Genomic DNA, 72,089 nt, shown 5'->3' with positions numbered 1-72,089 from the left:
ACGCTGAATGCATGGTCATTAAAGTAGCAAAATTGAAAACAAAGTGGTCTTTTGACTTCTTTACAAAGTACTACATCACTATGATAACTAATTGCAAAAAGCAACAAAAAATGAGAAGATATAACATGACAACAAAATTAAGAAACGTTGGAAAATGAAAATAAAATCATAACTGAAATTTTCCTGTAACAACTCAACCTGAATTGAATATGGATCATGCAAATGATTGCGACACATTCCGAAAAGTGTTTACATAAAAAGACTCAAATAAAGTTATTATAAAAGACAAGTCATAAAGTCAAAAATAAAGTCAATGTTAGCGTTAAAGTGTAAGAATAAAAATACGAGGATAACAAGTATGAAAATATATAACACATGTATTTATTATTCAAGTTAAATGTATCAAAGCACTAAGATCACTATTTACAGGAAAACATACAAAATAAAATCAGTTTAAAATGTAACTGCGTTCACATTAACAAGTCATTGATGTATTTGGTGTGTAAACTAGCGCAGATTGACATAAAACTAGTTTACATTGCAATCCAGTCCGGTTTATATTATATATTTCGTTATTATGAGTGTTACAAAACTAGTCATATTTTATCTGGTATTTTTTCTTCTTCAAATATTGTAGATTGAACTAGTTTTCAATAGCACGATTCGTATCGTTTACATAACTGAACATGCGAGTTTTTCCTTGACAGATTTACTCAGTTCCGCATAATTAGCTCTTAGCTCTTCTAGTTCTTTCTCCAGATATTGATTTCTTTTTTTTTGCTCTCCGTCAAGTATACGTTTTAATTGATCTTCCATCCGCTTGTTTATTTCATTGTGACTTTCATCTGAAGATTAGTAAACAAAACAGCGTTGTAAAAATGATAAAAAGCACACATGATGTGGGGATGATACTTTGTATTTTCTTTAATTATGTTATCATCCTAAATTCTTTGGAGATTATTGTCTCTGTTAAGATGTTGAAAGGCATTAACTCTGACGGTTAGTTTGACAGAATTATGCTCCTTTTTAACCAAGAAAAAAAATAGCCAAAAAATGTACCAAATTAAGTGGCTATAACTTCGTTATTCATAAATTAATTGTCTTCATACTTGTACACAACAACCATCTGGAATGTTCCTTCAAGTTGGTCAAATTGACCTTGACAATGAGTCATAAATAACATTGACCTTCAAAATCAATTATTGAATTTTACTGTTTTTGGAGTAATTGTCTATAACATTGTCATTTATAAATAGACTGTCTTCATATCTAAATACAACATCCCAAATGACAAGACCTTAAATAAACTCAATTTAAATTTGACCTTGACATAAATGACATTGACCTTGAAGTTTCAATTATTGAATTTTGACTGTTTAAGGTAGAAGAGCAAAGCCTAAAGCTCAGATATTTTGTGTGTAGCATCATCTAATAAAACTCTACAAAAACTCTTCAAATTTTAACACTAGGTCAATATTGGCCTCACCATAGGGGGTCATTGCTCTTTCTTATATGTATATAGTAAAAACTATAAATAAATCATCTTCTGAGATTTGACATAGGCTAGAGGTTAGATATTTGGCATGAAACATTCTGTAGAAGTCCTTTACCAAGATTATTCAAATCATAGTCCTTGCCGCCCGGAGGTCATTGTATTTTATTATGTTACTAATAATTAACACTTAAAACTCTCTTTTGTGAAGATACAAGGCTTAGAGCTTTGATATTTTGTAAATAATATCATTTATAGGTCCTCAAAGTTTGCTAATTTTTGTCAAAATTGGCTCCTACCCGGGTGACATAGGTTTCCAAATATGGAAAAAAAACTTGTTAACACTCTAGAGACTACTGTTTCAGTCCAGATATCATGGAATTTGGTCAGACAGATTGTTATCAGGTTCGAATAAGGGTCACAGCCCAAATTTGGAAAAACCTTGTTAACACACTTGAGGCTACTTTTTAATCCAAATAATTTGGAAATCGGTCAGAAAGCTTGTTTTGTTGATTTCTAGATCAGGTTCGAATAGGTGTCATCTGTGGTCAAAAACAACGTCACGAAACCCAAATATGGAAAAGCCTTGTTAACACAATTGGGGCTACTGTTTCTGTCCATTTTTGTTGGAAATTGGTCAGAAAGGTTGTAATGATGATTCAGATATGGAAAAACTAGTCACACAGACCCAATAAGAAAATATTTTGTAAACACTTTAGGGGATATTGTTCTTGTCCAAATATCCTTGAAATTGATATTTAACCTTCATAATCAGGTGAGCGAAAAATGCCCACTTGTTTTGTAATGTCTTCATATTTCGATATGTCATCATTAATGGCAGGACCTTGATGAAAATCAAACTAATCTTGTCCTGTACGTAATGATCTAGACCTTGAAAGTATAATTTTTGAATATTTGCTCCCTTTTCCTACTTTGTTTTAAGCGTATATGATATGTTTTCATATTTGGACTTAAATACCCTTTTCTTAAAGTTGAGCTGACCTTGAATTTTACTAAGATCAGATTATTGAACTTGAATTGAATACTTTTTTTATTTGTACAATGTTGACTTTTTTATACAAGACAATTTCTTTTAATATGTTTCTTTTTTTCAATAAAAGTCATTCCAAAAGTTATTTCTGTCAAGGACATTGGTGGGGTATGAATCGCGTTCAGCAATAATTCTAGTTTCTGAAGGGACCAACTGCTAACAGGACTAGAGTGAAACGATGAAAAGAATAAAACATTTTAATAATTACTTTCTTTGGTTTTTATATTTTTAGGATATAATATATGAAAAAATAAACGCTACTCGGCATTTAATGCTAGTTATCAAAGAGCATAGTGTAAAGCTAAGCTGTTTGGTGTAAAACAAAATAAGATCACTGTGGTGGGGTCCTAAGTGTAATAGGATCAAAACAAATGGTTCGTACACCCATTATCATATTGAAACCTGAGTCCCATTAAAATAATGCTTGCCTTATCATGATTTACGCTTTGAATTATTAGTTTATTTATTGATGAGGAATTCTAACTACGAAATATAGTACCATATTCGTCTTTGTACTTTTGTCCAGTTGCATCGCGGTACCGTGCCGTCTTTTCATCATTTTTGCTCTTCATAAACTCGTCAAAGCACTGAAAAAGCTGTTACAAACAAAAATTCGTTTGCATGAAAATTTTTAAATGTATCAAAGGTATGAAAAATCAAATATCCATAAAGCAAATTATCAGAGAATAAAACGACTGTTTCTAGAAGAAGTAGGTTATACATGCACTCATTTCTGTGATACTTTATTGGAGTCGTTGCTAGACAGTAAGATTAAAGGAGGTTGGTAGACTAAAGGTTAAAAAACTGCACAATAAAACTTTTGGGAACAGACGTATTGTGAAGAGTTCCTTAATATCTCAAGGTAGAATATAATTTTGATAAAAACAAAAATAACATTTTTACTCCCCCCTTCTACATACTCCTCAATTTTAAGATGAAAAGAAGAAAGTTACCGAACAAAAACAAGATCTGATATATTTTCGCATGTATGTCTGCATGGCGAAGGTTCACCCAAAGTATGTAAAAGAAATAAAAAATATAATTTATAAGAAGCAACTTAGTCTTACAACATCTTTGTCATATAGCTTCTTCGCTTCGAAAAAATCTTGTTTTAGTTTTTCCATGTCAGCTTCATAGTTACTGTGGCTTGTCTTATCTGTCTGGTATCTACTTTTGTTTGATTTTTGCATATCTTCATACATCTTCGACAGTTCCTTCGTACCTTTTTCCATGCATGATTTGTTTATTTTATGTTTCATCATATTTAAATAGGCTTTCATTTCCGCCTGTAAAAATATATAGAAAATAACAGAAGATTTCTGTTATATAAAGATATATAAACTGTACATTTTATTGTCGAATTCAAAATAATTTCCCGTAAAAAATCATCATCTTTGAAGTGTTTATTGTAAAAGCAAATTTCAAATGATGGACAACATAAAAAGAATCCATTAAAATATGTCCATATTATTCTATTATAAATGTCTTTAATATATCAACATGTCATGCAATGAAGACTGCCAAGAGAGCATCAATTTTCTAATCTTTGCATGAAATAAAAGTCGTTACAGCAGAAAAATACGATTTTTTAAAATTATTTCATTTATAGTAAGCCATCGCGCCCTTAGGAGGAGATGTGATTTGTTCAAAACTTTATAACTTCATTTCAAAATTATAATGTGTTTTTTTTTATCAGACTAGCTTCTCAATTGTTTCCTAATGATGCTTATGCTGAGGGACAATACTTGCCAACATCTTTGAGCATACATTGTATATAGAATTTAGGCAATGTTTGGCATATTGGCAAGTATTGAAGTTGCTCACTGTGATCATTTTGTCCTTAATTTTCATTGAATGAAAGATACTGGAAAAATGTAGTGAGTGTTTCTTCTAAAAATATGTATTCAATTTGATAGCTTTAATATGGTAGGGGATTAGGAATCTTTATCTTATAACAGATAATTTAAGAAAAACTAACGGTGTGTTTAGGCTTCAGTGTGCCAATTATTAGTTATATAACCATTAAAGATGTGTTGCATCCAAAGTTTACTTAACAGGCTTTTTGCTTTCTATCTTTAAATATATATATATATATAATATGGCATAAATACTCATCTCTACCTTGGAATTATCTGAGACCTACTTACATTTCTCTCAAGTGTCATTAAATTTCTTTTTAAATTCCATTTAACTAACAATTTATTATTTCAAGTCCATTAATTTATAAAAATTAACTTCACAATGCCATATGGGCTCACAAAATTTAATTGTACGACCAAAGCAATATCAGTGAAACTTTACAGGATTGATCTATAGCTCAAGTCCTTGCGCATATTACATGATTTTTTTTTTTTGGTTGAATGATTTTTTGCGGAATTATTGCCCTTTAAAAAAGGTAAAGGTCTTGTTTATTATAGTGTCACCCCTACTGAACCTTCGACCTCCCGATCCGAAGGCGGAAGCCTTAACCACTAGTTCAGCGGTTTTAATTTTTTTATTATTAAAGTTTGTCTGGACTTCTCTACCTTAAAAAATTATAGTACTAAATTAAATGCAATCTCATTGAAATTTACGGGATTGATTTGTAGCTCAAGCACTTGCGCATACATGTATTACACAGGATTTCTGCGTGAATGGTTTTTGGCAGAGTTATGGCCCTTGATTAAAAAGGTGTTAATAACGTTTGTCGGCAATACTCCTCTTATACCACCAATGTAATTTCCTTGAAACTGTACAGGATGGATATATAGCTAAAGTACTTGCACATTTACCACATGTTTCCACTTGAATGATTTTTGGAAGGCAGAGTTATGGCCTTTTAATAAAAAAACATGTTTTTGTGTTGCCAGCTACTTGTTTGGACTACTCTTCCGGAACTACTGGTGCGTTTTCATACAAAATTTACAAGAATGATCAATACTATGTTAAGTTTTGTTTCTGATCAACATTTTTCGATTTAATGATTATTTTGTCAGAGCAATGTCCCTTTAATGATTTGATTTTTTGTCCGGACTACTTCTCTTTTCTATTTGAAAGACCCTGCCTAAAATGAGATTCATATGTTAATTTACCGTAGGCCACCAGACAATAACACCTAGAAAATTTATTTGTTTTCAACTAGAGTGATTTTTCGGTCTTAAATATCTTTTGATTGATTTGTTAAAATCAAACATCCGTATTGGCAAGTATTAGCATTTTCAAAAATACTTGGAATCGCCGTTCAGCCATGAATATTTTATTTAGTGCCAAATACTTTTATTTTGTGTGGTCAACACATAAAGCTAACAAAAATACTTGATTTACTCTACCATTCTGTTCTGGACGTGCTCAATTAGATTTTGTATATTTTTTTTTGTTTTGGGTCAGAATGAAGGAGATATTGCCCATAACAAAACTATCACAATAACTAAAGGCGTAGTACAATTAGTGAGACTACATGCTCTACTTTTAAATCGTCAAAAATAATAAGCTTCTTGCGTAATTAACAAGTTACTTGCTACACATTAAAAATGATGTCTATGAACATTATAATAATGGAATTTATGTTCTTATCTCCGTCGGCTGCTTTGCTATTTTTTTCTGAAACAGATTATAACTGACCTGCTAAATTATAGATATGATGCAATAAAAACACCTATAGTATTAAACTCGCCCAGAAGAAAACATTTATAAAGTTTTTTTCTTTAAGTGCCAGTTTTGGAAAGAAAACAAACTAAACTCCTGCAAGAGACTAAAGACTGGTACTGAGTCCGTACATTGATAATGGCATTTGTCAGTTGTACGAATAAGTAACCCGACAAACATGGCGGTTGGGAGAATCCATTTATTCATCCGTCATTGAAGATTTTTGACGTCCATTTTGTTATAATGTAATAATGATTTATTTGCTTTGATTGGCTAAAGGCAGGCGCCGTACAGGTAGAATCTGTCTGTATATATCGCCGTCCAGGAACGGCGATAATAAGTGAAACATGACAGGTGTGGTAGACAGATGTAGGATATGGTGAATGCACATTGGAAAAACCCATGTCGAGAATATTCTGGATAGGATCAGATTTCTCAGATATCATCATAACCGCAAAAGAAGGTTTTGTTTTAATTTTGAAATGAAACAAGACTAATTGTATGTTTATGACTGTTACCCTCAAGTACACTTATAACTTGCAAGGTAAGATCGATAGTTGAGTTATTGTTCCGCGCCCACAGTACAAAACAGAAAATAAGCTTAAATCCGGTAATTGTTTTCTTACATTCGTATGTTCTACAGGAAATTACTAACTATTTGTAGTACACAGTGGATTATTTATGTATGTATTTTATTGCTAAACATGAATTCGAAAGCTAATAATAGATGACCTTAACATTGTGTAAGTCCGAAATCTATTTATAGAAGTAGTTTTAGTTTTTAGTCTGAAACTAAACGAAACGGTCATTCATGTCGCGCTATAGTAATAAATAACGAACTGGAGAATTTTGCAGGAAACGAAAAGCATTCTTTTTCACTGTTTATAAATTTGTCAGGCCATATTTTAACAAATTGTTATATCATAGTATTATCATTTTGAAATTGTCTTTTCAGGTAAATTTATAGCTACTTTCTTTTTACGGCGCTGGTTGTACTTCTGACATTTTTTTTACCGTGAGTATTTCAATCGACACTGATTTCCCGAATTTTTGCTGTAAGAATTTGATTATTCCCTGCGGTCTGGAGACCGCAGGATATTGGTACGCGTTTAACTTTTGAGGCATGGAGGAGCACGTGACCTGTTTTCGGTACATGGAGGAGCATGTGATCTGTAAACCGTACATGATTGGTTAATTGACCTTTTCGAAAACCTAGCTAAATACCGTTTGCCGGTACGTTACGGATTTACCTCCGAATTACACCTCATTAAGAACAGAAAAACTAATTAAGTGATGTTTCTAATTTTCTATAATTATTTACCGTTTAAGGTAGAGAAACTTTAATGATGTGTTTGAAAATTATCAATGTTTCTTCAATTTTTACAAACAATAAATTGTTTATACTGAAAATCTACAAGATTAAAATATACATAGTGGCATCTAATAAATAGAGATATTTTCTGCTTACTTTTCTTTTGCTAAAATGGTAGGCCTATTTAATAATTTTCTTAAAATAAATAATTGTTTTATGTTCGACCTTCTCTGGTCTTCAACGGTCACCAGTCACCAAAGACCTTCTTCTATATTGATCGATTATTGTCAACTATATTCATGATGCAAACGTTTTTTCCCCCCCCCCCCCCCCAAACAATGTTGAAAATAGTTACATGAAATATCTTTGTATCATTAAAAATGTTCCCCGCAGGAAACCATTTTACTTGTATTTTGTTTGAAGGCAATTGGTTTTATGGTGGTTTGTGCATGGAATGTTGATTTGCTGAATACTGTGACATTTTAACAACAGAAACTTTAGTCTGCAGTTTTAACGGGTTTATTGATAGGAATGTAAATACACTGGTGGCCAGTGGTGGGTCAGACGAGGAATTTGAACCAATTTAACAGAATAGTAGATTGATCTCCCAATAAATCAATGAACAATGGCTCTTTATTTATAACCAATGTCAAGTAGCCTTTATATCTTTGACTCGCATGATGTTAGTGAATTTCCTCGTACCTGTCTAAAATTCATGTAATAGTCTTTCATTATATTGATAAATAATGTTCCACCATATCAACATGCCATGAAAATTTATTCACGATTTTTAATGTACCATTATTTTTGTTTACGCGTATAACAAAAAAATAAAATGCCGAAATTGTTCTTTCTGAAATTCATCCCAAAATTTTCATTCTAGTGTGTGTTCTACTTTCAGTATTTGTCTTGCACTCAAAATATAATTACTGTATCATAAGTCCCTGATAAAAATAGAAACCATTTGTTTTTAATTTGGCATGCACAAAATGCATGTAATATCAATATATTAGTCCCTTTTGTTAATATTTTCACATACAGTTTTAAAATTTGATACACTTATAATAATAAAAAGCGACTTTGTTTATTTTGACTACTTTTTTAAAGAAAATACATTAAATATTCTAATCTCTAGCACGCCTACCAAAGTTCATGATGAACAATGTACGTCTTTCGTCCGCCCATTCATCTATGATATACAATTCTGGTAAAATCCAATTAACCATTGAAAAGAAAATCTGGTCATCAGATATCTACTAGGTCACCGTCACTTGCTGCATTTCTTGCTTAGACGCCCTAAAATCTGATGCTTTACATCAGTGCTTTTCTTGTTATAGCATGATAATTTATACCATTTGCCGCGAAACATGTAACGGACAATTTCGAAAAATAAAGTCGACGAATGTTTTTGTTTTGGCTTATTTACATATGGATTTTTATATTTCTTACCACGATACGTTGTTGATATTTGTAGAAAATGAATAGCATTGAGAAAGAAAATGTACATGCTTTGATATTTTTATCATATAAAATTACTGACTACAGTAGTGGCACAAACAGAACAATGTTGCAGTACTGACATGTCACATTACAAGCTTTGTAAGTCTTGTATGTATTGTAATTACTTTCCTTACTAGGTAAACATCAGTGAAAGCATATTTTTTAAAATTTATTATCTGGCCCCTCTCTCAAGGACAGTGCATACAATAAGTATAATTATGCAAATTTAAATGATTTACGAAACATCTGGATTAATGTACAATAGTATTTAATCTAAATAGAAAATGACCTGTGTGTGGGAATGATTTGGTAAGGTATCTGCAATGAACGCATTTTTGTGCGCGGAGCTTCTCCATTGCTGCATTGCAGCAACATTTGTACTTGTTGTTAGTATTGGTGTATTTAGTTACAGTTAGAGTTAGTTGAAATTTTCAAATGATGACAGTATTTGTTCGGAGTTATTAAATAAATAACACATAGGATTATGGTTTACAGTTAATAAATTATCCCTCTTAAAGATACTGATACCTTCGGCTAATGCTTAGGGTGATAGTATTTCCTCGGGTTAATATCTATACTGTTACATACAAGCATATGTGTTATTTATAAAATTACACTGATAAACTGGCTCTTTTAATAAACTTAACATCGAAAAGTAAACGTTATAAAAAGGAAGGTACAATGGAAAGCAACACTTTACCAGAAGTTTTTCTTCATACTTGTTTTGAAGGTATACAAATGAGTCTTCCCGGTATTTAGAATATGCCTTATCAAACAGTGGGAGGAATTCTGTCTGAAGCTTCTCTTTGTTTTCTATATGTTGAAGTTTGTCCATGTCCTTTTTAAACACTGTGAGTACCTTTCTAAAAACTCGCTCATTACGCTTGAAAGCCGTTTGTCCATATGCGTCAAGGCACTCCAATGCACGGCCTTCCTTTAGTGCGTTTACGTAACTCGTGAGGAGATTTGTGAAATCTAAATATACGAACAACAATGTTTTGATATTTTTCTTGCCGATGAAACAGTATTTAGAATAACTTATGTCGTATAAAATATCGATTATATCATAGTTCTTTGATAATTTTATAATTAAATTTTTAAAACGATATTCTTAAACTCTGAAAAACAATTACTATATCATAAACAAACAAATTGATTCCATGAACACACAATATCAACACTTCAACTATCACTTTACGTTTAACATCAAGAATTCACATATACAACTTCATATATTCTTGATCGTGAATTCGTGAAGTTCAAATTATGAATTCATGACGTTCATAATTCGAGAATTCATTAAGTTGAAATAGTAAATTGATGGCGTAAAAATCGAGATCGTGTTTGAGTGTATTTAACAAGTTGTTTGCCTTTAAAGAAGTCTAAATATATAGCTATTTAAGTTAACAACTGCTTGTTCAGCTTTTAACATCACCGAATAAGCTAAAACGTCATACAACCATATCAAAATTTAAAGTTGTACAACGGCAACCAAAACGTTCATAAATTAAACAGTTAAACCCCGTTCTTCTTTGCCTGTCACAGTGGCAAAACATACTTAAGCTATACATATTTCACACAGGTAGTGTAATATTAATTAGTTATTGATTTACTTGTTATGTACAATGTCCAAACTAACTTAAAAAATTGAGGTTCACTAGTTTTAAGTTATTGATAAGACACATATTTTACTGTTAGTTACGCAGTGACCTTGACCTTATGATAATGAAATCAGTGAGTTGTCATTTATATAGTTCCAACAAGGTTTGGCGATCTCAGGTTTATTCTTTCTCCAGTTATTGATCGGTCAAGGCTTTTGAAGGCTTAGTGACACTATGACCTGAAAATCAATAAGGGTCGTTAACTGACCATATGCAATATCTTTAACATATTACATAAAAACAACTATAAAAGTTAAATTCAATTTATTTGTATTCAGCAACAATTTTGTCTGTGGCCGTCTACAATAATTTCAATTTGTGGCAAGAAACTATACACAATATAACAGTTCAGTTCAATTTATTTGCTCTAAGCAACAATTTTGTCTGTGGCCGTTTACAATATTTTCAACTTATACGCAATGTCAATATGTATATAAAGCTCATTGAAAAAAAAACAACTAATAAAATACAAAGCATAACAAAATTAGCTTTTTTTGATTGGGTTTTACGTCGCATGACATCGCTTATATGGCGACTCTCCAGCTTTACTGATGTATGAAGACCTCAGGTGTCCCTCTGTACATTATCAAAGTCACACACGGGCACCTGAGTAGAACCACAATCGTTCCATAAGACCATTTGTACGCAAATACAAAGTTTACCAGTTAATGCCCAACATTGCAGGGCAAATTTACTTTAACATATTTGTGTGAATATGGAAAATCCAATTTAGTTGTCCTGTAAGTATGCTTATTTTGATAATAATTGGCGTCCACGCCGAAGCGTGGCGCCTCTTATGGAATGAGAAAGGGCGACAGCAACTTCTCGAGCCTTTTAGTCTGTCATAATAAAAGCCGATCATTCTGATCGGTATGAGGGTGCTTGATTATTAATTAAAAATGAAATGTCGCGATATGTACAATGAATAGCGAACTGGAGAATTTCGCAATGCAATTTTTTTCAAATGAAATAACCTTTTCCGTCAATAAATCGCGCTCTTCGGTTTTTTTTATTTATCATTTTGTAGTACACAGTGGGTTATTATGGTATGTTATTGTTGTACATGTATCCACAGATTTCACATGTAATATAAATCCGTGATGCATCCGAAAGATGTAAATAGAATGATGAGTTGATGACCTAAATATTCCGAAAATCTATTTATAGAGGGATGTACTCCTATCGGTAATTCCCGGTCTCACCCGGTGTATTTTGACCGGGATTTACTAGTGACCGGCGAATAGTACCACACGTTTATTGTCCGATCTTTCCCGGTTTTGGAGTAGATGTTTGGTATCGTTACTATTTTAACAGATAGATAAGTTTTTTTTCCCAAAATGAATGTTTGTCACTTAGTTTGGTAACAATTATTAATAAACACAGATCAACTCTCAAATTTATTGATTATTATCATACATAAACATACAATTTGAAAAAAAACACCAACAACAACAATAGCATGTTTCATTTTATCTATATGAGATAAAAACAATAAATATGTACAATAATTGAGAAAAAAAAGGTACATTTTTATGGTATTAATATGACACTATCAACTTTGAAACATTTTATTTAATTTGTTATTCGTGTTTAGTAAAGATGCCGAGGAATCATTCAAAGATACAAATTAGAGTTTATGAATTATTTAATTGATTGATAATTTAAAAAATGATAAAGAAAAATACCAATGTACATGTACATGGTTTAAGATTAAACAATATTATATATTGAAAGATTAACCATAATTTACTGACTTTTCCCAGATAAGTTTTGACTTATAATCGTCGGTCAATATGACAATTGAATTCTTAAAAATTTATTTTACAATTTTAATTAAAAAAAAAGAGTAGTAAACATAAAAACTCAGTATTAAAATAGCACATAAAACACAAAAAAGAAAAGAAAACAATATTCATAAAATCTGTATTTTTTTATTAAAATTAATAGATATTACAATTATTGAATAATAAACAATTATGACAACATGATCAACATGGAAATATAACCAGTGTCATATTTTTACTAAGTGTGAACAGTTACCTTAAGAGGGTGTCTTCGCTAATAGCGATAACATAATAAGGGACAATTACACAAGTGTGGTGTTGATCATGCGTTACACATATGGATTATAATTGATTGTATACATGTATATCCGTTGCTATTAATAATCACGATCATAAAGAAATAACAAGTAATATTCTAATCTCTAGCATGCCAATCAAAGTTCATAATGAACAATGTCTTTCGTCCGCTCATTCATAAGTGATATACAATTCTGGTAAAAACCACTGAAAAGTTTATAAGAATATCTTGTCATCATATGTCTACTAGTTCATCTTCACTTGATGCATTTCCTGCTTGGACGCCCTTTGATACTTTGCATCAATGCTTTCCTTGTTGTTATAAGAGGTCAAGTTCACATTATTTAATTTTAAATCACTGATAAGAATTATAAGATGTTATTCATTAATATTTTCTATGTCAATAGTGTGAAAAAGTTTTAGAGAATAATGACTTTTCTATATTTTGTCAATACGGAAACACTCAAACTTTCTGAATGTAAATTTTCGGTTTTGTAATTTAATATGGACTTGTGACTCTGAAAATCAGTCGCCAACAGTACTAGTAAACATTCTTAAATCGTTATTCGTTTTACTCAACCCGTAAATACTATGTCGAAGAGTACATATACACAACTTGACAGTGTGGTGAGACCATCATTCATTAGAGATTTCCATTGTCATTATCGTCATTTTTGTGGTTGTTAATCAACTATATATTTTACAGTAAACAGTGTAAGTATTCAATGATTCGAGTTAACCTTTTACCACATGAGCATATTGTGAAAAATGGCCGTTTTCATTGAAAAGCATCACGTTACAAGTTCAAACTGCTAAAAAACTATGAAAAATGCTTCAATACCGATGAAACTTACCACAAATGTTGACAATAATCTCCGTAGCAGCATGCTCTATCTTAAATTTCCTGTTACCTTGGCAACTGGGGGACGTCTCAAAATTGAGAAAAATCACTATTTTGCATTGTTTTTTTCCAATCATAACTGATTTTAAAGTGCTGCAACTTCTCAATGCATTGAGATATAGTAAAAGGCTTTTCTGTATTGGTTACACGTTACCTTAAGATCGACCTAAGACCATTTTTAACCTGTCACATGTCCAAAATTTTCTTGGCGATGAGGGGGACTGCCGCACTCCTTCAAACCTCCCCAAACAGAAGGGGGCACATGCCCCTTCTGGCACCCCCTGATGTATCATTTTGACGGCGGGCAGCGCCGAAAAAGTGATCACATTTTTAACAACATTTCTCAAACGAAAAACAGTGTTTGGAGCCTAAACAGGGCATTTTTTTACTGTTTGAGGCCTCAAAAAAAATGGGGGGGGGGAGCCGTCAAAACACCCTTATATGAGAGAAAAGGTTAAAGGACCATTGAAATATCATTCAGAACTATGGGACCATTATCCGGGTCGCAAAATTACCTGTTACACTATGATTGGATAACTAAATCCGCTGCTGATTTTCATTTTTTCATTGGCTAAAAGTACTTTTGAATGTTTAGCGGCGTGTAAATTTTATTTTAGAACACACCAAAGTCTATAAATACAGACGAACATTTTAGTTGAGCAGTCTCTCTTACCGTTATATACGGACTAACAAATTAAGGTTATAATTTAAACATAGCTCAACCGAACTTAAAATCCGCCAAACAACGGAAAACCGCAAAAACCTGAACATTCTGCTACATAAATATTCCGCTAGAAGATTTAAGTAGAATTTACGTGAGACACTTACATATAACATCTTCTTTAGCAAGTTAGCATTAATGAACTCATTACAGTAACAATATCAAGGGCAATCATTTATAATTTTTATGTTTTACAGTATTTATCTTGTTTTTTTACATGTATGCATCAAAAACGCCAGTATTGGTTTAAATTAGTGATTTTGTTTATTTAAAAAATTACAAGCACGGGTTTGTAAAATGCATTCACACATATAAACTCTTTAAAATATCCTTTATTACATCAAAGTTATTGTAGATGTTAATATCGCGGCACAACGACAATTCGACAACAACCTGTTTCCGGCGGCACTGGAAAGTTTTTGTTTTTTACCTTCCTAACATCACATCCGGGTCATGTCCGCGCGTTTTGTTGACAAACATAACAGAAATGTCACGCAAATTCATCTGACGCAAAATGGAGATAAGAACCGTAAGTAAATCTTAAAATAAGTATGCACGTACTTTTTGTATATTTTCACAATTCCGAAAATTTCAGCTTTTAAATGCTCAAATTGTATACATAAAGACCGAATGTTTGTAAAAACGAATCGGCTCGTCTGCAGAAGTAGGTGTCTATCTAAGCTCCGCCCTCTGTCAATGATTCCTAAAGTATACTTCACAGAAAAGATAATGTGACAACATAATTATAGTACCTTATTAATAGATAGGTTAATTGTTTTATAAATGCTAATAGATAATGTTTGGATTTTTTTCAGCATCATGTCCTATAGATCCTATGATCCTGACAACTTGTATTAAGCTTACTTTGCTGTCAAAGAAGACAAAATGATAACAAATAAAGCATCAAAAGTCTTCAATGTACCTAGAACAACATTACAGGATAGATTTTATGGCAAAGTTGATATTGAGACAATTAAATCAAGCCCTCACTGTTTAAACAGGAGCCAGAAACACTTCTAGGTGTTCATTTTAAGACAATGGATGATGTGGGTTATAGTTATAGCCGCCATGAAACTTTTAGTTTAGCATCTGACTATGCTGGTCATTTAACCCTTAGAGATAAAAAACACCCACTCACTGATAGATGGTTGTATAAGTTTTGAAACAGGTGGACTGAAATTGGTGTAAAGAAGCCACGTAGGTAAGAGATTGCAAGGGCAAGTCTGCCTCAAGGGGGGCTGTTGATGCATATTTTGAAGAACTTGGTCATATACTTACAAAGTACAACCTTCTTAACAAACCTCACAGGGTTTATAAAATTGATAAAAAGGGTCTTAGCACAGAACATAAGCCACCTAAAGTGATGGGGGAAAATATTCAAAATCTCAAGCTGTACCATCTGGCAGAGGCAAAACGGTTACTTTGATAGAATTTGCCAATGGTGTTGGCCAAGTTATACCCCACTACTTTGTTATTCCTGGAGCCAGGATGCTTGATTTCTTGCTGGATGGAACAATTGCTGGGACAGATTGTCAAAATAGCCATTTTATTTATAAAAAGAAACACAATTGTCCGCCATTTCGTATTATTTTGGTTTTGACGTGACGTCACAATTGTGGCAGTCTATCCGGTTCGCACGTTGGCTATTTATATAAAATGAATTTGAAAATAAAAAAAGAAAAATTTAGTTTCGAAAGAAGCTTCAAATATTGTCAGAAAGCTTATTTTCAGCAAATCTCCTTGTTGTTGAGCAGGTCCAGTGAAGAAACCAAGTAAAGCAGTTAGTCTAGAAAACGGTCGGCTTTCTAGTGAAGAGTTGAGCCTTAGCAACGGTCCGCTTCCCAGAAAAGAAGCAAGTGTTAGAACGGTCCGCTTTCCAGAAAAAAACAAGTATAAGGAGCACAGCAAGTCCAATACTGCAGCAAGTCTTATACTGCAGCAAGTCCAATAGTGCAGCTAGTCCAAAGAGCGCAGCAAGTCTGAGAAGCGTAGCTAGTCCAACAGTGCAGCAAGCCAAATAGTGCAGCAAGTCCAATAGTGCAGCAACTCCAAGGAGCGCAGCAAGTCTTAGAAGCGTAGCAAATCCAATAGTGCAGCAATTCCAATAGTGCAGAAGGTCCAATAGTGCAGCAAGTCCAATAATGCAGCAAGTCCAATACTGCAACAGTCCAAGGAGCGCAGCAAGTATAAGAAGCGTAGCTTGTCCAATAGTGCAGCAAGTCTAATCGTGCAGCAAGGCCAATACTGCAGCAAGTCTTAGCAGTGCAGCAAAGTCCAAGGAGTGCAACAGTTCTTAACTTATAATCACAAGTACCGCTCGTTATATCGATAAAATCTTAAAGTGAAACCAAACTTTGACAATTGGGGGCTCGTCCAGGACTACTTTAAAGAAATTGTGATACACTGAGCAACATGTATTACGACGACTGGTTAAGAATATGAGAAAAGCTAGGGTTATCCGGCTGCGACTTATTAAAGTTTCTTCAAGAGAAGAGAGAAGAGTGCCTAGCCAATGAGGAAAGAGCCCGAAGGCGTGAAGAAGAAAGAAGACAGATGAAAATAAGTTTTGAGCTCTAAATGAAAGAAAAAGATCTTGAGATAGAGCAGACCAAATCCAGCAAAGTAACCACAGTGAGGGAAGCAAGTCCTTCAGACCAAGAATACCTAAGTTCGATGAAGCAAATGATAATATTGATTCATTTCTGGAGAAATTTGAGAAATTTGCCATTGGCCAAGACTGGGAGAGAGACAATTGGGCCATGAGTTTGAGCTAATTACTATCAGGGCAAGGAAGTATTTACAAGTTTGCCTATTGAAGAATCTAATGAGAATGACACTTTGAAGAGGGTTATCTTAAAACGATACCAGTTGACTGAAGAGAGTTTCAGGGTAAAGTTCAGACAGGGCAGCAGACCACTTCCTGGTGAGTCTGTTTTTCAGTTGATTGTTAGGTTGAGATTATATTTCTGCGTAGATCAGACCTTTCGTGGAATAAGCGAGTTTTTAATCAAGGAACAGTTATTCGAGTGGTGTTCCACATATTTGACCGTCCTCCTGAAAGAAAGAGTGCCGACCTCAATATAAGAGTTAACACGCCTTGCAGAGCAGTACATAGAAGCGCATAAAAGGGTCTCTTCTTTTTTGCCAGAGGTACTCCACTTCTAAAACAAGGGCAGGTGTGCAGGAGATCCATACCAGAGCCATCAGGCAGAGTAACAGAGAACAGAAATTCGCCAATGAAGACATGCTTTTTTGTAATAAGGAAGGCCATTTAGCAATAGACTGCCGACAGAAGAACAGAAGCTTGGCACCGAAGGTGTGCTTTATTTGCAATAAGACGGGGCATATTGCAAAAAATTGTATGCAGAAAAATCAGAAGGTGTAAGCAGTGACCGCAAGGTAGCAGCAGTATGTACCACAGCACACCTTAATCCACTAGAGAAGAACACTGAAGATGGAAAATTGAAGTTAGCCAGCGAGAGATTAAACCGATCCTCGCAGAAGCTTGTACCATTGATTTATTGGGAGAAGAAAGAAACCTGGAATTGAAGAAGGGTTTTGTCGGAGCAGATGCAGTTAAAGTGTTGAGATACACTGCATGTTAGTTAGCGGCTGTGAAAAAGAAGTTTGTAAAAGAAGAACAACTCACGGGTTAAGAAATTGTTGTGATTACAATGATGAAGATGCTAAAGTAGTACCTTTGCCGAAAATATGGATAGATACGTCGTACTATGTTTGGGAGTTACAGGCAATGGTGCTAAAGTCATTGATATGTGATTTAGTGGTTACGTTACGGAGTACTTGATAGGCCTGATCAACAATGTAAGGAGACAGAATAATCATCAGCTATTGTAACAGTCATGACGAGAGCACAGCGTCAGAGAGCAGACCGTCCAACAAAAGTTTTGACTGTTCCGAAACCTTCCTGTGAAACTGAAGTTGAAATAGAGCAATTAAAGGAATTACTGAAAGATGACTCTTCATTGAAAAAGTTTTGGGACCGAGGAGGTGCCCCTAGGATACATGCCGGTGATTGAAAAACCTTTTTATCGAGTAGCAGGGAAAACCTTTTCATCGGAGAAGGGCAACAGATATATCTTGACGGTTGTAGATTTTGCCATACATTACCCTGAAGTCATGCCATTGGCAAGAATAGACACCGAAGGCATTGTGGAAGCACTTCTTGAAATATATTCGAGAGTTGGCTTTCAATCAAAAGTTCTAAGTGACAGAGGTAGTCAATTTACAACAGACCAAATGAAAAAGATATGCCGACGCATATCTGTGGAGCAACTCTCTACAACACCTTACAACTCAAAGTGAAGCGGCTTGTGCGAGCAGATGAATGGAGTGCTAAAATGTATGATGCGGAAGATGTGCAGGGACTTGGATAGATACCTACCGGTTGTTTTATTCGCGTTTACCAAAGGGGAGTACAGGATTTTCCTAGTTTGAGTTGCCCAATGGAATAACAATTAAAGGGCCCATGTAAATTCTAAGAGACATGTGGAATCAAATAGAAAATCGTGAAATACAAAACACATATCTGTATGTGCTCAGCCAGAAGCAGCGCTTGGAGGAAAGCCAAGAATACATGAAAGCATCACTACGACAAGAGAGCTCGAAACAAAGTTTTGCATGTTAGAGATAAAGTCTTACTGCTTTTACCAAAGACAGTAATTAGATGCTTAAATGGAAAGGACATTTTCAAGTTGTCGAAGTTATCAATAAATTTGATTACAGAATCAAGATTGAAGACAAACTGAAGACGTTCCACATAAATTTGCTGAATAAATATGAAGAGCGCCAAGATAAGATTGCAGCAAGTGTTGCAATCATAGAAGATATTTAAAACAATTCAGATGGAGCGGTAGATGATGAAAGTCTCATAGAAGCAGTACCCTATACCTTATGCCAAGAGACTGGATGTGGAAATTGAAATACAAAACATGTCAAAAGCCTATGTGATTGAACCATCTGTGTCAGAATACAAAGCACTGATAGTCATCGTCAAGAAGAAAGATGGAAGTAACAGATTTTGTATTGATTTAAGAAGACTGAATGCCGTCATGAAATTTGACATCGAACCAATGGCAAGCGTAGATGACATCATGACAAAGCTGAAAAATGCTAATTTTTTACCAAGATCGACTTGTGCAAAGGTTATTGGCAAATCCAAGTTGCTGAAGCTTGTCGCAGATTTACAGTATTTTATACGGATAGAGAGAGCTATCAATTTAAGAAAATGCCTTTTGGCATGGTTAACTCTGGGGCCACATTCAACAGAATGATGCGGACGTTATTGTCTGGATGTAATTTTGTTAACAACTATGTTGACGATATTATAGGGCATACAACTATCTGGACAAAACATATGACAATGTTGCGAAAGCTCCTCCGAAGACTAGCAGAAGCAGAGTTTACCATAAAAGCATCGAAGTGTTATATTGGATATAACAACATTGTCTTTAAGGGATTTATGGTGGAAAGGGCATTGACCAAATGGAAGGGAATATCTTACAAAAATCAAAGAAGCAGAAGTTAGACAAGTTAGAGCGTTTTAAGCACTTGCCGGGTATTACAGGTGATTTATACCATCGTTTGCTGAGATTGCGGCACCACATACAGACTTTACGAAGAAAGGCCCCCAAACAATGTACGATGGGCAGACGAGCAAGAAAAAAAGCTTTTAAAAAATTAAAGAAACAACTTAGAGCCCAATTCTTCGAATGCCTGATTTTTCAAAATAATTCATCTTACAGTGTGATGCATCGAAAGCTAGAATTTCATTAGCATTGCTCCAGAGATACGAAGGAGAGTTGTTTACTATTGCCTTTGCAAGCAAGAAGCTACTTGATCGTGAGAGGAACTATTCTGTTGAATAAAGAAAGTGCTTAGCAATTGTATATGGAATAAAGAAGTTCAAATATACTTGTACTGGAAATAGTTCATCATACAAAAGGACCACAGTTCATCGTCGTACATCCAGAAAAGTACACCAGACAACGGTCGATGAATGAGATGGGACTTATATCTTCGATCTCACCAGTTCAGAATTGAAGCAATCAAAGGATCAGACACCATATTTGCAGATTAACTAGGCAGACAGTATCCAGAAACAGAGGATTAAAAATGAATGTTATTTTGACATTTGATGGACATATTTAATTTTACTACTGGACATATTCATATTCATCATATTCATTTATTTGTGTTACCACTACATTGTAGCTTTCTGGCTGTTATCAAAATAGCCATTTTATTTATAAAAAGAAACAAAAATGTCCGCCATTTTGTATTATTTTTGTTTTGACGTGACGTCACAATTGTGGCGTACTATCCGGTTCGCGCGTTGTGTATTTATATGAAATAAATTTGGAAATAAAAAAGAAGAAAAAAAGAAGCTTCTTCAAATATTGTCAGAATTTTTTTAGCAAGTCTTCTTGTTGATGAACAGGTCCAGTGAAGGAACCAAGAAGGCAGCAAGTCTAGAAAACGGTCGGCTTTCTAGTGAAGAGTTGAGCCTTAGCAACGGTCCGCTTCCGTGAAAAGAAGCAAGTTTTAGAACGGTCCGCTTCCCAGAAAAGAAGCAAGTCTAAGGAGCGCAGAAATTCCAATACTGCGGCAAGTCTTATACTGCAGCAAGTCCAATAGTGCAGCAAGTCTATTATTGCAGCAAGCTCAAAGAGCGCAGCAAGCCTAAGAAGCCTAGCTAGTACAACAGTGGAGCAAGTCCAATAGTGCTGCAAGTCAAATAGTGCAGCAAGTCCAGTAGTGCAGCAAGTCCAAGGAGCGCAGTAAAACAAAAAGCGTAGCTAGTCCAACAGTGCAGCAAGTCCAATAGTGCAGAGAGTCCAAGAAGCGCAGAAAGTCTGAGAAGCGTAGCTAGTCAAATAGTGTAAGTCCAATAGTGCAGCAATTCCAATACTGCAGCAAGTCTCAGCAGTGCAGCAAGTCCACGGAGTGCAGCAATTCCCTACTTATAATAACAAGTACCGCTCAGAATATCGATAACAATCTTATAAGTGAAACCAAAACTTGACAAAGAAGGTGATGTTTCTGAGTCTGGATTGTCTAACTTCCAGATATTTTGCAATTCCATTAAGGAGCACTTTATCAAGCTTTGCCTCTAAGAGATGATGATGATATTCTTTTACTTCATGATGGACATAAATGTCACATTACCATACCGATTATTGAGTGGGCAGAATTTCATCATATTCATTTATTTGTGTTACCACCAAATTGTAGCTTTCTTCATTTCTTAAACTACTTGATGTTAGCTGCTTTGGCCCATTTTAGGTTTCATGGAATTCAGCATGTCACAGTTTGATTCGTGAATCAAGTGGAAATGTAATAATACGATATGAAGTCTGTAAAGTAGCCTGCAAAGTGTATGCCAGCACTTTAAATACTGGACACAACCAGTCTGCATTTAGGAAAAGTTAAATTTTATCCCTTTGAAGATGTAATTGAAGATGCCAAAGTTGCTTCAGCCACATCTTTTGATAGGGATACTATATCTGCCACAGATGCCCTTGGTTCTACATCACATACATCAGTCATGAAACATCTACGTCTGCTGAGTCATTCTTATTGAACAGAGGGGGGATTCTGCAAACTGTTAAGAGAGCAAACACAGGAAATACTTTGTAAAATAGATGGTGGTAAATGAATCACAGAAAATGGAGTATGTGAAAAAAATATTGATCATGACTTAAAACAGATCTCAAAGAACAAACAAACAAAAAAAGAAAAAAAAGACAAAAGCAAATCCAGCTAAAGGTAAAAGAACAAAAAATATAGAATCCTCTTTATCTGGAATTAAAACAAAAAGGTAACACTTAAAGCCTGTTTCTGAAGCTCTGAATCTGAAATTGATGCAGAAAAAAAGCCAAATGTATAGTGTATAAGAGTTTTTACCCAGATCAATCAAAGAGACCACAATTCTTAATAGTCAACTGGGGACATTGTGATAATGTAAGGGCTGGGTGCACTTGTCAGAAAGGGTTATAAAAAGAGGTGACAAATTCCTGTGCCCTTTCTGTAGTGACACCAGCAACTAAACTTTTGGTGTAAAAAAAACAAAAGAAAAACAACAACAACAAAACAATTGTAAATATGTTTCTAACAGTTAAAATAGTTAAAAGATCATTGATGCCAACACTATAAAGTGTTGAGAATTGAGTACCGCTCAAGCCGGTGCTAGGGGGCGTGAGGGATGTTGCACTATTCATTATCCCTCATGTACAGACTCAATCAAACCGAGTCTGCAATTCTAATGTTATTTTGTTGTGATTAATGCTTCCGAGGGATCACTTTGTTTTCAGAATTTTGTACTTCACAACAGCAGGTGTCAAGTGCCGTGTGGCAGCCGTAAAAAGTTGCCCCGTACTTCACTTCAGTGTTGTTACATTTTCTGGTCCTTCGGGATCATTGATGCCAACACTATAAAGTGTTGAGAATTGAGTACCGCTCAAGCTGGTGCTAGGGGGCGTGAGGGATGTTGCACTATTCATTATCCCTCATGTACAGACTCAATCAAACCGAGTCTGCAATTCTTATGTTATTTTGTTGTGATTAATGCTTCCGAGGGATCACTTTGTTTTCAGAATTACAATGAAAGTTGTGAAGGTTATTTAACTTATGACACATACTTTTTATTGAAGTATACTTTTACTATAATTGCCGGAAACAGGTTGTACTACTTCCGTATTTGGGAAAATAGATCGTCATATTGAAAATGGACATCTTAAACAAAAAATGCCGTAAGTTTATTTGTTTCATGAATCAACAGGAAGACCATTTTATAATATTCATGACAAGTATTTATTTTCTTCAACATATATAATAGTTTACGCTCCGATATATTGTTAAAATAGAGAAAATAAGAATCCCGAAAGAAAGTACAACACGGCACAATTGAAAATGTTGCAGGCTCGGTTTGACTGAGCCTGTTCATGGACGGAACAGTAAAGTGCAAACTACCGTCCACGCCCCCTAGCACCGGCTTAAACAGAATTCAACATTTAACATGAAATGGTACAATTTTGAATTTAGAAACATCCGCAGATGTGTTCATATGGCGGTTATCATGGAACCTTCAATGTGACACGTAAGTTCCATTCCATGAAAAGCGGCATATGGTACCCAAGTAAAAAAATGCGTGTGCCCTAAACGAGAAAACACTGGGCGGAACTAATTAAAATGTAATTTTGAAAGGGGATCAGAGGTTATGAAGCCTGCATATCACAGATAAGACGTCAAAAGACAAATTTAGAAAGCAGGCCACATATCCTAAGGTTGAATCAACAGTATTCAAGTGAGGAATACTGGAACCACCCAACAAGAACATAGCCGAATAGAAAGAACTAAATAACCACAAGCACAACAATACTGTCGTGCTGAACGATCTTTAAGGATCGGAAATATAACATCTCTGATTAAATGTACGGGGCGACTTTTTACAGCCTCCACACGGCACAAACAACGCTGATGTGGCGATAAAATAGAGAAAATAAGAATCCCTTAATTTCATGTTAAGTTGACGAACACTGGTTGTACCGGGATATATGAACGTGTCATTACCCATGTTCTACTACAAACTCTTCATTAAAACCTGTAACATTACAGGAAATAACTACCATTTCATTACTGGTATTGGCTGTCAAATTGTCGTCCATTATAAAAGTGTGTTTATGTTGAAGTTTTTTCATTGGCATATGAAAAAACCGCTATCCGTCGCGGTTATACGCCGTTATTATCCGGATTATTATTATTCATTAGCCAATGAAATTGACAGTCAAAAATAGAAATTAGGTTTACGCATGGAACATACAGGCAACATTTAAAATGGGAAAACAAACATAAATTTTTAAATGATTTGTACCTGAAGTTAATGATTGCATCATTGATGGTGGTGGATGATTGATATTTAACCGAGTAAATTATTAACCTTTCTTTTTTGAGCACACGTTTGCATTAGATATCGTTTTACACGTGTTATTTTACAAACAGAAATTTTACGAACGTGTGTAAAAACTCGAATTGTGTCCATAAGACACGGGTGCCCCAACTCTCCACTGTATTTTTTTTCAATGTTATGACTCTAGGTCAAATATTGTTTGCACTACATCTGCCACAAGTTGAAATATAAAAATCTTTTACTAAGTCAAGGGCAATAACTCTGGGTGAATCCACAAGCAAAGCACTAGCTGCACAAATACTTATGCTGACCATGTTAAGTTTCATGACTTAAGGTTAAATACTTCTTGAGATACGCACGACACAAACTGAAAATTGCAAATTTTCACTAAGTCAAGGGTAATAAATCTGACAAAACATAATAAATCCGCAAGTGAAACCGCAGGTGCACAACTTCACATGCTGATCAACATCCCTTTAAATTTTCATAAACTTATGTCAAATACCTTTTGAGCTACGTGAAACACAAGTTGAAAATTACAAATTTTGACTAAGTCAAGGGCAATAACTCTGACAAATACTAATAGAATCCATACGCGAAACCGTAGGTGCACAACTTCTCATGCTTTGCAACATTCCTGTAAAGTTTCTTGACTTTAGGTCACATTTTTTTGAGCTACTTGCGACACAAGTTGAAAATTGTAAATTTTGAGAAGTCAATGACCATAACGCTAAAAGACTAAATAAATTAACACGGAAATACCCAGGTGAACAATTACACATGCTGACCAAAATTCCTGTTTAGTTTCATGACCCTAGGTTAAATTATTTTTGAGCTACATGCGACACAAGTTAAAAATTACAAATTTCTACTAAGTCAAGGGAAAAAACAGAATAAATCCACAAGTGAAACCACAGGTGCACAACTTAACATGCTGAGAAACATTCCTGTAAAGTTTCATGACTCTATGTCAAATAGTTTTCGAGCTAAATGCGACACAAGTTAAAAAATGAAAATTTTACTAAACCAAGGGCAATAACCTTACAAATACTTAATAAAATACACACGGAAATACGCAGGTGCACAACTAGACATGCTGAGCAACATTTCTATAAGGTTTCATGACTATAGGTCAAATACTTTTTTGAGCTACATGCGACACAAAATGAGGACGGACGGAGGAGGGACGAACAGACGGGTAAATCTCAATGCCCCCTCCCCTTATACACACGGAAATACGCAGTGCACAACTAGACATGCTGAGCAACATTTCTATAAGGTTTCATGACTATAGGTCAAATACTTTTTTGAGCTACATGCGACACAAAATGAGGACGGACGGAGGAGGGACGAACAGACGGGTAAATCTCAATGCCCCCTCCCCTTATTGCGGGGCACAATGAAACACGAAAAGTTATTTTTAATAATACCTTGTCTATGTATGTATCAGAGTGGGTCATTTTTTTAATTATCGATTCTTTCATAAATGTCCAACAATCAAAAGAAAAAAGCTGTCGTATACTGCGTTCTTTTTACTTTTTCATGAATTGAGCAATTTTGATTTGTATCCCTTGATATATTATATATATGCAATGGGTGCAATGAATATTATATTGGACAAACTGGGGATAAACTCAGAAAAATAATAACTGTTCATAAAAAGCAAATTATTGACCCATCGATACGACAAATTCCTTTAAGTGCACATTTAGATATTGGTTGTAACTAAAGTTTCCATATTTTCTTTTTACAAATTTTATAAAATTAATACTGATGTATCAGCTAGGTTATCGCAAGAGCTATATTTTATTGATGTGTTTAAACCAAAACTAAACAAAAGTTGATGACGTCGACATTTTTTATGTTGCTTACACTAGTACACAAATAACGTCAAGTGACGTTGTAACTATGGTTTTATGTTTTTTGTCTTGATGATTATAGAAACCGGTAGGCAATAACTTATATATTGATCAACATTTTGCTTCATTTTTAGCAGAAGAAGTAACCTGGGCAGTCAATCAAGTTCAAATCCTCTTCGTGAGTTTACTGATGATGGTGAAAATGTCCCTGAAGCCAGTAGAAAGACTGCTGCTTAAAAATGACATTAATGGAATAAATGCTCGGTCAAATAGCTAATTTTTGCCCAGTTATTACTAGATCAGTGATTGTGAATAAGTAAACATCATTGAACAATATTTGGCAATCTATTAGACTTCATTATCATTTTCAATCTACAAGTGCGCATTTCCTTTATTTTAACAATATAAAACTTGAAGCAGATGAGTGTCATTAAGACTTATATCAAAGACTAAACAGTTTTGTCGGAGATAACTCACTGTCATCTAACGCTAACATTTTTCAGATGGGAGGTTTCCCCAATGCGGAAGAAGAAATAACACCGTCTGTAGAAAATCTAATTGTGTTATTATTGCTTCGGCTAATAGATACAAAATTACCATCTTCAATAAAACAGTGATACGGGTCTGAATTATGTCTTAGACTCTAGCTTCTTTGAAACCAGAATTTCTATGTCTCTGGACAGTCTTCTAGAGGAGATTCATTCCAACAATATGACTAAGACCATCAGATCTGATCTAGTTTTTGATCCCATTCGTTTTCTGAGGATGATAAGTCAAAACAAGGATTGTCCTCTATGTAAACAGGCGGGCAGACAGAAAAATCGTCAATATCATAGTGGTTGTAAATACCTACCTGAAAGGGACAAAGAATATATGATCAAGGTTCGACTTGCTGTTGCAGATGAAGAGAATGAGTCTCATGCGTCTGAAATTTAAGCTCCATGCCTGTCATTACAAGGCGTGTACGGACAAATCAGTCACCAACTGTAGAAATGTTTTATAACCAGTACCCTGTTACCATTACTCTTGACACTAAAGCTGAAACAAGCATGATCAAAGAAAGCTTCATTTGCAAATTACATTGGCGCTCAAATTCAGATAGCATCTCAGCTGCAGGCAGATAGAGTTACCCCGTTAGACTTTATTTAGGAATATATTGTTTCTCTCTTCAAAGGTAGCTATAATTTCCAGTTAGATGCACTAGTTGGCAACGACTTGGATGTCGACATTCTTTGCGGAGTAACATATATGGCGGAGAATGATATTTCAACGCGCCCTGCAACACAATTTATAGTCTTTTATGGCCGTGAAAGGTTTCATTAATGCAAACCATTGTGTTAACAAGGTCCAAGTTTCATTTGTTTAACATGCATCAGCCATATCCCACACTACTTGGCCTGGCTCCTTTGTTGAATTAGACACTCCAAATGATGTTGATCCTGAAGGCTGCTTTGCGATTTAGCAAAAAAAAAAAATGAACACCACTCATGGCTTTCACCACAGATAGTTGATGCCGTTCATTGGAAAGTTCGAATTGATAATACTATTATTGAACCTGTTACTGTACAAAATTAAACATATGTGTAATGCAAGACATACAATACCCAAAAATAATTTTACACCACCACTAGTGACATCTAAAAGTAGTTACACTAACTGCCCGTTAAATTACTTCACAGAAATTGTTCAATGAGACCTTGACAATATTTTTAACTTATGATTGTAAACAGAAGTTTTGCATACTTTTACATCAGTATGATTGTCCTAATATCAGTGGCCATAATGGAGCTCCTGGCCCATTGAAAGCAACAGTAAATACGGGTCCTGCCATCCCACCGCGAAGAAAAGGACAGGTTCCTCAGAACTCGCGAGATAAGTTAATTCAGATCCAAGATAAATTCTATGAATTAGAGAGCCAACAGGTTTTTGCTAGCCAGGAGGATGTTGTAATGAATGTTGAGTATATTAACCCCTCTTTCCTTGTTAAAAATCACAAGGATTTCACAGATTAGTGCATTTGCTAATATAGGACGTTACAGCAAACCTCATCCCTCTTCAATGCCAAATGTTGAGTCAGTATTACGCTGTATTGGGCAGTGGAACTAGAGTTATGTCTGACCTTAAAAGCGTCTGTAACCAGATACGATTGTCAAAGAAGTCACTTAAATATTGCGGAGTTGCTACACCTTTAAATGGAATCAGAGTGTACACCAGGTGTGCAACGGATATTCCTGGATCCGAAACGGCTCTATTGGAAATAATGTGTCGTATGAAAGAAGGCATCGTTTGTAAGCTTGCTGATGACCTGTACTGTATAGGGGACACACCTAAACAATAATTGGAAAACTGACATGTGTTCTCTTTGCTCTAGATAAGTGTAATATCAACTACCCCATCAAAAACTGACATATGCCCAAGGTCTACAATTGTTCTTGGCTGGGTTGGGTCATGAGGGCGACTATTAGCTAGTCCTCATCGCATATCAACACTTTCATCATGTAAGCCACCAGAGGCAATTCATCGACTTAGATCTTTTATAGGTGCATACAAAGTGTTAAGTAAGGTAGTTCCACCATGTTCAAGCTATCTTTCCCCATTAGATAATTTAGCTGCAGGATATCAATCAAATGAGACGGTACATTGGGATGACAGAAACTTAGCTCATTTTGAGAAAGCAAACCGTGGTCTTGATTACCACAAGAAAATTGCTATACCAAGACGTGATGAACAACTTTGGATTGCCACAGATTGATCTGTCCCTAAATGTGGTATAGGAGCTACTTTATATGTAACTCGAAACTTGCAGGACTCTTAAGTGCAAAGTTAAGGAGACATCGAGATACTTGGCTTCCCTGTGAAATCGAAGCACTCAGTAAAGGTGCTGCTGTGAAACACTTTAGTCTATTTATCGTTCAGTCTTCTAACACGACATGTGTACTTACAGATGGTCAGTTGAAGCTCTATCGTGAACAGTTCTCCTCCAACCTAGAGTCACCTCAATTTTGTCAAATGCCAGTATATATCATGAAACTGTGAAACATTTGACTGACTCAGCTAATTCACCTTCTAAATTTGCTAGTAGAAATGCACCAGATTGTTATGGATGAATTCCAAAGTCAGAGTTGTACCTTTATACGAGCAGTGGAAGATTTGGTTGGACATTATTGTTGTTTTCTTTTTGGGTGGTTCCAATATTCCTACTTGAATAATGTTGAATCACCCTTAGGATATGTTGCCTGCTTTCTAAATTTGTCTTTTGACGTCTTATCTGTGATATGCAGGCTTCAGAAGCTCAGATCCCCTTTCAAAATTCCATTTTATTTAGTTCCACCCATTGTTTTCTCGTTTAGGGCACACGCTTTTTATTACTTGGGGACCATACGCCGCTTTTCATGGAATGGCACGGAAGTGTCACATTGAAGGTTCCATGATAACCGCCGTGTGAACACATCTGCGGATGTTTCTAAATTCAAAATTTTACTATTTCATGAACAGGCTCAATCAAACCGAGCCTGCAACACTTTCAATTTTGCCGTGTTGGGCTTTCTTTAGGAATTCTGTATATTTCTATTTTATGTCAGTAAAAGTTGACGATATCTTGAATGACACAAAACGATTACCGTTTACAACTAAGTCGGCTTGGCTCGACATCCAAAATGAGTGTTCTGATCTACGACGTATTTATTCACATCTTAAACAAGTCACCCGACCTTCCAAAAAAATTACTAAAAACGGAATTTACAGGTAGACTTTATATCAAAGGATAAACTTTTAGTAGTGAAGCATTCTGAAACGTTTTGTGCAGATCTAGAACAAATAATTGTGCAACGAACAGTTCTACCTGGTCTCCTAACGACTTTTCACATAAAGCTTGACCACCTTACAAAACACCAATAAGATCTTGTTGTTCGACGTCACTTCTTTGCATTAGACTTGGCAAAGGTTATCGATCATGTCACAAACTCCTGTCATACATGCATTTCGATTAAAAAGTTTTCAAAAGCATTATTACAGCAATCATGTGAAAATCCTCTAGAATCAGTTGAAACAATGTGTATTTGTTTTACGCTAAACTGTTGCGTCGTACACTAAAACAAAATTTATTGATAATGAACAGAAAAACACTATCAGAAATGCACTTTTGTGCTAAAATATCGAAATGCACCCACTTCGAGTATAATATTGTAATATAGTGAAAAATCAAAATTTCCAAAAGGTGGTGTTAACAAATATGTAACCATAAATGTTGGCGATCTAGTGTATATTATATCAGATAAAAAGCATGTTTCTCGTCAGCGCTACATAGTTATTTCATTACAAGAAGAATAGAGTTTCGTTAAGAAATTTGTTGGGAACCAATTGCTTTCTACTTCATACAAAGAAAGAGTGAGAGTGTGTTCTATCAGATCTGCGTGATGCATATATTAGTGGTAAAAATTCAGATTCAGAAAGTATTTTACAAGCAAATTTAAATGAATTGATTAGTAATCATATTAAGCATTGATTATATGAATTACAATTTTTTATTTTTACAGATCTGAAAATCCCATTGAAATCAAATGCTAATGTTAAAAACTATGCAGAGTTATTATGTTTGAAAAATATATATTTAAGTGTTTTGACAAACTGCTTTTTTTTGTTGTTTTAGTATGAATACAATGTTATATATTTTTAACATCTGTCCATAGATTTTTATAAGTTTGATGATATGTAGTTTATCCATAATTTCATACAAGTTTTACCTCAAGGAGCCAGTATTGGTTTCTATTAAGGTTTGTGTTTATTACTTTATTTAGCACAGTTACACAGATATATGTAACTTGATGCTGCTGTACCTTTTAATTACAGGGTTGCTTCCCTTGCTTTTCGGTTTGCCATCGTTGGTCATTAAAATTTCAATTCAGAATAACGTTGTTTGATGGAATTTCCTTCCTAACCGACAAAATCATTCAACAGTGACAACGGTAACATTACATTTGTACAACATAAAACTATTTAGTTGAAGTAAACCGTTTCAACATTTTGAGTTTTATATTAAATTATGCTGGTTAAATGTAAAACATCTATTAAAGGAGACCATCGAGAGCAAGCTTTTCTTCCGATGTTCACAGTCAAGTAAAAAAATCACAAAATTGTATGTATAAATATAGCTGTTTTGGCAGTTAATGACTTAATAACACTTCTTTGAAATATGAAAATATATATATATTAATGATTTTCAGTTTCAATTTCAGTCTAGATTTCAAGAGAAATTTCTGTACTTACCTGGTCCCTCTAATGGTTTCTTGCTAGCATTACAAATGTACTTAGGTTTTCTGTCATAAACGTAATTTTGTAATGCTTTGATGTCTTCGACAAAAGTCTTGTCTAAAGATGTTTCATCTAATTGTTCGATATTTTTCAGATTTCCACCCATAGCTGGCTGTGCAATCGTAAAACATGTTCTCTTTGGAAAATAAGCTTTGATACACTCGTTAATGTTGTTTGATTTCTTTTGTTTTTTCTGTTGTTTCTCTGATAACGTAGACAGTTCTACTGATTTAAGGTTAGCTTCAAGGTATTCGTTTGCTGTCTGAAGTCTTCCATCCATCATCATTTCCAAATAAAAATCTCTGATGCACATAATCAGAGTGGGAGAAGCAATCTGGATTGTTTTGGCATTATGTTTTTCTTCCGCTTTATCATCATCTAGAAGTTTAATTGTGTCGGATAGCTTGGCTATGAAACTTTTATCATTAAGGAATTAATAATTACGCCTTCATTTTAAGGAAATGTTACAGTATGTGCTTTTAACAATTTCTTGTCAAAAGCTCATTTCTAGATCTCTCTCTGCTTCTCCCTTATTCCTTGAAATCCACGATTGTATATACCACAATACTAGAATGCTTTAAAACATAACCTTTTATGGTACTTACTCGTATATGTATGTCGTTCTATAAGCAACTTCTTAAAACCGGCTTAATAAAATCTCAAGGAAAACGTATAAACAATATTCTTCAAGAAATTTGCAGTATTTGTTGCGATGGTAAAGTGTCTTAAAAGGAACATAAAATCAAAAAATAAATCAAGAGTCAATTAAAATGCACGCATATCCGGTTTTTACTGGAAATCATTCGTTATGTCAATTTCATTATTTACAGAGATACCGATTTATCATTTGTAGAGCTATTGTTCGGATTTCGAAAAGGTTACTTATACGATTCTGAAAAAAAAACACACTTTTGACAGAGACGAATGCCAAATGGGTACACTATTTGCCTAAATCTGCGTGCAAAATGTACTCTTCTTAAGAAGTTTCTATAATTCATGACAACAAATAATGACATATATCCTATTTTATTGAAACCTACATTATAATTATATAAGTGAGAGTGAAACTGTATGTATTCACCAATATTTTGTCTTTAAAAGTAGGCATAAAACACTTGCTAAAATATAGATATGGCTTTATACATCTCTTGATATTATCTTTTCAAAATATTTGGGAGACAAACTGTTTTTGCCACGGCCGTCTGTCAGTCTTTCCGTGCGTCCGCAATTAGCTTGTCCAGCTTTCACATATCAAAACCGGCACGTTTGGCTTTGCTGCACAAAATGGCCGCCAGAGCTATAAATGGAAAAATATTGTAAGGCTTTCTCGAGACAAACTGCTGACATGATTCAATGTTTCTTAACAGGATTGGTGTGTATAATCATAAATGTGCATTTCACTGACATGTTCCGCTTCACTGAATAAAATGGCCGCTATTGCTAAAAGAAGAAAAGTATGTCCGGTCTACACAGGTCTAAACATTGGGAATTTTAAAGGCCTCAACAGACGGTAGTATTTAGTTATACAATATTAATTAAATATATGATGTACAGTTTTCAGAGCAATACATCACTTGCCTTCAGACTGTAACTGTACATTGTATGAATCATCAGGTTCCCCTCCAAAAGAAACGCCCTCTGAATGGATCGCTTAAAGAATTTATTCACTATTATTTAAATTACTGATATATGTTATATTTAGTTTAATGTTATATACTAGTAATTGTTTGCATTAAAAAAGCGATAAAGAGATGGGCCGTGGATAGCATGGGGGAGCATTTAGGAAATTAGCAAGTTCTGGAATGAATTACATTAATGAGCACCCTAAAGCGTGTTCTGTATTTTGGTCTAACAGTAAAAAATTTCTGCATGAGTAATAACCGATACCCCTCCATTTCATTTTTTAAATAGTCTTATATTATTTTCTTATTAACTTTGGATTAGAACATGCCACAACTTGGGGCTCCCAATGATTTTTTCTACATCCTTTTTACCAACTTACTACTATGTTTACATTTTAGCCTAATTGTTCAGGAATGTCATTCATTAAACACATTACCAGGGGATAATTGGGAAATTTGTCACCTACCATCATGGGAGATCTGTACAACTAGAATCAAGAGATATCACATGTCCTATCCTGTAAATCTAGAATTAATTTGTATGAATTCAAGAAACAGTTGTCTTCACACATTAAGATTTGCTGGTACATTGAAGCTTTAATTGGTGTTGGACTTCTAAATCCTACCGTCAGTTGAGGCCTAAACAAAATTGCACAAGATTGATCCGTACAAATCTAAGTTGAGCATATCGCCAGCACGTTCTGCTTCGCTGCACAAAAAGGCCACAAGATTCTGGTTTGGTTTTCACAGGTTAAACTACTGGTAGGGTTTCAATGAAACTTCGCAGAAGTGATCAGCACCATACCTAATTGTGCATATCGCCCGAACAATCGGCTTCCCTGCACAAAATGACCACCAGAGCTATAAATAGAAAAATGTTGTGCGGCTTTTACAGGTCAAACTGCTGGCGGATTATCAACGAAATTTCACAGGAGTGATCAGTACCATACATAGCATATTGCATGCACGTTCTGCGTCGCTGCACATAATGGCCCCCAAAGCTAAAATTAGAAAAAATCTTGTCTGGTTTTTACATGTCAAACAGCCGGTTGGATTTTACTAAAACTTTACAGGAGTGATGTGTACTAACAAAGCGTGTTCATATCGCCGGTTCCGCTTCGTTGCACAAAATGGCCGCCTGCTGGCGGGATTTGAACTTTACTTCACAGGAGTGATCAGTACCATACATTGTTTTGCATATCGTCGGCATGTTTGGCTTGGCTGCACAAAATGGCCGCTAAAGGTATAACTAGCAAAGTCTTGTACGGCTTTCACATGTACAACTGCAGTTTGGATTGTAATGAAACTTCACAAGAGTGATCAGCATCATACCTAGTTGTGCATATCACAAGCACGTTTGGCTTGGATGCACAAAAGGGCACCAGGGCTATGAATAGAAAAGCCTCCACAGGTCAAACTGCTGGCGGGCTTTTGACATTACTTAAAAAGAGAATTAAGTACTGTAACAATCTGAAGTTGTGCATATCTCAGGGACGTTCTTCGTCGCTGCACAACATTGCCGCCAGTGTTATAGATAATAAACTCTTGTCCAGCTTCCACAGATCAATTACAAGCAAGATTTCAATGAAACTTCACAGTGATCAGTACCACCCGAAGTTGTACAAAATTGAAGTTGGGCAGGTTCGTTTCGCTGCACAAATTGGCCGCTTGAGATATAATAAGAATAATCTTCCAGTTTCCACAGACACATTGCTGGCGGGATTTCAACAATTTTTCAAAGGAGTGATCAGTGAATGGTTGTGCATATCGCCGGCAATTTTGGCTGTGTTGCACAAAATGGCCACCATATCTACCAATAGAAAAAAATCACAGGTCATAGTGTTGACGGGATTTTTAGGAAAACCCATATGAGTAGTCAGTGCTATATTTTGTTGTGTGCATATCGCTGGCACGTTCAGCCTCGCTGTATAATATGGCCGCTAGAGCTATGAAGAAAAAAATGTTTGGCTTTCAAAGGTCAAACATCTCCCAAATTTCCCCGAAACTTCAAAAGATTGATCATCGCATACCTAGTTGTACATATTGCCGGCACGTTTGGTTTGCTGCAAAAATGGCCACCAGAGCTAAATATGGAAAAAATATTGTTATGCTTTCTCAGGACAAACTTCTGGCATGATTCAATGTATCTAAACAGAAATGATTAGTACCAATCATAAGTGTGCATGTGACTGACATGTTTCGCTAAACTGCATAAAATGGCCGCTAGAGCTAAAAATATAACAATTATTCAAGCCTTCACAGGTAAAAATATTGGAGGATTTTAACGAAACTTCACAACAGTGATCCGTACCAATCTTAGCTGTGCATATCGCCTGCACGTTCTTCTTCTCTGCCACCAGGGCTATAAAACAAAAGAAATTGTCTGGCTTTCATAGGTGAAACTGCTGGTGGAATTTACATGCAGCTGTCATTCATAGAGTACTTACATGGGTGACATAAGTCTTTTTGACAAAATCCTTTTTGAGTTTATAATTTGCTCTTTCGCTTATTTTTTTTTATACCGTTCATGATAAATCTTACCTTCCCAACAATCGATTTTGCACACATACGACAGAAAATCTATTTCTCACCTAAATGTATACTAAAAGGATACTCTAATTCCTTCAGGGTTGAGTACTCGATCACAGACTTTACATTTATTATCAGTGTACTGCTCATCAGAAGCGCAAGACAAAACATTTTGTTGTCATGTTCTGGATCTCTCTAAAATTTAAATATTTTTATAATGTTACTAACTTGCAGGAGATTAGACGGGATACTCTCGGCTTGCCATTATCATTGTCTTCTTTCATAGAAATAATGAGCTGCTTTCATTATAAGAGAAAGTTTTTTCCCCATTCGCTAAAAGGATCTATGCATCCGTATTACCTTACGTACAAGTTGTAATTACTTGACATATTTTTGTGAATAGTATGTAAAAATGGGAGTAAAACCAGTTTTCAGTGGCGAAGTCTTAAGAAATTGAATATAATAAGAAAATGAGATAAAAATACCTCTCGGCTATCACCTAGCTTAGGTCCTTCTTATTGTGTACATGATTATTCTCTGGTTCAACATGTTAGCAACATGAAAATCTAATTTATTGTCAAACTACAAAAATACATTTCGTAGTGACAATCAAAAATGGTATGAAATTGTCTATAATGTCTTATTTAGTTGCCTGAAAGCGCATGAATATATTCGTGTTTATTTAGTTTTAAACCAGAACGCCAAGGAAGAGATGGATCGTTAACGTAAAAAAATTGTCAAAATGTCATAGTGGAGCCCCTTTCCACCCCAAAAGCACAATTTGAAAACAAGGGGCAGCTTAATCTAAACAAGTTCTGTACACTGTCACCCATGATTTTTTTTAGTAGAATTATTTCAAAGTTTAACCAGTGGTTTAGATGTTGTTCAAATATGTTTTATTTTAAATCTAGAAGACAACTAGATACCCTTACATACCAAATATCAAAGCACTAGGTCTTCTGATTTTTGAACAATCCTTGTAGTGGACTACTAGATCATGTACCATACCAAATATCAAGGCACATCCTTATGGATTTTGACAAGACGATTTTTAAAATTTCCCTATATAAAACTGAGGAGCCCCCTGGCGGGGCCCATTTTGACCCCAGGGGCTTAATTTAAATACTCTTTGTAGCGGACCAATAGATGATGTTACATACCAAATATCAAAGCTGTAGGCCTTGTGTTTTTGACAAGAAGATTTTTAAATATTGATAAGCCCCCTGGCGGAGCCCCTTTTCATTATCGGGACATCATTTGAACAATCTTTGTAGAGGACCACTAGATCATGTTACATGCCAAATGTAAAGACTCTACGCTTGGTGGATTTTAACAAGAAGATTTTTATGTTTAACTTTATATAAACCGAGGAGCTCCTGGTGGGACCCTTTTTGACCTAAGGGGATCAATTTAATCACTCTTTGTAGCGGACCACTAGATGATGTCACATACCAAATATTAAAACTGTAGACCTTGTGGTTTCTGACAAGAAGATTTCAATGATTTTTTTAAAAATATCTATAAGCCCCCTGGCGGGGCCCCTTTTAATCTTTTGGACAGTATTTGAACAATTTTGTAGAAGATTACTAGATCATGTTACATACCAAATATAAAGGCTCTAGGCCTTGTGGATTATGACAAGAAGATTTCCTTATACATCCTTTTATTAAACTGATGAGGCCCCTTGCGGAGCCCCTTTTGACCCTAGGGACATTATTTGAATACTCTTTGTAGAGAACCGCTAGACCATATAACACACCAAGTATCAAAGCTGAAGGCTTTTTAAGTTTTTGACAAGAAATTTTTGAAGATTTTGTTTTTAAATCGAGTAATCCCCATGGTGGGGCCCTTTTAAACCAAAGGGGCATACTTTTAATAATCTTTGTACAGGACCACTAGAGATAATAGTACAAACTTAATGTTAAGGCTCTATGCCTTGTGGCTTTTGACAAGAGGATTTTAAAGATTTCCCTTTTTTATAAAACTGATGAGCCCCCTGGCGGAGCCCCTTTTGACCCTGAGGGCATAATTTGAACAATCTTTGTAGAGGACCACTACTATGATCATGTTACAAACCAAGTTTCAAGGCTTGTGGTTTTTATTCAGAAAATTTTCTTTAAATTAAAAAGAAAATTAGTTTGCCATGGCAACCAGAGTTCTTCAAATTTAATTTTCCTTACACATTTGGAGGAAGGGCTTAATGCAAGGAACACTCTGCAAAGTTTCAACAAAGTTGGCCAAGTGGTTAAGGAGGAGAATTTGTTTAAAGAAATTGTTGACGCACGGACGATGGACGCAAAAAACCATCCATCACAAAAGCCCACAATGAGGACATTGTCCTCAGGTGAGCTAATAAAAAAACTAGAGTTATTAAACTGTTTTGTAAGAACAAGCTATATCAGGCATTTTGAATACACATACATTTTTATTAATTTTATGCCATTTATTTAAAGATTTATTCTTGTGTTTAAGAAATGACAAGTTAATACAACCTTTTCCGGATCACCAAATCCCTCTGTGTCTAACAAAACTAACACTTGGTCCGATTGCTTTGGATGTTCTCTGCACCAGATCCATATACCTTTTGTCTCTGATCGAACTGTATCGCCAAGATTAAACCCTTAAAGTAAATGATAGACTGTTAAGTCTAAAAATATCGGGTCACGATTAACATTAACATACATGATTGATTTTAGTTTTGCCGAAATGTTGTTAAGCTAGTAAGTTATGTTGTTAACAATGCTTCCGAGGGGACTTCACTTTTCCAGATTTCAAAACTTTTCTTTTATTTTCATGTATGGAATGTATGAACTGACTTACTAGTAGCTGACTTACCTGTTTTGTCGCCTGCAATCCAATTCATTAAATACGATTTCCCAGTTCTATAAGAACCGCAAACACAGACAACATTCAATTTCTTGTTTATATGAGAAAGTTGAGTCAAAACATCTCCATTAAGCTGCAACGGTCCTGCTTTATCTGTATATATCAATGGTTGCGGTTTATCAAAAAGCTTCGAATTGCTTGTTCTGAAATACAATAAGCACCTGCTATACACCAATGCTTTTTCTAATCAGAGAGAATAAAGATATCATTTTTCTTTAAAAATATTTACCAACAGTTGCTATTTGTTTTATAACCTTTCATTTATGGCCTTATGTTTCAAGATATATTTAAATTAAACAATAATTTGAGCAGTTCTAGTTTGAAAAGAATCCTTTTGAAATAAATTTATTTTAAAAACAATGTTTATAAAAGATGAAACTTACAGATTTCCAATTGACATATTTTCCTGAAAGAACACATCAAGATACAATATTTATTCTAAAGGGTTTTAGACTCATTAAAAATTGACTCTTCTTTTGATCTGTAGCCATGCTACCGACAATATTTTGCACAAAATATATTAAATTAATTTGTCCAGTACTGGGCAGTAATTCCTCTTTTCTTATCAAACCATGTCTTGTAAAAACATTCAACAATAAAAAAGTCATAAATATTAATCAAGTTGTTGGTGTATTAAATTAGCAGGCTTCTTGTTTGTTCCTGAGCAAGGTTCAAACTCTTTCACGAAAAATAGCAACAAGTATTGAATATCAACATTTTTACAACATATGCAATTGTGAATATATTTGATGTACATGTCTGAGTGATGTTTAAGGCATGCATATTTATTTCCTATTCAAATATTTGAAATGTAGTGTGACTTCCAGAATTCAATAGATTCACGGTTGTCAACCAAAGATTTAAAGAAAAAGAAACAAAGAAACACTGACTGAGAAAACTGTCCTCCTTATTGCTTTACACCAGATAGGGGGTATATACGATTGTGTTGTATCATTGCGAGATACACCATGAAAATGAATTCATGCAATAATGTAGGTCCAATACTATTTACATGTGACAATTACTAAAGGATCAATTAGCTAATCGTCGCTTGAAAACTGTAATGTTCTATCTCCAAATTTTCAAAAAAAAAGTTAAATACACAGTTTGGTCCGTAATGGGATGTTCTATCTCCTTGGCATGTTATATTTGTGTAACAAAGCTTCATAGATAAATTACAACAAAACCATTCTGTTCTATCTCCACAAATTCAGTGCGTTTTGCAAGATAGACTGTTCTAACTTATTTGACCATACATATCATCGATACATGTCACATGACCTGTGAGGCATATGCAACAGACTGTTCTAAGTGTATTTGACCGTATTTTATTTTAAAAACACAGTGTTCTAAATCCAAGATATCGAATCAGGGCATAGCATTTAAATCACGTGATGGCAGGACGCCCGCCATATTGTACAAATATTTTGAGTATACTGGTTTTGCAACGTTTGCTGTTGATTTCCTATATATATACTAAATGTAAGTATTGATTAATATCATGTTTTTATTGATAAACTCCAATCAGTGACAATTATTTTACATTAACTGCAAATATTTAAACACTACTTAAAACTAATCACGCTTTCAAATGATTTCGGACGTGTTTTGTTTTCGGATAGAAACACATGTGATCATACGATTTTCATCCAAATATTTGTAAACAAAAATGGGGTGATACAACAAGTTTTGAACTTCTTAAATAAAGAAATTTATACACATTATACATGTATGTATTTTTGAGTGCACTATTTTACTAAATAAAAGATAACTTAAAGCAAAAACATTTTTATACCAAAGTCAATAGGAAGAAACTTAATTCCTTTCAATATCTTTGTTCGCATTGTTATACATTTTCGAATATCTGAATGTATATGACATAACGCTTGTTATGTTTCGTACATGATCGCCATTTGCACATAACTGTTTTGAATATAAAATAATAAATCTTCCTTCTTTCAGGTCTCTTCAAGCAAAACCTGTTTACACTGCCGACTGAAGTAATTGCCAGAATTTTGTCATACCTACGTTTAGAAGAACTTTTAACAAACACAAACAGGACGTGTAAAGCATTCAATAACATAATTACTACTACATCATACCTGTGGCGAGAATTTGAATTTGACAATCCTGTGCATTTTTATAAGGGAACTCTGGAAAGAATTTTTCAGCATTCCAGAAAAATTGAAAGTTTTATTATTCCCGCAAGCGGCTACAGCTATCTTGCTCCAGACATTGACTTTTTATTTTCAAAACACTTTCAAGGGAACAAGTTGTACTGGCTTAATATCAGTCAATGTCCAATATCTACATTGTGTTTTTTGAAACAGTGCCTCAATTTACAAATACTTTCTGTTGATGGTTGTAAAAACCTAGTAGATGAAGACTTTTTAGCTATCCGATATTGCAACAAGATTGATCAACTGTATGTATCGTTTACGAGAATTTCCCCTAACACTATTATCAAGATATTAGAAAAAAACCAGTTGATAGTGCTTGATGCTTGTGGGGTGCAGTTCTCTTTTTGGAACAATGCTCAGCTGTAATGGAGACCAGCAAATCACTTTTGTTCTTTCATCTATCACTTCGAGATGAGTCTAGTGAAATAAGGGCACAATTTAAGAGGGAATTCATAGATATTTATAGAAATTGTAATTTTCACTTGTATAAAAATGAATCGCAGTAAATATACTGTAGAAGAAGCTGTAGCAATTTTAAACAGATGATAATATTTCAGCAAATGAGTTTGAAGATAAATTCAACAGTTTTTTGGACACAGCTGATGAAAATGTAAATTCTGACGACAAACAAAATGCTGACTCAAACAAAGGTAAACATCTAGTTAACACTGAAAATTCTATGAACTGTTCGAATTTGGACACTGAATCAGAAAATGTCGCACAGCAAGATATTGAAAAAGATGAAGGAAATGTGCTTATTGAAATTTACGTTTTGGATCAGCATGTTGACGATGAAAATAATTTTAGCAAATTAGATACAAATGATAATTATTTAAAACAATCATGAGCTAATTGAAAAGTCACCAGATCTGGATTGTACATTACAAGATTTTAACGGCCAACTAAATAATGATATCATTAAGCGAAGCAGAAAAGATCAATGAAAATGGCATGCAGATAAATGAAACGGATATTGAAAGTCAAAAAAATAAGAAAACGTGTTAACAATCAAGAAATTGGAAACAGTGATCACAATAACGAGTGTAATAACAATGTCAGACAGGGTCGCAAAAAAGTTGAAAAATCCAAAATTGTGGAAACAAAACATCAGGAAAAGAAGAAGGCAATCTGGCGAAGAATACATGGAAGTTACTGGTAAATTGCAAAGGGCTAGAGAATTACAGATAAAGAAAGACTGTTCTGGTTGTAAATATCATTGTTCTCAGAAGCTTTCAAGGGAAAACCAAAAAGAAATATTTGACTATTTTTGGTCCCTCAATGATTCTGACAAAAATGTTTTTTATGCACAAACAACATCTAAAGTGTTAAAAGCTCGTCAAAGAACGAATTCTGAGCAGTCCAGGAGACAAATTATATATATTTATTACGTTCTAAAGGGACAAAATAAGATTAAAGTGTGTAAAAGTTTTTACTTACAAACATTAGATATCAGCCAGAGGCGAATAGAATGGTTTCATAGAAAGTCTGATGAAAACAGGAGGTATGAAGATTTTAAGGGTAAAATTTTCAGTAGCTGACGAAGATTTTATAAGAAATCACATAAATTCTTTCCCGACAATACCATCACATTACTGTCGCGCTACAACAAGTAAAAGCTATTTAGAATCTGGTTAATCTTTTACACAAATGTGTCATTTATATGTAGAAGATGCAACAGGGATTCTAGGCCTATTCATCACTATAGACGGATTTTTAACACTGAGTTCAATATTGGATTTTTTCAACCGAAAAAGGATCGATGTGATTTATGTCAAACAGTTTGATATTCAGACACAAAGTGCTACTACCGCTGTTTCCGATGAATTTGCTCGTACATACGAGAATCATGTGACTGATAAGTTAGCAACTAAAGAAGAAAGAGACAAAGACCGTGGAGGCAATGAAGCAGTAATATCTTTTGATATGCATCACTTGTCCAAGGGCTATTGTGTCTAACTTTTTTATAAGAGAAAGTTAAATGTCTTCAATCTTACAGCGCATTGTTCCATAGTTAAGATTGCATATAATGTTATCTGGAATGAATGTATAGCTGGTAGAGGCGCTAATGAAATCGCTAGTGCATTGATCTTAGTTTTGGAAGATGTTTTGAAGCAACATCCTTGGTATTCAACGTTTTATATTGTGGTCGGATTCTTGTGTACCACAAAACAGAAATTCAATTATGACGTTTGCGTTAAGAAATTTTTTATTCTGTCATAGTGAAGTCAGGGAAATCGTTCAAAAGTTTGGTACACCAGGACACTCTGCCATTCAAGAGGTGGATAATGTGCATTCACACATTGAGAAACACTTTAAATGTGTGCAGATATATAGCCATTAAGTGTAGTAAAAGAACTCAAAAGGTCAGGCCTGCTAACATGAAAATTATTCAGTTATCATCAAAAGATTTACGTGATTTCCAGACTTCTTCTACTTGTTTCAAATACAGTAGCGTACCATTTACAAAAGTAAAATGCATTAAGCTAACATCTGAATTAACCCATGCATGTGCAATACAGATTAAGCTTTACTGAACCCCTGTTCGATATAGTTTATCTTGTTCGTCAAACAGATCAGGGAATACTATTGGAATTGACAGAACACCTTTTTATTCATTATCTGAAAACCAAACCAAACATTTCTGATGATAAGTTAAAGGATATTGAATCCATGCTTAAATTTCTTCCAGACACAGATAGAGCCTATTTAGAAAACCTTTGTAAAATAGGAACATGTAGACGAAAACGACTGTTTCCAGAATCAACTGCTACAAGTAGTGATAACAAAAAAATGAAAGCATGTTCAAATAAATAAAACTGAGCATATGTATTGAATAAAACAGGTTTCCTGTTTTTATGCTATTAGAACAGTATCAAAAGTGAAGACACAATTTAGTTGATATATACATTGGCCACAAACGCCAAAATTTAAGTTTAACAAATGCATTGTTTTGTTTGAAGTTTAGTGTTGATATTATTGCTTAGAATAAAGCAATTACGTGTATACATTATATAATGCCATTGTGTTCATGTTAAAGGTTACAGATGTTTAACTTCAAGTAAAGTTTAAGTTTAAGTGTTCAGTGTTATATGTTGTTTAGCTTTGTTAGAACAAATATCTTAAAAAAGATAGATTTAACTATGTGTTATTATTATAGATTATGCAAGTTTTGAAGAATGATTTCAATATATCTATGGAAAATATGTAGTTATTGGCTTACATCTAATCAATGATTTAAGCTTATTGCACAAGCCATAGGCAGAGTTACACGTTTGTTTTGTCACTATGTTAAAGTTACAAGTTTAAAAAAATTGAATTAATTAAAATCACAAAAAGATTTTCGGTTTGTATTTTATTTACTTTTTTGTTTTAATACTGTTTGTTTAAGTGCTGTACCTTAAGACTTTAATATGATTTTGAATTTCATAGTATGATATGATCCATGAAATGCAGGTGGTCGAATGCTTTTAATTAAGAGATAGATAATTGAGAGCCCTGCAATAAAACGTACTGTTCTATGTGACATTTATTAATTCAACTTAAAAGACATAATGTTCTAAGTCACAATAAACACTATCATATTTACAAAATTTGTAAAAAAGTTACAAGGACTGTTCTATCTCCAAACGTTTTTTTGTATTTTCATGCAAAACAAATATTAAAATGCGCTTATTTTGTTGTTATTAAATTGGGTGTTTGAAAACACGTTAAATAATTTTTAAATTTTCAAAATCCAACAATATATAAAAAAGTTTTGCAAAATTGAATTTTTGAATGCCTTTTTCTCAAAAGTAACAAATTGGCACTTAGAACAAAACGTTTTTCAGGCGACGTAATGTTGGGAATATCACCAAAGCCTTAAATAATATAAACCGTTCCGTGTGTGTGTTAACCTTACCTACTGGTAACTGATATTGTATGCAGAAAAACTTTTCATTTCTTATTTTTCTTATTTAATTGCTTAAATATTTTTGTTCTACACATTTAAATGTTAATCACATCGAGAATTATAATGAAAAAAAATTTCATATTGGAACATACCATTCGGCTTTCAATCTGTATATCATCTTCTGCCATTTCTGACCCAAAATAATCACGCTTATGTTCTTTAGTTGTCATCTTTACTGTAAAACAAACAAATTCGTTGAATTTATATCCCCCGCCGAGTAGTGGTTAACACAACAACTGGAGAAATAAGGCTTTACTTCTGTAAATTTATCGTGGTATGCAAATTTCCGTTTCGTATTAATGATTCCCATAAAGTCCTGTTGAAATCAATCCAGAAGTTGAAAAGAAATAGCAATACTGCTCTATATGCATACTGAAAAACTAATCAAGGGCCATAACTCTGTCCTGAAGGCTCTGACCGGAACAAGGCAATGATATGCGCATCTCCCATTGGTATTTATTGTTATTGTATAGTAGTTGCAGAGAAGTAGTGCGGAAATGATAATTGCTCTATACGCATACTGCATAACTAATCATGGGCCATAACTCTGTGTTGAAGAGTCTGAGCGGCACAAGGCAACATGCATATCTCCTTTTAGTATGGATAGTTCCCATAACGTTTTGTTGAATTCCGGCCAGCAGTTGCAGAGAGAAAAAGCGCAGAAATGACTATTGCTCAACATGCATACTACATAACTAATCAAGGGCCATACTTTGTGTTAAGGGTCTGACCAGAACTAGGCAATGATGTGCGCATCTCCTCTTAGAATTGATGGTTCCTGTTAAATTTCGTTGAATTCCAGCCAGTACTTGCAAAAAAATGACACAGAAATGATCATTGTTTTATATGCATACTGCGTAACAAATCAAGGGTCATTACTGTAAGTGTCTGACTGGAATAAGGGGATAGCATGCGCATCTCCTATTGATATTGATGATTCCCATAAAGTTTCGTTGAATTTTAGCCAGTAGTTGCAGAGAAGTAGTGAGGAAACGATTATTGCTCTATATGCATACTGGATAACTAATGAAGGGCCACAACTTTGAGTTAAAGAGTCCTACCGATACAAGGCGACGATATGCGCATCTTCTCTTGGTATTGAAGGTCCCCATAAAGTTTCATTGAATTCTAGCAAGTAGTTGCAGAGAAGTAGTGCGGAAACGATTATATCTCTATATGCATACTGCATAAACATTCAAGGGCCATAACTCTGAATTAAAGAATGTGACCGGAACAAGGCGACGATATGCGCATCTCCTGTTAGTATTCAAGGTTCCCATAAGATTTCGTTGAATTCCAGAGACAGTTGTTGCAGAGAAGAAGCGCGTAAATGATTATTGCTCTATATGCATACTGCATAACTAATCAAGGGCCATAAATTTGAGTTAAAGAGTCCTACCGAAACAAGGCGACGATATGCGCATCTCCTCTTGGTATTGAAGGTCCCCGTAAAGTTTCATTGAATTCTAGCAAGTAGTTGCAGAGAAGTAGTGCGGAAACGATTATATCTCTTAATGCATACTGCATAACTATTCAAGGGCCATAATTCTGAATTAAAAAATCTGACCGGAGCAAGGCGACGATATGCGCATCTCCTGTTAGTATTCAAGGTTCCCATAAGATTTCGTTGAATTCCAGTCAGTAGTTGCAGAGAAGTAGCACGTAAACGATTATTGCTCTATATGCATACTGCATAACTAATCGAGGGCCATAACTCTGAGTTAAAGAATCTGACCGGAACAAGGCGACGATAAGCGTATCGCCTCTTAATATTGAAGGTTTCCATAAAGTTTCGTTGAATTCCAGTTAGTAGTTGCAAAGAACTTGTGCGGAAACGATATTCGGACGGACGGATGGACGTACGGGCGGAAGGAAGGACGGACAACGCCAAAACAATATCCCCCTCCCGATTCCATCGGCGGTGGAGAATAAATGCTGCTAACTCTTATAAACAAATAAAAACGCAATGACTGTAGATTAGGTCCAAATTGGTTACCCATGGATAAAGTTCGTGTCTTTGTTTTGTGTGAAAATATGAAAAACAATATCAAACAGGAAAGGTGGCGTTCAATGACCGCAACTCCAACACTGCCCAGCAACAAAGGACCACCGGCAAGGAGCCTAGCAGGACCCAAATAAAAACAGAACTGGAAACAGGTCTAAGCACGGACGGGTTGATTACTTTACTTTTATATCATGTAACAGGAAATAATAGAAACCGACAATGAAATAAAAGAGACGATTAATTATTAGGCCTAAAAAGTTAACGTTAGTCTACAAAGAGAAAGTTTCTATAAGTAGTAAACAATTAAATAAACAATTTAAACAGTTGAGAAGCTAATATTTTGATGCTAAACCGATGCAAAGGTGAATATAAGCAAATGATTTGAATTGTCCTGCATTGTCTATTCATATACGAAAAGAAGAGGGACTTTATTTGAATCGACATAAAAATGACTCATTTGCGTAAACATAAGCCCTCTCTTGAAAGTATCCATTCGGAACTGCCTCGGCTATTATCTATAATAACCTCGGAAACAATACGGATTGAAAGTAGTTCTACCACGTGGTTTCAGATCATCAGATGTAATCAGAAACAGAGACAATGTAAAACGAATGTATATATTTGACATCTAATGTCTGTTCCGGTACTCTTTATGCTTGAAAATATGTCTGACAACAATTTGAAACCACTTGATTGTTCAATTTTAAACAAATCCGACTAAATGTCAAACAGGTTGTGGTTTTTTGTTACTTTCCGGTTTCTACAACCATAATAATAAATATATAAATAATGTATTGTTTGCTTTTTGTACCTATGAATTCACTTATTTTAGGTGGACTTTCACTACGTATATTGAAAATAAACTTGTCAACAACTCCCAGCATTAATTAAATTACTATTTGTTTACATGTTAAGTTTCTTAGCGTAGGTTTGACCGAAATACCCGCATCGCCGTTTTCTGTGTATTCAATACTATTGTGTTCGAGCATTCGGAACTGCCTCGGCTATTATCTATAATAACCTCGGAAACAATACGGATTGAAAGTAGTTCTACCACGTGGCTTCAGATGTAAACAAAAACAGAGATAATGTAAAACGAATGTATATATTTGACATCTAATGTCTGTTCCGGTACTCTTATGCTTGAAAATATGTCTGACAACAATTTGTAATTTAAATATGCCCACTGATGTTCAATTTTAAACAAATCCGAATAAATGTCAACAGGTTGGTTTTTTTGTACTTTCGGTTTCTACAACTATAATAATAAATATATAAATAATGTATTGTTTGCTTTTGTATCTATGAATTCACTTATTTTAGGTGAACTTTTACTACATATATTGGAAATAAACTTGTCAACAACTCCCAGCATTAAATTACTTTTTGTTAACATGTTTAGTTTCTTAGCGTAGGTTAGACCGAAATACCGCATCCGTTCTGTGTATTCATACTATTGTGTTCGAGGTCCTTATCCGAAGACTGACGGAAAGGGCCGAATAGTTGCGATTGGAAAGTATCATCAGACTTTTTTATTATCAGTAATTTAAATTTGAACCAAATAGAGTTAGAGATAAAATTTCATATACAGTAAACTCCGCTTATAACGAACTCATTGGGACATTCAAAATCTGTTCCTTATGTCCGGAGTTCCTTGTAAGCATAAAGCGAATTAGTTCCTTGTATCAGGAGTTTTTATAGCGAACAGATTTACATATAACGAACTGATTGATTACAATCGTCTGCTATTTTTAAGAGCATTTGATTAAGAAAAATAGTCATTTATTTCTTTTTTACACACAATACCCGATAATTTGAAAATGCTTTGGTATTTCAGTTTCAGTTTTTTCTAAATTTCTCATAAAATATCATATTTTGTTTCTAAACTCAATGCTTTTCGCTTTCTTTACATGATCAAGAATACACAATATTTTCGAGTTTTCCTTCCTTTTATATCAAATATCTTCTATTATATTTTAAGGGAGACTTTTACTTATGAAATATATAGATTTATTTTCATTTTAATCAAGCGTGCTTTGTAGATTTAAATGGATTAGCAAGCATGCTTCATTATGTTGAAAACCAATCATAAATGATCATAATTATTCTGCTCGAGCAAAACTATTAAAGAAAAGAAATAATAGAAGAAAAGGGAATAACTGTTTTATCTTGGTGACAAGAACTTATGCAAAAATATCCTGAATTGAAAACTATAACGTACTGCTATACAAATTCATTTTAATAGAAATCTTGAAATACATACAACAATAAACGGTATATTCGGCCGAGTTTTAATACGGATAGCCGATATACAAAAGTGTAATTTTCTGTACTTTTAACTAAATTGGGACTAAGAAATGAGTTCCTTATCAGCAATTATTCCTTATAACCGTGTTCGCTTTAACCGTATATTTTATATTAAATAAAGAAGGGCAAAATTCGGGCCTTCCTTATAACCGGAAGTTCGCTATAACCGTGTTCGCTGTAAGTGGAGGTTACTGTATGTGAATTACATAATATTACATAATTGGTACTGAACATCTTACTTACACTTCCTTTGATTATGTGGAATGTCAAATATATCGATATGTGGCCGGTTGTTTACAATATCATTCTACTGGGTCGTTTTTGTACCATAACATGCATATCAAATAACTTTATTTAATCGAAATGTGACTATAGCATATCATATCAGCCTTTAGTACTATGTATGTGAAGTGACAATAAAAATACCAGGCAATAATGTAGAATTTGACAATAAACTTTACAGAATGTGCTGTCCCGATACCATTTAAATTGACTTAACTGCTCAAGGTTTTGTAAAATAAACATATACATGTAAATTATTCAAGTTATTCATTAACATTTTAAATTTGAGTACATTTGGCCAAGAGCAGTAGTATTTAGGTAAATATTCTCTTCGTATATCAATGTAATACGGACAAGCAAGTAAAATATGATATTCCGTTTCCACTACATTCATATTGCATTTTAAACAAAATCGTTGATTTCTTTCAATATTTCTAAATCTTCCTTCTTCAATCATTGATTTATGAGCAGAACATCTAAAACGTGAAAGGGCTATTCTAAATTTACTATTTGTTATACAATCAACATACTTCTCTTTTCCAAATGTGCTTTTAATTAAACTATACGTATCAAGTTTACCAGAATTATTTATTTCAGAAAATCATTGTTGATAATATTGATAGACTTAAGAAAAATAGAATGAAGGTTATCAAATAAGTAAGAAAAGCCTAAGTCCTGAAAGAGACATTTTACATCATTGGTCCATTTATTAACAAACTGATTGTTATTATCTGTCATCATCATAAGTTTATACAAAAATGAATCTGGATTCTTAGCAGTTCTAAACTAAAACTTTACAATACTTATCTTACGTAAAACAAGAAGGGGAACTCTACCTAATTCACCATATACGGTAGCATTACATGTTTGTTGTCTAACACCTAAAACTTGCTTCATAAACTTTTTATGCACTCGCTCAATATCTGGTGAATTATGAAAGCCCCATATTTCAGACCCATAGTTAAGAATAGGCATTATCATAGAATCAAATAGTTTAATTTTTTCAGAAACATTCAATGACAAGTTATCAAAAAGCGAGTTGAGTGCATATAAAGCCTTGAAGGCTTGCTCAGATAAACATTTTTGTGCTTGATTAAAACTACCGTTTGAGGAAATTGTTACACTCAAGTATACAAAGTTTTTAACAATATTAAGAATTTTATTATCATACAGAAAAACATCATTTGAAGGCCTATTGCCCTTTTTACATATCATTACAACTGACTTGTCGGGGTTAACAGTTATTCCCCAGTTTTGACAATATAAATGTAGTTTGTCTAATAATATTTGTAATCCTTCTTTTGTATATGAGAACAACACAGTATCATCAGCAAACAATAAAAGAAATAATTTTAAATCTTCAATAGAGAAAAAATCAATATTGTCATCGTAAAAAAGTCATACATATCATTAATAAAAACTATAAACAACAGAGGAGATAATGGTTCTCCCTGTTAACGCCTGTGTTACAATCGAAAAATTCACTTAAGGAGCCATTTACTCTTACACATGTTTTAACATTTTAATACATGACTTTTAACATATTTACAATTCTTGAAGACGCTCCGTGTTTTATTAATTTTAATTAATTTTAACCATTCCTATAAACAACACCAAAAGCTTTACGAAAATCAATAAATGCACAATATAATGTTGTATTTTCATTTCTTATTACTTTATTCATAATTGAATTAAGAGCAAAAATACAGTCTATAGTGCTTTTATCTTTACGAAAACCAAATTGATAGTCTGACAGCAAATTATTAGTTTCTGCCCACCCACGAAGGCGAGAATCTAACATAATTGATAATATTTTTGAAAAAAACTCTAGGTAAAGTAATGCCTCTATAATTATTTACATCACTAGTGTTTCCCTTTTTAGGCACGGGAACAATAATTCCTTTTGTCCAGGTTTCAGGATAAACGCAATTTATATACATATAATTGAACAATTTACAAAGCGTTGGTGTAATTATATCTTTACACTCTAAAAAATCTCACTTATCAAATTATCAACACCTCCACTTTTTCCACACTTAAATGATGAAATTGCTTTTTCAGTTTCTGAGATAGTAAACTCTTTATCTAATTGTAAGATAACATTCTCTTCTAAACAAGCCTCAGCCAAATTATTCTCTGTTTCATCATTGCTAAATACATTGTCTACTGAAAAAAGGGTTTTAAAATGTTCAAAAAATTCCTCTTTGCTAATGTCACTCGCTGTTGATTTTTTATTTTGCATATTTCTTTCCAAAATTTTTTTAGTTGATGTTTTGCTAAACAATGTAGATTTTGCTTTTGATTTATATTGTATTTTGCACGTGCTTTCTTTTTTGAAATTTTATAACAATTGACATTACGCCGCCTGTCAATCAAACAGGCAGGGGTCACAGAGATAAGCCAATCAGCGATTGTTATCAGTTCCACGTTAAGATGCCTACGATGTCCACCATTTTCCTTAGACAAGCTACGTGTCTAAGACAATGGTGCAGAAGTAATTTAGAATGAAATTATTTTAATTTTCTGTTAATTTCATGCTAAGTTACCAAATATACTGACATTAGTTTATTATACAATAAGTCAATAATTTTCTACATATGGAAATAATAAGTACGAAACATTTATCCTGGCTATAACACAATGCATTGAAAAGGGAAAGGGTTTAAACAAATCCACTTTCCCCAAATTATCTATTAATAATCACATTACATATTATAAGGTCCCAGAATATCCAGGAGATATGACATTCTTTCGTTTATAACGTATAGCGTAAGTAAAAACGCAGCCGTAAAATGCAAATATAATTAGTAAATACAATAAAAAATTGGGTGAAATTATCTAACCTGAATATTTCAATATTCAAATAGATCTGCTAAAATACGAAACTAATACCAATAACATAATGTCTGATATATGTGAAGTTTATTTTAAAGAGAATAACGTTGTGTTTTGTCGTGAATCATATCAAATGTATGTAAGCAATAAATAATCACATATCATAAAAAGTTAGCAAGGGCATGCACTTTTCTGAATCCATTTTAACAATTCATGAACAAATTAATGTATTATTAAAACTGAATTTCGCACATAAAACCCGAAAAATGATTTTGAATTTATTTGTGTCACTAATATAACTTTACTGTTTTTTCACAGATATATACACAATTTATATTTAGCTCCATGATTTTTTTATGTTTCTTTACTTCAATTTCAAAATAAAACAATCATAACATAATCATATACGTTTCTACATAATTATAGTCTCTCTTTGAATTTGTAAGATATAATGATATTTTGTCAGTTTTAAATTTTCAATGAAGTCAACAATAAGTAACACTATCTTTGCAAAACCTTTTATGTGTCATTAATACGTGAATGCAGATTTTCTTTTACTTTCTAAAAATACCATAATACATTTATACGTTGAATTACAGATCTACTATTCAATAAAACCATTAAAAGCATCACACTTCTATATTTACAAAATTTATATAAGGTTAATTCATTGGTAACATTAGTGGCACAACAGCTTTGCGAATACATCGGTAGCGTATTTTGTCTAAGGTTCTTACTGACCGGGTCACGTGAATCAGTGGGCGGAGCGATCCCTTCTCTGGCGTAATGTCAATTGCGTTTAGTTTTTAATAATATTGTGTTTTAAGAAGATTTGTTTTTCCTATAAATATCGATTAGCTATTCTAAACTCCCGCCGTGCCACCTCGCAGTCATTGTTAAACCAGGGACTTTCATATTTCTTTTATTTTCATGTTTCTTTTTTTTTCAATTGAACATTTCTTACCCAAAATATTAAATGCTTTGTCGTAAAGAATATTTGAAATACACCATCATTAACACCGATTTCCTGCGATACAATGTTGCTTACAATATTATCTATATTACATAATTCTGATAAAATAGCAGATCTATAACAATCAGTTTTATTTTCATCCCATACGATTTTATCATAAAAACAACTATTATTACAAGAACATAAAGTTGTACAAGGGTTAACAGTTATATCTAATTCAATAGGACAATGTGTCGATATAGAGTATAAATCGTGAACTATAAAGTTTGAAACAAGGGGGAACAACTCGCGCGAGCATAATGCATAATCGATCAGGCTATTACCGTTCGGTGAAAGGTTTGTGTAACTACAAATACCGGCATCGTCACCGACCCTACCATTTATTATACATATATTGCTACTTTGACATAATTCTAATAATCTGTCCCCGTGTGTATTGATAACTGTATCCATAGAAAATCTATGGGGAATATTAGGATTGTTATCACAATCATCATTGTGTTCAATAGTTGAAATAAATTTATCAAAATATGAACTACTTAACAAATAAGCAAGATTATCGGAAGCTTTTGTTCTTCCTTAAAGGGTTGCTGCGGTAAAGGAGTTCTGTTGTAAAGCAGTTTAGTTGTCGTAATCTCCCCATTTTCTGACGACGAGACATATTTTTTCATAATATCAATGTTTCCATACACTATAAATTGGACATAATAATTATTACAGATCGACTTGTACATAGTACAGCCTCAAACATTCTAATGTAAGACATTGATTGACATACATATATAACATTCTGTATGTGTCAATACCAATCTAAAATGCATTATGAATTTGCTTGGAATGTAATATGTCATGTGACATTATGTTATGCTTAATCTAGTATATCCAAACGTTATTTAAAATTATTGAATAGATGTTAGAGAGTTGAGGATAGTTTTGAACGTAGTTAAATATGCATACATGTATACACAACAGCTACATCATCATCGTCATCGTCATCATCATCATCATCATTATCATCATCAGCTGTAAAATGCTGGTTATTTGATATAAAAGCAAATTGTTTTTTTTTTCTCGTATGAACAGTTATTACACCTCACCAGAAAGTTTAGTAATAACTCTGACCATTTAGACATGTCTAAGGAAATTGTTTTATATATATAATGGACGATAATAAAGATTTTGTTATTGCACAGTAACTTTATAAGGTTATATAGCAATACTTTATGAAATATTTGCTATCAAATATATCAATTTTTCTTGCATTCGCCATTCACTTTAAAGGCATATTACTACCATATTTCTTCCAGATTAGCATGAAATCGTTATTTTTAAAATCCAAATAATAATACGTAAAAAGGCCTTAGTAATGTTTAAATCGTACTAGGACTGAGTCCTTGGGTAGTGGTGGTTGGTTGGATGAAAACAATATTGACTTTATTTATTTATATGACTTTATATAATATATATTCACTTTGCAGACATCATAAAATAAATAACAATTTCGCGGCAAATTATCATTTTTCTCTATATATCTAACTGGTCAGCATTTTCTCGGCTGCATGTACAGCGTTAAATTTGCCGAAAATTTATATATATTATGTTAATCTACTGAGAAGCTAACAAAAATTCTTCAATATTAATAAGCTCTTAATGAAAACTTTTGACAATAACTATTGTATAAACATAAGTAAAACACATACATTTCCATTGTATTTCATGTATTGTTTGCTATAAATATGTCACATGTTTTATGCAATAAATATATTGAATTGAATTGAACTGAATATATAATAAGAAGTTTTGCGGCCTTAAATAAATTTGAATTATTATTTAGCTGATCAACATTTTGGTCGGCATGATTTAATACAATTCATTTTCCTGAATGTAAAGAGCGTTAAATTTATTTATTTATGAACTAAACAAAGAAACAATTTTTTAGAGCTAATTTCCTTCATAAACTGTATAAAATGATCCACACTTTATTTATTTTGTGTGTGATATATCCAAAGAGGGTCATTTGTGTTTTTCACACCATGCAATGCAATCTCAATCTGATTAAAGGGTAATAAATGTTAATTGATCGATCTGAACTTCTGTTATGTAAGATGTTAAGTAATTTATGACCTGTGGTCATAATGTTTTCACAAGTTAAAACAAATCAGATATGTCATTGATTCATTTTGCCATCCAATCAATTTATTACCCGAATGAGAATTCCCTTATTCATTGGTAAGTGAAAATGATGCGTAAGGTATAACTAGAACTCCGCGAGTCGGATGTGTCGCCTTGTGAACAATATAGTTTAGGAGAAATGGCCAGGACAAAAATGAAATATGAAAATCAACAAAGGGCAATAACTCAAAAAATAAGAAATGCAGAGCATCAGTTTCTGTGCACTGCACTTCTTACCAATAAGATCTATCATCCTATGAAGTTTCTAGTCTAAAGCTTTTATAATTTATGAGAAATGGCCTTGACAAAATAAAGTATTAAAATTAACAAACAAAGGGCAATAACTCAAAAAATAAGAAATGCAGGGTACCAGTTCTTAAGCACTGCACTTCTTCTTACTGAGATCTGTCATCCTATGAAGTTTCATGTTTTCAAAGTTTCAAAGTTTAATTCAACATTCCATTAGGCTAAAAAGCGAGGATAAACATAGCACAAATATCTACATACAACGAACAGTGAACTTAACAAAAAGCAATGTGACACCCATACATTCACAAAAAGAATCTATATGGGAGGAGGTAACATATATAAACTAGTATTTAACTAGTATTTAATTTAGAAATGTAATTATATACATATAATGACTGCACGTATAAATCATTTTACATCTTTACATATTGCTCTGTAATATATATACATCATTATTTTCTCTACCCTACCTTACACGAAAATGAAATGTAAGGTAATGATATATATCCATTCATAATACAGGTTAAAAAAACAATTTTACCAATAAACATCTTCTAACCTTTAGAAAAATGCGAAAACAAAGGTTATAAGACAAAGGTAAATAATCTTACATGAATAATTTTCACAAACATTAATTATATTCTACCATGTGTATATTAAATTCATTTTTTTTATTAGTTACTGAAAAAATATTCATTTCTGAGTATGAAAGCCTTGTGAATAAATAACCCTAATTTTTGTACAACTTTATTTTCTTCAGATTTCAACAATTCAATAAACTTTATCATATTTGGGCTTTATTTTTCTTTTTATTAATATATTGTTTTCTTAAATTGATAAATAAGGGACATTCCATGATAAAATGATACTCATCTTCCAATGAATTACAAACACTACATTTTCTTTCATTAACTGGTGTTCTGATTGGCCTTGTCCACCTTCCTGCTTCTATATTTAATCTATGAGATGATACTCTTAATCTGGTCATTGATTGACAAAATTTGTTAACATTGAAAAATTCTAAATAAGGCTGAAATTGAAAACAAGCTATGTTTCTATAAAATAAGGCTCTGCTTGATTCATTAATTCTACTATACCAATTTTGTATAAATTGATCATTTATTCTTTGTTTTACAAAATACAAAATACAAAATTAAATCAATGTTGCCAACACTTTGCTGTAGCCAAGCATCAAAGAAACCCAGAGTACATAGTAATTCGTTTAAGGATGAAAACCAGTTTAATCTATTTGGAATTATTCTCATAATTATTCTTTAACATATGATAAACTCTATGAGACTATGAACATATTTGTTTTCATGTGAATGAATAATTTTTATCCAAAATTTGATAATATTTAAAAAGTGTGTACATTTTAAGCTTGTTCTACCTAATTCCCCGTATACAAAATCATTTTGTGTTGTTTTCTTGACCGCTAAGATTCATTTACAAAACTGTAGGTAAATTCTTATTATTAGTAAAACCACATACTTCGCTGCGGTAATTTAAAATAGGGGTAACAAGTTTGTCAAATAAATCCAATTTATGTTCAGGAGATATAAAAGTTAATTTATACAAATATCTATTTAATCTAAATATCGCTTTTTGTGCTTGACCTGCTAATGTATCTTGTGCTATTGAAAGTGATCCACCACATGTAAACACTATACCTAAATACGAAAATTTATTTACAATTTCTACTTGCTCACCATCGAAATAGAACTCTAATTTTCTTGGTAAATTACCGCCCTTTTTGAAAATCATTACTTTAGTCTTTGAAACATTAACTTTCATCTTCCAAGTTTTACAATAATCATTTAGTAGGTTCATACACTTTTGTAATTCTTCAGCGGAATTTGCAAATATAACAATGTCATCAGCATATAACAATAAAAATATCTTAAACATATTAACATCAATACCATTTTCTCCATTTTGCAGAAACATGTCTTTTATATCATTTATAAATAATGAAAATAAACAAGAGGGCCATGATGGCCCTGAAGTCGCTCACCTGTATATAGGCCCCCGGAGCGGGGCCAGTTTAAACCCCAGGGCTTTTATTTGAACAAACTTGGTAGACACCCATTAGAAGATGTTTCATGCTAAACATCTAAGGTCTAGCTTGTTGGGTTTTTTAAAAGAAGACTTTTTCAAGTTTTTTCTTTACACATATAGTGAAAAACAATGACACACCTGGGGCAGGGCATGTTTTGACCCCAGGGCTTTTATTTGAACAATCTTTGTAGACACTTACTATAAATGGTCTCATGCTTAATATCTAAACTCTAGCTATTCAGGTTTTTTTCAAAGAAGATTTTTAAGTTTTTGCTATACACATATAAGGAAATGAATGTCCCCCGGGGCCGGCCAATTTTGACCCCAGGGCTTTTATTTGAACAAACTTTGTAGACACTCACTAGAAGATGCTTCGTGCTTAATATCTAAACTCTAGCTATTTGAGTTTTTTCAAAGAATATTTTTTAAGTTTTTGTTATACACATATAAGGAAAATGAATGACCCCTGGGGCAGGGCCAATTTTGACCCCAGGGCTTTTATTTGAACAAACTTGGTAGACAATCACTAGAAGATGTTTCATGCTTAGTATCTAAACTCTAGCTATTGGTTTTTTTTTTCAAAAAGATTTTTTAAGTTTTTGCTTTAGACATATAAGGAAAATCAATGACCCCCTGGGGCGGGGCCAATTTTGACCTCAGGGCTCTTATTTAAACAATTTTAGTAGACATCCATTAGAAAATGTTTCATGCTAAATATCTTAGCTCTAGCTCTTTGAGTTCTTTAAAAGAAGATTTTTTAAGTTTTTACTATATGCATATAGGGAAAATCAATGACCCCCAGGGGCGGGACCAATTTTGTCCCCAGGGCTTTTATTTGAACAAACTTGGTAAAAACACCCATTAGAACATGTTTCATGCTAAATATCTTAGCTCTAGCTCTTTGGGCTCTTTAAAAGAAGATTTTTTAATTTTTTACTATATGCATATAGGGAAAATCAATAACCCCCTGGGGCGGGGCCAATTTAAACCCCAGGGCTTTTATTTGAACAAACTTGGTAGACACCCATTAGAACATGTTTCATGCTAAATATCTTAGCTCTAGCTCTTTGGGTTCTTTAAAAGAAGATTTTTTAAGTTTTTACTATATGCATATAGGGAAAATCAATGACCCCCAGGGGCGGGGCCAATTTTGACCCCAGGGCTTTTATTTGAACAAACTTGGTAGACAGTCACTAGAAGATGTTTCATGCCAAATATCTAAGCTCTAGCTCTTCTGGTAGATATTTAAAGTTTTTCTTTTGGTTGCCATGGCAACCAGAGTTCTGCATGGAATTAAATTCTTTGAACAATTTTCATAGGTGACCACCAAAGGAACATTCCTGTGAAGTTTGGATGAAATTGACTGAGTGGTTTATGAGGAGATGTCATTTAAAGTAAACGTTTACGGACGACGGACGGACGGACGACGGACGGACGGACGGACGCCGGACGAAAAGGGATCACAAAAGGTCACCCTGTCACTTTGTGACAGGTGAGCTAAAAAGGAGATAAACATTCTCCCTGTCTAACGCCTAATGTACATGTGAATTCATCACTTAACTCATTTAAGCATTTAACTCTTGACTTAACAGACTTATACATAGACATAATAATATCTAAAATTCTACCCCTGATTCCTAATTTAATCATTTTATACCATAAGTTATCTCTTGTAACATAATCAAAAGCTTTGCTAAAATCTACAAACAATGTATACAGTTTTTTACCTTGATTTAATACATGATTTATTAACCCACTAAAAAAACAAAAACATTATCAGTAGAACTCATATTAGAACGAAATCCAGCTTAGGCTTCGACATACACATTATATTTTTCCGCCCAACATTTTAGCCTGTTATTTAAAATACGAATAAAGAGTTTACCCAAACAACTAAGTAATGTAACACCTCTATAATTATCTACATTATTAATACAGCCCTTTTTATGCAAAGGAATAATATAACTTTGAGATCATTTTTCTGGAAAATATCCTAATTCAAAAATTTTATTGAATAAAATAGATAACACAGGAGCAAGTATTTCTTTACCAGCAATAAAACATTCATTTAAAATAAGATCCGGACCACACGATCTATTATTTTTAAGTTGTTTTATTCCTAAACAAATTTCATCTATTGAAATGATGGCATTTAATTCTTCGAACATAATTTTAAACTCATTATCACAATATCTTTCATTAAAATATAAAATATCTTCGTCGGGATTAAAAAATACATCATTTGGATTTTTAACAGCTTTAAAATAATTCTCAAAAGACGATGTCCTTAGCTTTTATACTTTAGGAGAAATGGCCTGGACAAAAAAAGTATGAAAATTAACAAAAGGCAATAACTCAAAAAATAAGAAATGCAGAGTACCATTTATTGTGCACTGCACTTATTCTTAATGAGATCTATCATCCTATGAAGTTTCAAGTCCATAGCTTTTATACTTTAGGATAAATGGCCTGGACAAAAATAAAGTATGAAAATTAACAAAGGGCAATAACTCAATAAATAAGAGGTGCAGAGTACCGGTTCTTGTGCACTGCACTTCGGGTCATTATAAGAAGCACGCATACCAAGTTTGAAGTCAATCCGACTTATAATGACTGAGTTATGCTCCGGACTAGCTTAAGGGGACGCCGACGCCGACAACGACGCCGCCACCGACAACGACGCCGACAACGACGCCGCCGACAAAAGTAACCCCTATCTGTTGCCTTTTTCAAGGCGACACAAAAACTCATATTCAGAATATTTTAGCTCAAATATAGGCCTAAAACAGGGAGACCCCAGTCCATATCTTCCTTTTATGCTGTTCGTCAACGACATAACACAATATATTAATTCAGACCTTGATGGGACTTTTACTTTAAACGACCTTAAACTGTTTCTACTTCTGTATGCCGACGACCAGGCACTATTTTCTTCTTCGCCAGTTTCCTTATAGTTAATGTTAAACGATGTCGTTAATTATTGTAATATTTGAGAATGAAAGATTAATACTTCTAAAACAAAAGCTATGATTTTTGAACGTGGCAGACATACGACATTTGATTTTTATATTGACAACACTCTAATTGAAATAGTTCCCTCTTTTAAATATCTAGGAAAAACGTTGTTTAAAATGGTAACTGGTTTCGCACCCAAAAAGGTATTTCGCAACATGCTTCATTTTCTTTATTTCATTTATTTAAGATCCTTAACCACGCCGAATACCCAAAAGCTTTCGTTATTTGATACCCTTGTCGGTTCCGTTCTTAACTTTGGTTCACAAATATGTGACACTCATAAAGCACCAGATATCGAAGCTGTTCATACAAAATTTTTAAGACGCGTTCTTTGTGTCAAAAGGTCAACCAATTTATGTGCACTGTATGGTGAAACTGGACGATTACCGATGGAATGTAAAAGAAAAATATATATGCTTAAGTATTGGGTACACATATTAAAACAATATCAAAAATCGCTTATTAAACAAACATTTCTCATGCCTAAAAATCATACAGATAATATAAATAATTTCTCTCAAAATTGGGCAACTCAAATCAAAATGATATTAGACAGTCACGGTTTCAGTTATATTTGGAATTGCCAGTTTGATACAAATATTCCGTTTGAAGAGATTAAGTTAAGAGTTATAGATTCTTACAAACAAAATTGGTACTGTGAAATAAATAATTCGAGTCGCTTACATTTTTATTCAATATTTAAACACGATTTTTTTATGGAGAAATATTTTTCAGATGTTTGTGAACAAAAATTTAGAGTAGCTTAAACTAAATTCAGAATATCAGCACATAATTTACGCATTGAAACTGGAAGATATGACGACACATCCCGGCAAAGTCGACTACGTACTTTTTGATATTCTAATCAAATTGAGGACGAATATCATTTCTTGTTGGTCTGCCCTTACTATAGAGATATAAGAATGAAAAATTTGCCGAGTTATTACTGCCATTGGCCAACAATCACAAAGTTTGAAAGTATCTTATCATCTAATTCTAGAAAAATGACTAAACATTTATCAAGATTTTTATACTATGCCTTTAAAAGAAGAGGTACTTAACATTTTTTTCTTAATTAATGTAGTAATCTTTATGTATTTCATCACAAAAAATATCAAATCAAGATTTATATATTTTGTCATATTTTATCCCTCCGCAAATACAGATTTGATAACATTTTGTTTTTTGCAGATTATTGCTATTAACTATGTTACCTGTCTATTATTATGCTAGAAACGTTGTTATAATGTTTAAAGCAAATAAACTGTATTGTATTGTATTGAAAATAAGAACTGCATAAGCCAAACCCCCGCCAAATTGTACAGCTAAATGATTATGTTACGGTCAAAGAAATTTAAGGTAATCATCCAATGAATGAATTAATGAAGGAAGGAATGAAGGAAAGAATGAAGAAAGATAGGAAGGACGGAATAAATGAAGGGAGGAACGAACGAACGAACGAACAAATGATTGAACCAAACAATCTTTTCAGAGCTTAATTTGTTCATAAACTGTATGTAAAATTTACGACTAAGTGATCCACATTTTATTTATTTTTTGTGTGATATATCCAAAGATGGTCATTTGTGTTTTTTACACTATGCAATGGAATCTCAATTTGATTAATGGGTAATAAAACTTACTAGATCGATCTGAGCTTCGGTTACGTGATATGTCAAGTTATTTATAACCTGTGATAATACTGTTTTCACAAGTTTTTGGGGTGTGAACATAGATTGGGGTCAATCAGATATGTCGTTGATTCATTTTGCAATACAATCAATTTATTAGCCGAATGATAATTCCTTTATTCATTGGTAATTGAAAATTAGAACTGCATAAGCCAAACCCGCCTAATTCTTTTGCTTAATGTTTATGTTACGGTCAAAGTACATTTAGGTAATCATCCAATCAAAATCATAATTTTGCATATGTTTATTATTTAAAGTTATTCTTTACTAATGTATTTGTAAAATACTTTGGTTGCAGAAAATTATTAAATTCTTGCTGAATATGCACATCGTGTTAAATATCATTTCCCTACAAAATTCTCAAAAGGTTATTCGTGTGCACATTTTATAACTAAAATGAAATAGATTGAAAATGTTTAAACAATTTTGAAAGCTAAAATTCGACTTGATGAAAAAGTAAATATACTTACCAACTACAGGTAAGGTGGTACACACACTTTTGATATATTTCAACATATTCCGCACCAGTTTCATTTTGGGAGATTTCTCCCATTTACTAAATGGGTTAGTTTAGCCAATGGGAGAATTGCAAAATTCTTTAAATATATTCCTCGAATACTTGTAAGTTTATTATAAGTATTATATATTCAACACATGTAAAAATATTTAGAAAAAAAATTTCTCCCACGGTTTTATTCTCCCACTTTAAGAAAATGGGGTTTAAACCCAATAGAAGTCCCAGTGGGACACGTAATAGCCCGTGGGAGAATTGAAAAACCCCATGGAAAGCCACACTTTGAACGCCCACCCAGCGTTTAAATATTGCGCTATCTTTGTATAAACGGCCAATAATCGTCTATTTTTATCCAAATACTGTTTGATTTAACTTTTTGTATTGACACTATATTAAAAAGGGTAGATGAGTTTGCGAAAATTGCGGATTTGCAAACTTATTCCGGAGCATTTACAGGGAAAACAACATCCTTCAATTATAATGCTTCACAGACTGGTCTTAAATAAACACCAAGGTGATGGCCATTAACATAAACTCACTATCAAAGACAAGCCATTAGAGACAATTGATAACTAGGTAGCATAATGTGTTCAAAAATGTGAAGCCAGTGTTGATGTATGGGTCAGATTATTGGTGTGTAATCCAAAGTAACTTGCAAAAGTTAGAAGTATTCCAAAACAATTACCTAAAGAGTATACAGGGAATATTTTGGTCACAAAAGATGCGAAATAAAGATCTGCTCAATAAACTTAAATGCAATTCCATTACAACAAAGCTTAAGAGGAGACGTTTCAGATGGATGGGCCATGTGCTTAGGATGCCACTCGAGGACTTCGCATCGGAGTGAACACAGCGTATCCGACCCATCCACCCTGAAGCAATGCTTTAATTTAGCCATATTTTGTAGTCACTACTTGGTTGTTAACGAAAAAGGATTGGTTTTAATCAACATGTAAATAATCCAAAACATAATATTCTTTTTGCTGGTTGTGAACTCTCAAGATAACATGTCCAGATATCATGGCCATAGATTCATTAACCACACAGAAATAACAGTTATTATTTTGTATTGATTTGTATATAACAATATTGAAACAATACAAAGGCTTTTATCCTACTGTAATATTGTTGTTTATTCTATTCAAGACTGGAGGTTTCATAACTCTTATAAGGTGATAACTTTTCTTTTCAGTTAAGAAAATAATTATCCTTTTATTATATGCCTATAAACGTTTTAAACAATAAAGTTGTTATATACTTATCGTCTAATAGTTATTATAGATTATAGAAACTGCTGTCATGAATGACAGATAAATACGCAATTTTTACAAAAGAGGCCATGCCTCTCATAGTTTTGGTTCCCGTCTTCAAAGTCTACGTAATACACAATCAAGATGGTAACCAACCTGAAATATAGTCTCACACTTTCCTATATGATATCGTTTTTATAATATTATACAGATTGTTCTATCCGTTGAAAAGTAAATATGCTGTATTCAGGGAGCAAATTAATAGGTTTATAGTGAAAGGGGAATGAGGGGAATGGCAACAAAACAACAAACGTCTGTGATCATTATTTACCCACAACAAACTCGCACCATTCATTTACCCTTTATACAAAAAACGACTTTACGCAAAACATTAATAAACACATGGCGAGCCCAAAGCATTAAACAACTTATGATCAAAGAAAACAATAAATAAAAAAAGCACATAAAAAGGAACACAACATTATTTTTTTCAACTCTACATTAAAATCATCTAATATACATCATTAAACAACCTAAACCTAAACAAACCAAATTTTACAGATAACAATAATCTCTTCTCTAAAAATAATCGCTACACACACCGAGAGAGCCTTCCTAATCTCCAAAAACTTGCTTTATCATAAACATTTATTAAGAGCCATTGACAACGTTTCGCTGTAGGGAAAATATTCACTCGTTGTAATAATAATAAATCAATAGATAAGACCGTATGATTATTCAGACATAAAATAAAAAAATCATCTAATGTGGACTTTTTGATAAATTGTCGATGAACATCTACTGCATTTCTGTATAGTTCGCATGCGCGAAAAAATAAAAAAAATCACCCGATTGATATTGCATGGCAACGGGCCGCGTCGTTAAAAGGTCTTTACTACCAGACAAATAATCCATATGATTGTAAATTTTACACAAATTAAAAAAAAAAACTTATTCGTACGCTAAACATTTCAATATCTATGTATCTCATCTGCATTTTCCCGGTAGTTAGATTATACTATGGTAACTTATATATGGGTTTGTAAGCGAACAGCATGGATCCTGATCAGACAGCGCAGATATTGGTCGCAAACGCACTATGCTGGTTTTGTCATGGCGCAGCTCATATATATTCCATTCAACAAATTCAAAAGAGCGCGTGCAATAAATAGATCAGCTAAAAACTGTTAAAATATTTAGTCAGATAATCAGAAAATTATTATGTGTCATGTAACGAAGAACTTTTTAAACAGTTTACCAGTAAATAGAATGATGCATGTTTAATCATATTAATTATCTTCAGTAAAAAAGTAATTAATCGTTTAGATAACTTGGACGTACATGACCCTTCTATCACATTTTAAGATAATATCAATCTTCATTCGAAGTATCTATATATTCAAATAAAAATCTAAAATATAAATTTAAGACATAATTGAAATAAGCAAATAAAGTTACCTGGTGTATAGCCTTTTAATGTTTGCAAATCAAGAAAGGTAGCAACGCATATTACATGTACAGGCCACAATTACGTCATTTATGTTCTACCGTTTCATTGGCTATTGAAATCAATACAGAACACGGAAGAACAAAACCCCCCTAACACAATCTGTTTTTCCTCTTCATATTTAAGACATACAGTACATGTACATTTTTCGTGAAAAATAGTCCGACACTTCCACATATGTGGTACCGTTACTGACATTATTCGGATTTTTTATCTGTTGAAGTTGACGCTGTATTTTAGGGAGAAGAAATATAGATATATAAAATAAGATATAATATTTTGCTACGTCAACTAAAAAAAAATTATCTATGAAAGTAAGTAGGGCATTGACTAACTTGCCCTACGCATATTGCGCATGCGCGAGAAAATCTTGCATGGCAACGGGCCGCATCGTTCAAAGTCTATACTACAGATAACTGTATATTTTTACACAAATAAACAGTATTTAACTATAGTAGTTAGTTTATATTATGGCAACTAATATATTCCATTAATAAAATTCGAAAGTGCGCGTGCAATACATAGATCAGCTAAAAAATGTTACAATATTTATTCAGATTTGAAAATGATCATTGCCAGTCATGTAAAGAACATTTTTATATACATGTAGTTTACCAGTTAATAGAATGATGCATGTTTAATCATGTTAATTATCTTCAGTTTCAATTTACCAATAAAAAACAATTTATCGTTTAGATACTTTTTAACATGACCCTTCTATACATTAAAGATAATATCATTCCTCCTTCAAAGTACGAAGAAATATGATATCAATACATAATTGAAATGTACGAATAAAGTTACCTGCTGTGTATCCTTTTAATGTTAAACTTTGCAAATCACGAAAGGTAGCAACGCATATTACAGGTACAGTCCACAATTACGTCATTTATGTTCACACTTTTCATTGGTTATTGAAATCAATTTAGAACACGAGAGGAAATCAAATGATAAACTAATCCCCCAAAATCTGTCTTTTTTCTCCTTTCGATTTAAAACATAGTACATGTACAGGACATGAAATATAATCCTGTTTGCAAAGTGCATTTTATTTTCTTGATTTTTGTATTTGTTTATTTTTATTCCTTAAAATTTCATTTTTATATATTTTATCGCAGTGATGTATACGTGTATATTAAGAGCCACACCACCCAGCAACATTTGTTTCAAATATTTTCACTTAGATATTAATTAATCAATAAATGCATGTCAGAGAGAGGCTGTGTTTTGAAATCTTCGCTTTTGCTTCTTGGTCTTTGTAGTTATATATATTAAAAGGAGTCCTACGTTCCCATAAATTCTGTTTAAACAACAGCACAAAGGCAGTAGAGCGGTGACTCGGTCGTTACAGTGTCTCCCGCCAACAATCAGGAGTAAATGCAGTACAACACACTCTTGATTTTGAAACTAGTGAGGAAAGGAGCCAGCTTGTCGAATAGTTGGTCAGTCCATCGTTTCCAGATATATAACTCTTGAACGAGGCAATGCATTTTAATTATGATACATAGATGTTACACCATAAAATATACGTCAAGTTAGACTTTGGCTCCAGACCACAGATTTTATTGCCCCCTTTCCCCTATTTTTACTGGAAAACACGGTTTCAATATTATAACCCTTTAAATGGACAATGGATTTTAATAATTTTAGTACACATATGTAACATCACAGGTATTGCTCAAATATGGCTTCAGACTACTAATTGTTTAAATGATTATGGACCCTTTCCCCCATTTAAATAAAAAAACATAGTGTCCAGATGATTGCTTTTAAAACATAGGCAATAGATTTTAAATTTTTTGGAACATTTATGTTACGTATACATTATAAAATGCATGCATGCCTTAATCTTTGCGACAAGCATAACCTTTGACCACTGTAAGGGTCAACCAAGAAGTTTCGCGTTGTACGTACTTACATGTACCTAACTTTAGTCTAGCTGTGACTTGGACATGATTCTTTTTGGCATCATTGAGTCGTCTGCACATCAAAAGTTGAGCGGGTGACCATCCACATTAAAACAGTGAGTGTCTTCCTATATTCTAAAAGGGGCAAATAAGAATCTTTATTGTCATCTTAGATTTCTGAATAATACTTTTTGCCTTCTTAAAATATACTTCACTAAGTCCATTTGAACTTGCCTGTGCGGAACTTGAATTTTCATGATTAATGTTCTATTGTTTAAGCTAATTCTGAAATTGATCATCATTACAGCATGTCCCATTGTCAGTTTTTAACCTCTCACAGATACCAAGTCTGTTGAGATGTAACATAAGTTTTCTAATAACACAAGAACTTGAAATGCTAGTCAATAGGTCGAACTCAAAATATCGACTGTAAGCGTCAACAAGAACAATAACATCTTGACCATTACAAGTAAATAAAACACATGATAAATATTGCTTGGTCTTGGAGAGTATATCATGAGGATGTAATGGTTCTTTTTTATTTTAGTCTCTGTATAACCAATAAATCTGGCCATTAAGTACATAATCTGTGATTTGTTTTGACACTGATGGTCAAAATATTATATCTCTGGCCCTTCTTGTCGTTTTCTCTACACCAAAATGACGTACTTGCACTGCGTTAATCATGTCCTGTCTTAAAGATTTTGGTATCACTATTTTCTAACCATTAAACACAATATTGTCTCCAAAAGCCAAATCGTCTCTATGATTCCAGTATTCTAATACAGTCGCATGGAATTTTCGTCTGTCGTCAGGCCATCCGTTAGAAATGACACTAATAAGCGTATGTAACTGAGAATCATTTTGCGTTGCTGTTTGAATTTCCTGCAATTTTAAATCACTAATCGGTAACGATTTCAGTACAGTGTGTACATGTGTTTCTAATACGTCAATCAGATTAGGAAATGTGCCAGTTACGTAATTCCCACTGAGAGCATCTCCAAGCAGAATATTTTTACCTCTACAGTGAATTACATAGAGGTAAAAATCTTGAAGTTGAAATAACATCCGTTGGAACATAGGCGGGGCACTATAAAGTGGTTTTCTCATTGTATGTACCAACGATTTACAGTCAGATTCGACAACCGTGTGCCATTCGTAAATATAATGCTTAAATCTAGTGCATCAATATAATATTGCCAGCCTTTCTTTTCCTGTTTGTGAATATCCAGTCTCGGTCAATGTCAGTGATTTTGAAGCGTATGCAATTGGTTTACTTTTTTGCAAACAAAAAAAAACGAAGGCCTTTGGACGAAGAGTCCGATTGCAATCTAACAGAATTCGATGAATCATATTAACTGAGTACAGGTGCTTGTGATATCAGTAGTTTGACCTTGTTGAAAGCTTCAGATTTGGCTGAATTCCAAATGAACTCCACGTCATTACGTAATAAGTCTCTCAAAGAGAGGGAAAGCCGGGTTGCATTTATCTACCAAATATCGTAAGGCTGTCATCTACTTTTCACTATTAATGTCGAAAATTTACCTAAGTCAGTAAACAGGAAGTGGATGAAGGACACGGTATGGGACCACGTGTTAACGCTGTATACCAAACGTCGAAAGGCTGTGAAGAGTAGTTGCTTTAAAATGTTAAGTTTTTTCACCCCGCTCGCCCGCCTTACTAAAACCTGGGTTTGCACCTGTGCAACCCGGCCAAAAATGGAACGCCAGGTTAATTATACTTATTATTTGGATGGAGGACCATAAGCATAACACAGATAGTGCACACTGTTTTATTTTTTTTTCTTCATTTGTCTTATTCTGTACGTCCTTATAAATCTAGATATGATCATAAATCAAAGATCACAAACGTCAGGTTGATAATAATTGGCATATGGATAAAGGATTAAATACTTGACAATATGTAAACCTTCTTCATTTTAACTCTACAAACCAAATTGTTTTAATGCCTGTGCAATTTGTTCTTGAGTAATTCACCTTTATATGATTTGTTTAGAATTGCTATAAACATAAAAAGTATGATTGGTTTTGAAGTCTCATTTTTATCAAAACATGTTTTTTTATTATTTCATTATTTTCGAATGAAACACGAGTATATTATAAATTCTGGTACATCATTTTGTATGGAATGCAAAAGCATTAAGATGACACTAAGTTCCGACAGGAAAACACTACTGTTTCGCATAATAAGACAATGTCAAGACAATTCAACAACAGATTTAAAGAATGCTTTGTTAAGACATGTTGAAATCTTAATTTGAAAAGATGGCGTGCATTTTAGACATACTAAGACTTCTATTAGTCATGTTTACACCGGATTAGGACTTGACGTTTTGAACTAATAAGACAGTGTTGAGACAAGTCAACACTCCTTTTTGACAAGATAACATGAATATTTGACCTAATAAGACTTCCCATAAAACGTTGGCAAGCGAACACTACTATTGAACATAATAGTTCGCTTTTAGGGAAGATAGAAAGAAACACATGAGGCAGCTTTGGCGTTCCATAATTTTGCTTTGTCTTGAAGTTTTATTTATAGCTTGAAACTGTTCTGTCAAAGGACATTTTGTGTTCTAAAAAACGTATAGTTAAAAAAAGGATTGCAAACAATACCCGTTTTAACTGCCATTGTATATTTTTCAAATTTCAACGTGTTCTGAAAGCATGATTGAAATATTAAATGATTTTATGCTCATTTATTTATGCTTTTAAAGACGCCGAACGAAATCGTTTTCATTCTATTCATGAGGCGTAATTTTTTCTTTTTTTTAATTTGTTTTTATTGAATTCTGAAATCATTTTGTCTATAAAGAATGCACACACACAGTTAAGAACAAATGTGCAATAACTTGGCTAAACAATCAACAATCGACTTTCAATGTCTAGCTAGACAATCAACATTCAGCTCAACATTCGATCAATAATGATAATCAAAGTATTCTCAAAGTGAATTTTGAGCTAGCTATTAACAATCAGCTAGACATTCACAAATTGCTTATGTCGAGCTAAACAATCGACATTCAGCTCAACATTCGATTGTAATAATGATCGAAGTTTTCTCAAATTGAATGTTGAGCTAGACATTCGACAATCAGCTAGACATTCAAAAATTGCTTATGTCGAGCTGCACAATCGACATTCAGCTCTACATTTGATCTGTAAAAGTGATCTAAGTTTTCTTAAAGTGAATGTTGAGCTAGACAATCAACAATCAGCTAGATATCATAAAAGTTCTGATGTCGAGCTAGACATTTGACATTTAGCTCAACATTCGATCTGTAACAATAATCAAAGTATTCCTACATTGTTTGATGAGCTAGACAATCAACAATAAGCTAGACATTCAGAAATTGCTTATGTCGAGCTACACAATCGACTTATACATGTTATAGCTCAACATTCGATCTACAATAATGATCAAAGTTTTTACATAGTGAATGTTGGGCTAACAATCAATAGTCGGATAGACATTCAAAATATTCTTATGTCGAGGTAGACAATCGACTTTCAGCCCAACATTCGATCTATAATAATGATCATAATTTTCTTAAAGTGAATTTTGAGCTAGACAATCAACAATCAGCTAAACATTCCAAAATCTGTCAGTCGAGCTAGACAATCAATTCAGCTCAACATTCGATCTGTAATAATGATCAAAGTTTTCTTGAAGTGAATATTCAGCTAGACAATCAACAATCAGCTAGACATCGAAAATTGCTTATATCAATCGACATTCAACTCAACACTTTGAGAAAACAATTTTTGCATGTCTAGCTGATTGTTGATTGTCTAGCTCAACATTCACTTTGAGAAAACTTCGATCATTATAACAGATCGGATGTTGAGCTGAATGTCGATTGTCTAGCTCGACATAATCAGTTTTCGTATAGCTAGCTGATTGCCGATTGTATAGCTCATCATTCACTTTAAGAAAACTTCGATCATTATTATAGTTCGAATGTTGATCTGAATGTCGATTGTCTAGCTCGAAATAAGCCATTTTTGAATGCCTAGCTTATTGTTGATTGTCTAGCTCAACATTCACTTTAAGAATACTTTGATTATCATTACAGATTGAATGTTGAGCTAAATGTCGATTGTTTAGCTCGACATAAGAAATTTTCGAATGTCTAGCTGATTGTTGATTGTCTAGCTCAACATTCACTTTAAGAAAACTTCGATCATTACTGTAGATCGAATGTTGAGCTGAATGTCGATTGTCTAGCTCGTCATAAGCAATGTTTTGAATGTCTCTGTGATTGCTGATTGTCTAGCTCAATAATCACTATGAGAAAACTTAAATCATTATAATTATAGATCGAATGTTGAGCTGAATGTCGAGTATCTAGCTCGACATAAGATCTTTCCGAATGTCAAGCTGATTGATGATTGTCTAGCTCAAAATTCACTTTAAGGAAAATCCGATCATTATTATAGATCAAATGTTGAGCTCAATGTCGATTGTCTAGCTCGACATAAGAAATTTTGTATGTCTCTCTGATTGCTAATTGTCCTGCTCAACATTCACTTTGAGAAAACTTTGATCATTATTACAGATCAATATTGTTGAGCTGAATGTAGATTGTCTAGCTCGTCATAGGCAATTTTTGAATGTCTAGCTGATTGTTGATTGTCTAGCTCAACATTCACTTTTGGAATACTTTGATTAATATTATAGATCGGATGTTGAGCTGAATG

General features: G+C 33.5%; 2 protein-coding genes across 2 annotated transcripts in view; both read right to left on the bottom strand.

Annotated features, from left to right (window-relative positions):
* LOC132724043 (uncharacterized) overlaps positions 1-3,818 on the bottom strand; it is a 6,840-nt gene extending 3,022 nt beyond the window's left edge. Inside the window, exons 1-3 of the mRNA XM_060708855.1 lie at positions 3,611-3,818; positions 3,043-3,139; positions 1-845 (exon numbers count right to left, since the gene is read on the bottom strand). The exon at positions 1-845 is cut by the window's left edge and continues 3,022 nt beyond it. Of these exons, the coding sequence (XP_060564838.1) occupies positions 673-845; positions 3,043-3,139; positions 3,611-3,805 (465 nt within the window). The 5' untranslated portion in view covers positions 3,806-3,818 and the 3' untranslated portion in view covers positions 1-672. The remainder of the gene's footprint in view (positions 846-3,042; positions 3,140-3,610) is intronic.
* Positions 3,819-30,195: 26,377 nt separating this feature from the next.
* LOC132724034 (guanylate-binding protein 2-like) lies at positions 30,196-44,775 on the bottom strand. The gene is made up of 8 exons (XM_060708844.1): positions 44,696-44,775; positions 38,858-38,880; positions 38,424-38,617; positions 38,081-38,208; positions 35,651-35,783; positions 33,016-33,087; positions 31,393-31,815; positions 30,196-30,215 (listed from the first exon to the last, which is right to left on the bottom strand). The coding sequence occupies exons 1-8, from the start codon at positions 44,771-44,773 to the stop codon at positions 30,196-30,198; spliced, it is 1,071 nt and encodes a 356-aa protein (XP_060564827.1). The 5' UTR covers positions 44,774-44,775.
* Positions 44,776-72,089: the final 27,314 nt, after the last annotated feature.

This window comes from Ruditapes philippinarum, unplaced genomic scaffold (genome assembly GCF_026571515.1).
Source record: "Ruditapes philippinarum isolate M1 unplaced genomic scaffold, ASM2657151v2 ctg1215_1_1_1_1, whole genome shotgun sequence".
In the NCBI taxonomy this organism is placed as follows: domain Eukaryota; kingdom Metazoa; phylum Mollusca; class Bivalvia; order Venerida; family Veneridae; genus Ruditapes; species Ruditapes philippinarum.
The sequence above is the reverse complement of the archived record's forward strand: the minus strand, read 5'-3'. Positions and strand labels throughout refer to the sequence as shown.

What these genes read in the sequence shown, in the direction of transcription:
- LOC132724034 (XM_060708844.1), bottom strand. Translation starts at nt 44,773, where the DNA reads ATGACAACTAAAGAACATAAGCGTGATTATTTTGGGTCAGAAATGGCA. An exon ending in TACAGATTGAAAGCCGAATG is followed by an intron (nt 38,881 to 44,695) that starts GTATGTTCCAAT and finishes GTGTTCTTTCAG; the next exon opens with GAAAATATGTCAATTGGAAA. An exon ending in GAAACCATTAGAGGGACCAG is followed by an intron (nt 30,216 to 31,392) that starts GTAAGTACAGAA and finishes ATTTTGTTTTAG; the next exon opens with TGTACGACGCAACAGTTTAG.